The sequence below is a fragment of the Malaclemys terrapin genome, chromosome 6 (genome assembly GCF_027887155.1).
Source record: "Malaclemys terrapin pileata isolate rMalTer1 chromosome 6, rMalTer1.hap1, whole genome shotgun sequence".
NCBI lineage: Eukaryota > Metazoa > Chordata > Testudines > Emydidae > Malaclemys > Malaclemys terrapin.
Window position 1 is genome coordinate 101,945,820 of NC_071510.1, and position 72,089 is coordinate 102,017,908.

The window sequence follows — 72,089 nt, forward strand, 5'->3', positions numbered from 1 at the left end:
GTAACAGTCACATTATCTTTCAGTAGCTAGATAACAAAACCATAAGTAATAAATAGCAACCATACAAGCAATAAGCCATGCCAAACAAAATCAATAGATATTTTTATCAAGTTACTCATTCAGTAGACCGAAGAAAAACAATAGAAGTAATGTATATATGGACTTCAGTAAAGTGATCAATATACAGCCTTATGGACTCCTACTTGAATGTGAACTCTGCCTCAGACTGGAATCTGGTTAGAGGACCTAACCGCAGGCTGTTGGAAGAAGATATTCATAGATTTAAAGGAGCACCTGAAGGAAAGCCATCAAAAATGTAATGAAAAAAAATCTAAAAATAAATTAAATGTGTTACTTGAAACTCTTTAGTGCCGGTATGACATCTGATTCTGCAATGGCAGAAAGATATTTGCAGTTCAGTTGCTCATCCATTGTAGAATAATTGATTTGGGTTTCCCTTCTAATTTGGGGCTCAGTCCTCCAAGGTGCTGACTCCCACTGAAGTCAGTACAAGTTGAGAGTACTTGGCACCTTGCAGGACTGAAGGCTTATTTAATGGGAATGCTTTGCCACTAATATTTCCCTTCCCTATTTACACAAAGGCTCAAACTTCTTTCAGTCATTTCCCTAGTTGCCAAAGCTCAAATTGTCAGATAACAGCCAGAAAGATGAACTAACAGAAGAACTTTCTCACCCAACTCTTTCCCTGGATTGTTATCCTTTTTTTTTTTTTAAACTCTAAGGCACTACTGAATGGATAGAAAAGAAAGACAGACCTGAAATCATACTAAATATACAGTACATCTTTAGTTGGTTAGTAAATTTCTTGCTCTCAACTTAGTTATCTCAAGTGATTTCTGAAGGAGAATTAAGTATTAGTTCATTGCTAGGAATAAAGTGGAATAGTGAAAGGGAGAAGAAAGAGAAGATAGTTGACAGAGCAATCAATTCTTAAGGTCTCTCTCTGCTGGGGAATCTGTACCAGGGGTTCAAGGATGACAGAATTCATCCAAGAACACCACATGTGCAAATCCATACTCCTAAGCCACCAGGAACAGGTGCATAGACTTTTAGTCTATTCTAGTCAGTAAATTAGCCATTATGGCAGGAGATTTAATATTAAGAAGTCAACATTAGTCTATTTTTCTTTTCTTTACACTTGCACTAAATCTTATCAATATAGCACTATTTCCATGGTGCACTGCACACCTTTTAATTAAAGGAATTAAGGAGATGTTTCTGATAGGGGAAAAAATGATGCTAACACTGGAAATAGGTGGGGAAGAGTAGTGATATGAAAACTAATAGCCTGGATTGCCAACTGGCTAAAAGGAATAGACAAAAAAAGTCCTGTTTGAGTCCAAGATGATTATTTCAGTATCTTCCCTTCTATATTTTTATTTATTAGACTTAGCAAGAGTAAAAAGTTATCAAATGTACAAGAGCCGCACAGAAGTCACCAGCAGCACACGTGCAAGTGTTTGGCTGAAGACAAGTGACACTTTTTGAAATGGCTGCCAAGAAAAACAAGTACACAGTGAATCACCCATTTGCACAGACTAGGAATAAAAACACTGGGCAACGTTCCAGGCTGCCAGCACTGTCATGCACCTCTCCAAGCCACATAGTACCAGGAAACATATAGCACTATGCAGTAGAAGCTTTGAGAAAGACCACATTGCAACCTGTTTCAGGAATTGCATCTGAACTGTGGTTTAGCCCAAAGTCTCTGAGCCTGGGATTTATTGTCCAATTAAAGATACCAACACCGTTGGGGGTGTACAGCAATCATATCACTTACACTATTTAAAGTCACTGACCATGGTATGGATGGAATGTAAGATCTTTAAATTCTCTAAAGGCCAGAAAATTTCTGGCATTCTAAACTATCAAAGGGGAAGTATACCACAGATTAGCACTTCATGAGCATAATTGCTTCCCCTATAAAGAGATGCCTTTAATATATTGAGTTCAGCTATGATCAGTTTGCCTGTGTGATGTTCCATTTAGAATGTGATGAAGTCCATTATTTTAATTTCACAACATTTAGCTAAAACAAAAAGCTATTCCTGCAAAAAGTATATTTCCCCCGGCAGAGAGGGAGGTGGGGAAACCACCACCACCAGCACCACAGTGTTTCTCTGTAGGCTTCATCGCTCTTAATCATCTTGTAAGTGCTCCATTCCTGCTGGGTTGTCCCTTTGCCTCTTTACAGCATAGAACAAAGTTATAGTGTGCATAGCAGCATACCTCCCAGGAACCATTGATGCTGCAACTTCAGAAGCTTTTTGAAAATGCTGAGCTACTATAATTCTCATTGCAGTCACTGGGAGTTGCAAACTATAAGCACATAGGCCCTAATTCAGGGAAACAACCCTATTCTGGACAGCATGTAAGCACATGGTTTCCTTTAAACATGTGTTTATGTGGCAGTGAGGTAGTGGGATTTACGCATGTGCCTAAGTGTTATCCTCAATAGGGATGGGTTTAAGAATGCTTTTTTGAACCGGGGACCTACTGAGAAAATACAAATTGTATTTGTATTCTAGTATACACAAAAGACGTAAGAAAGTTTGCAACTTCTTCAATTATAAATCATTGGCTTGGGCTAAATCTTTCCATGTTCTTGAATGCAGGGGAAAGGAAGGTAGTTTGAAGAAAAGTCCCTCCTCCATTTCTGAGATACCCAAGTGGGGAAAAGTATCTTTTTCCCATGGGGTGGGAGAGAATCGCACACAGAGTGCTCAGTAATAGCATCATTGCCTACCTAAGCATTCAAAAAAAAAAAAAAATCACGAAAACAATGGTCCCCAAAATAATGAAACTGGCTTAAAAACAAATATTTTAAAAAATAATAAATTTGTCATGCAGTTTATTTGCTTTCTGGTTTTTAATCTTTAGGAACACATTTGTCACATTTTTGAGTTTTTCTCCACAACCATGACGGCTAGATACCTTCTCTTTAAAAGATGGGAACTGAAACCCTAATGTAACTATATAATTCTTGGAGTGGGTGCTTCAAGAAAAAACACCAAATACTGTGAGACTCACAATCAAATGAGTTGGTAACACTCAGATATCTGCTTTTTGAGGTGCAAGGTCCTTATGCAAGGTGCCCTCTGCTGAAGCTGCAATAGGATCTCTTAAATATCTGTTAGAGGTGGTAACAGGCACTGCCAGATCCTACTTCGTTCTCTAGAGCTAATGCTAGAGTCTGGTTTACTGTATGATTCTATATATATAAATGGGGTCTCTAACTGTACGCTTCTGTGTATCAGTTTCTTGGATAAGCTGGTTGCTTCTTAGCTGCAAGCTCCTCTGAGTATTTCTGTAATTGGGGGGGTGGGTAGGCTGGGATTTGTAGCATGCTGTTATCATGTATGCAGATTTGTGATATTTAGGGCTTGTCTACACTACCCAACAGTTTGTATCAAAGTGCTGTGCTGTAACTCTGCTGTGTGGATGCTGTGGGACAAACTAAAGGGCTCCTAGTTCTTATTAGTGTAAATCTCTTCAAACAAGATTACATTAGTGTAAACTAGGAATCTTTTAGTTCACACCTGCATCATCCACATGGGGGAGTTACAGTGCAGCACTTTGATGCGCACTGCTATTCACACCTCCATAGTCCAAACTGTGGGGCAATGTAGACATAGCCTGGGTATGTTTTCAGTTTATTCCCCTGGTAGTCCTAAAGGCAAAGTAAGAATTATTTAAAGAGGAAAAGGAAATTATTATTTTAGCTGGATTATGTCACAAGTGAGCAAGAAAAACTTGGATACTACTTGAGTCAATATTTCCATAGGCCACAAAGCCAAAACCACAGGTGATTTTGGTTTTGTCCTTGAAAAGGCAAAAACACAATTACCTAGATTTTGTCAAACCAAAACACAACCACCAGAATTTATATCCTCAAAGGATTTTGTGTCAAATGATTACTGGATCCTAATTGCTCAGAATTTAATATATAATACCTGGCTACTGTATTAACCATATACTGCACCATACACACAATATGAATAGTTGGCTCGCATGTGAATATAACAATTCATTTTACATAGGATACTCTCCTCCTTGCCCCAGGTTTCCTGTGTAATGTATGGGTGTGATGTTAAACCCAGGGACTCTAATATTTTTATAATCTTTGGATAGAAACAGAAGCTTCTACTTCTATTCCACAACAAGATAAAAGCATAGTAAAATACAGATGCTGCATTCAGTTTCATTCTGAGGATAGATGCTGGGAATTAATGATGTAATAAGAGACACATGGATCCAAGAGGGAAGTAATATAAATATTTGAAAAACAAATGTACTTTAATATTAGAATGGCTAAAAGTAGATGATTTTAAGACAAAAGTTACTCATATAATCAAAGCATGAGCAGTGGTGACTCCATGAGCACCATGTCACCAGATAACACTCTTGGTGGATTGTCTCAATTCTCACTCATTGCGGTTAATCCGAGCCCTATCCTTCACGAAGGAGCATGTGGGTGGGTCTCTGCACTCATACCAACTTCCTTGTGTGTTCAGGGTCTTGTGTGTACAGCTAAAGTTTTGGAGATTTCAATCTTTATTAGAGCAACTCTGTTATTTAATGGAAGTCATTTTAAGAATGCATGGTAATCTTTTTCATCTATGCCAGTGGTTCCCAAACTTGTTCCACCGCTTGTGCAGGGAATGTCCTGCCGTGTCCGCAGGTTCGTTTACCTGCCGTGTCCGCAGGTTCAGCCGATCGCGGCTCCCAGTGGCCGCGGTTTGCTGCTCCAGGCCAATGGGAGCTGCTGGAAGCAGCGTGGGCCAAGGGACGTGCTGGCTGCCTTTCCTGCAGCTCCCATTGGCCTGGAGCAGCGAACTGCAGCCACTGGGATCCGCGATAGGCCGAACCTGTGGATGTGGCAGGTAAACAAACTGGCCTGGCCCACCAGGGGCTTTCCCTGCACAAGCAGCCAAACAAGTTTGGGAACCACTGATCTAGGCTATTACTCTAATTCAATGCAATTTTCATTTCAATAAAAATTCAGTTATGTTTAAATGACTCATTCAATCTGAAATTGAATGTCCCCTCTCATTGTGATCAAATGATACATATTTGACCACATGCAGTTTACAACCAAATAATCTAGATTAAAATTATAGTATTCTTTACTATATAAAGGAAGTAAAGCAGTTACAACATAGGATCTGATTTTTCAGTAAATGGCATGGAATTTTATTGTTAGTTTCATAGCGTTTAAGGCCAGATGGGAGCATTGGATCATCTACCCTGACCCCCTGAGTGTCACAGGTCATTAATTTTCACCCAGATATCCCTATATTGAGCCCAGTAATACAAGTGCCCCAGGGAGAGAACAAGAGACATTGAGGTATCACCAATACCCCTATATTGTCAAGGAATAGGTATAGATATAGGTCAAGGAATAGGTATCCCTATAATGTTAAGGAATTAATTAGATGAGATATACCCAGATGATCTTGGCAGGCAATTCATGTTACATCCTACAGGAGAAGATAAAAGGTCTCTGCACCTAAATGATCAGCATCATTTCAACGTAACATTTCCTCCATCGTAGCATGAAGCGATTATCATTGCAAAGCCAGAGTCCTCCATGATGATTTAAACAAAAATTATTCTTAATTTTTATTATTTATTCTTTTTGTGAAGTGAAACATTGTACTCTGAATTATGATACACAGTTATATCATCCACTGAAACACTATATTACTTACCAAGACTAGATTTAGTGTTGAAGTTATTTGAAGCTTTAACTTCAAACAGGGCCATCTATACAGCAGTGGCAGGCAGGCCACTTTGCTCATCCATTGGTCAGCACATAAGCCTTTTAAGTGATTTTTCTCAGAAATTAAGAACATACTACAAAAAATAGTCAATATTTTGTCCTTTTAGAATTACTACATTTGCCCACCAAATCCTACACAGATGGAGATAAAAGCTCTTCCATGAGCAAAAAGCACATTTTTTTCTGTTGCTACAAAATATTGATGAAATGCTCTATTGAGGTGGAGATCTCATTAATTATTTGATTTACAGAAAAAAGAAGGCAGAGGGAAATGAGTGCCCTGGCTAATGCCATGATGTACCATCTTGAGACTTAAGATCTTTTTAATGTATTCGACAGCAAAGCAGCTGAAAAGGGAAAGAGGGAGCTGAATGGATCCATTAATTTAATTGAAGCTAGCTCTGACAAGAGATAAAACATCTCGGGCGCTGCATCTCTTCAGGCTGCATCAGTTCTATAATAAACAGTCAATGATCTATAGGGAAAAAAAAAAAGAGAACTAAAGATATACATAGACTCTAGAGACTTCAAGGCCAGCAAATATCAACAGAGGCAGAGGTGAATAGATTCTGAAGAGGCCTTCTCTTCATGCACCACCACATAAGTATTGAGCATCTACTGTATATGCTCCATTGTGCAACTCTGAAGAACTCTGGGGTTAGCTGTAAGTAATTCAGACTTCCTATGGAAAAATTATATTTGTTCATTTTTTGCAGGCTTCTGAGAAATGCACTTTGTCTCCGTCTCTTGAAAGAGATGGAAAATAGACTTCTACTCATCTTTGAAGCAGCTATAAAAAATGATGCTGTCTTTCACATGTCTATTTTTTCAAACATGTAGTTGTTTGTAAGTAAGTAAGTAAGCTTCTAAGTATTTTCTCTTTCAGTGGTCACTATGATTGTGTACTGTAAACAATTATTTTCAGCAATTATGCACAAGTAGGGACATTTTAACAATGACATCTCATGTATGGGTTTGTTTGATATTATTATATAACAAGTTTTAAAAAGGAGCACAGCTAAAAATCACAACATTTAGAGCTGACAACGTACCTCAACCCTTCCCTTTTATAAATAGATCCAGTTCTACTTCACTTCTTACTCAGGGAAAACTCCCACTGAAGTAAAAACTGAGTGAAGACTTCATGATCCAGCCCATCATACATCCATACATTATATAAATAAAAAATTAAGACTGATGAGGGAAAAAATAAAAATTCCTCCAACTAACATTTAATAGTTTGAATTTCAGTCTTGATAAAGCATGATTTATATTTCAGGGTGTACATGGTGGGCCTGATCCTCAGCTGGTGTAAAATGATGTAGCTCCAGTGACTTCACTGGAGATGTGCCAATTTATATTCACTGAGGGTCTGGCTCAATATCTGTAGAACAAAGTAACATCAGTACTAAAAATCCACTAAAGGCACCACTTGTCAAGATCCGCTCCTGAGCCTTCTGAAATCAATGGAAGTGTTGACGTTGACTTCTGTAGCAGGATCAGACCCTTAGCGAGCAACTTAAAGGCAAGGTGTTTTTTTTTAAAAGGAATGTGATCACGTAATAATTGGCTTCTCTTCACCCATTAGCTAGGCTGCAGTTGGGTTTGCTTTGAGAGAGAGGCTGAGGGAATAGAAACTGTGAAACAAAGTGTTCTTTTGAAGGGGGACATGGTGTGGTTTCTGTCATTAGTTCTAATGGAGTCAGGGACTGCAGCAAGAGAGCTCTGGCTGAATTAAAGTTTGCTGGTTGTTTTTAACAATGTGGTTTTGCTACAATCCTTTAGATTCTTCTGAAGCTATAATATGAAAGTGATTCATAGTGATTAGTAACATGGGAGGGTAGTTATATTCATGATAATGCAAACAGAACTTGGGTGTTTTTCCTTAAAAAAATTCCCCCACAATAATAAAAAAAAATTCTTCCACTCCATATACGTGGTTTGACTTATGCATTGAATCTCAGTGAAATCAAGATGCATCAGTGGTGTTCAATTTTTCTACCTTGACACATTACAACGTGGTGTATAATAGATTATTTTGAAATATTAAAAAAAAATCTTCACAAAATGAAAATGATAAATTGATGCGTTAGGTTACAGGGTGCAAATTTAGGGAGCAGTTGTACTTTAAAAAGGTACAGGCCAGCCTTAATGATGGTTATACACAGTAAAAGCTTCATAATGCTCTTTCTGGAGTTCCAGGGAAGCACAGCTGCTGAACCATTCCATTCTGAAATCAGCCAATAGAGCTGCTAGTGTGGAGAGTATGTGGGATTATGACCCTGCCTCCTCACCCTCTTGACATTGTCTAGTGAGTAGCATCAACCAAAAGCAGCAGTTTCCACCCCCTAAAAGCAGTCCTTGTGTTGGCTTTTTGCACCCTGCCCATATTAAACACCCATGCAAGTCAGAGGCCTTCTTTCTTAATCAACTTTGGTAATTCTGTAGTGTCTTGGTTTTCTTCAGTGGCTGTTTGTATATTTTACACCTTTAAGACTTGTGGTAACATCTTATTTTCAAGGATATTCTGTAGGGCAAAAACAAATAGCCACAAAACAAAACAGCCAAATGCAATCAAAAATTATAACCAAGAACAACACTATTTCAGCATTCCAAACATCAATCATTTGACAATTCTTTTGATTTCAGTGTAGTAGCAACAGGTAATATATTCAAATACAATGGTGCAGTATAAGCAGAGTATTGTTTACTTTCTTCCATTTTAATCTTAGGACCCTGAAAATTAGATCTTATATAGCATTCACCTTATATGTTAGTCAGTTGCAATTTGAATAAAGTACATTTAAATTTTAAAAGAACATAAGTGATGGCAAGTGAAACAGCCTCCGTTCTCTTAAACGGAAGTCATTTGGACTGAATATACAGAGTGAAATGGTGCATTAAATACACAACTCTGTGAAACATGTACAGTATCTCACATATACTTTATTTGGAGCTTATTAAGCAAACATTGACCTTCAGAATTATGGTCCACAGAAGGTATCCTCATAGTTTGCTAGAGCGGGTTGTCAAAGTAACTATGTACAGCAAATAGTAACTTTTAATCACGTTGCTTTCACTAATGGTTCATAGCAATCGTTCCCTTTTAAATGGCTGGAGTCTTACTATTAAGCCATAACCCATACAGGGGTTGGGGATGCCACGGTTCTTGGAGGCATTCTGGCTGACTAAGCTTCAATAGCTATGGGACACTGGATTGCATTTGCCATAGTAGGGGCTAAAAGTCCCTTTAACTAGCTTCCCTTCCAACAACACAGCTTTGATGGATAGTTAAAGGGGGGAGGAGGCGATAGACTTACCCAGTCCCACTGATGTGCTCTAGACTCTCTTGTGAAGAGGTCAGAGAGTTAAAAGTTTTCAGTTATTCTGCCATTAAGCCCAAGTCAGTGCAGAACCACAATCTCATTGGCAAAACTATTATAAAATAAATAGTTGTTACTGAGTATAGCAATAGATTGTTTCCTTGAGCCCCAAAGTAGCAGTTATTGTGACACTAACTTAGGTTGCTTGGTTGTTTCCATTCCAGTATTTTCTCTTATTCATAGTTTTCTCCTTATCTAAGGAAATGTTCCAGGACTGGGATGAGTGGTTGGAGTTTCCCCAGGCCAGGTGGGGGACTTGGCAGGGATAAAGGCTGTACTGATATAGAGAGAGGGTACACTTCAAAAAGACTCTATATCTGATGCCCTCTTAGAGTGCAGCAAAGCTAAGGCCTTCTAAGAGCACATCTACACAGGAGGTTTAATCTGAAGCTTTTTGATGCAAGCAGGTAACATACACTATTCAAGCCACAACACTAGCATTTACATGGAAAGCCTGCTTCACCTTCCAGTTTGCATCATGTGTTCACACAACAGCAGTTTGCTGTGACCTGGAGGCCTGGCATTCTTGAAAGATATCCCACAGTCCCTTGCTTCTGAGCAGTGTGCATGTGTGGATACTTTTAGCTGCGAACTGTGGGAAGCCAGGTCCGTTCGATTTCTTTTAAAAAGAAATCAATGTTTTCTGTTATCTCCATACTATGCTTCATTTGTAAGGGGGCTAGAACCTTTTTTGAATTGCTATTGGCCAACATGGACCCAACTATGCTCTGCTATGCTGGTAACCATGATTATATGCAGAGATTGCTTGGGCTATATTTCAACACTCAAAGCTGGACTGACAGCAGTCCGGACAGAGTGAAAAGAAGTTAGTGTCGGTGGCTCGGATCTGCAGTCAGGGGCGAGCAGCAAACAAATAGTTCAGAGCCCAGGCCCTTAGTCAGGACCAGGCAACAAGTGCTCCAGGCTCGGGCAGGGGTAGAGCCCCCAAACACAGGCAGGGGTATAGCCTAGTGTCCTTTCTTAGCAGACTGTATGCAGATGCAGGCCCTCTGTACGAAGGAGGGGGAGTACTGCCACCCAGGGGTGGGGTGGCAGGGGGGACGTGGCCCCGCCCAACTCCACCACATCCCAGCCCAGGGCCCTAGCAGTGGCGGGGGGTTTCCATCAGTGGAGATCCTCCTGCAACACACAGACGTGGTTGCAGGTCAGCTCTCAACCAGACTGTTGTCTAGTTCCCCTAAGCTACTTCCTATCTCCCCCTCGGGGCGTACCTGAGTCTGTAAGGGGTCCTCTGCATTGTCCGGATAGAAGGCCAGTGGCAGTCCCGGCAACTCTTCCTTGGCTTAGTCAGCGTGAGGCTTCGGCAGTGCCAGCCAATCCTCAGCGTCACAGGGGTCTGCGGCAGTCTCCCAGTTCAGGAGTGGGCTGGAGATGTCTGCCTCCTTCAGCAGCTGCAACCCAACTGAGCTTGCAGGTCCGCCTTTGTACTTCCTCTCCCACCCACTGACTGCCGGTGGGAGGGGTGAGCACAGCCTGGCTCCGCCCACCAGGGCTCTGCAAGTGGACCCTCCCCCCGGGTCAGTGGGAGGCCACTCCACCTCACTACATGGACAAATTCAACCTTGGACTTTGCCTATTGCCCCAAACAGATGACATGGCAGCAGGAGAACATTCTGTGGCATCAGCGGCAGGATACTCTGTGGCAGTAGAAGGAGAAGGATCATTTGGACCTCAGCTCTATTTAGACTAATGGATAAAGGACAGTTTTCCCACAGGATTGCCAGGGATATTAAAGGTATGGAGATTGCTTTCTCTTAAACAGAAGTCAATTGAGCTGAATATACAGCATACAATGGTTCATTGTTACATCACTCTGTGAAAGGTGTACAATATATCACATAGGTTGGGAGATATCCTGGGAGACCCAGCTTACCCTGTTAAAAAAGCCATTCACAGGTGGTAAAATGCTCCTTCCTTGAGTAAAGTCAAAGAGTAGTAATTAAGTTTGTGTTTGGCCATCACATGGTACTAGTTGTGGAATAGGGTCAAAGCAGCCAAAGAAACATTCAAACCATTAGAGCCACCTGTTGTATTCTGCACAATATTTGTGAGAATAAGGGAGAAAGGTTGAATGATGGGTGGGAGGCTGAGGTAAAGACTTGCTCAGCAGTTTAAGTAGCCAGCAAGGCACCCCACTGAAAATAGAAACAGCTGGGACAGTATCATCAGGAAGCCTATTCTTGTTTTGAGCCTAATGCCTAAAAACGCATGGGTGTACATCCAGCTGTTAGCCTGTCCATGGTGTCACTGTGATTAGGAAGCTTTGTGAGTGCTGCAGTTGGACTGATGCCTATGTACCTTTGTAAAACTCTATGAGTTGTTTCAATTGTATTATAGGAATTGTGCGTGTTAAATGTGATGATTCAATGCATGAATTTTGAATAGTTTTATTGAAAATTATATAAGAAATCCAAAATACAGTTTTAATGGAACCAATATAAGAACAGCCATACTGGGTCAGACCAAAGGTCCCTCTAGCCTATCTTCCAACAGTGGCCAATGCCAGGTGCCCCAGAGGGAATGAATAGAACACGTAATCATCAAGTGATCCATCCCCTGTCACCCATTCCCAGCTTCTGGCAAACAGAGGCTAGAGACACCATCCCTGCCCATGCTGGTTAATAGCCATTGATGGACCTATCCTCCATGAACTTATCTAGCTCTTTTTTGAACCCTGTTATAGTCTTGGCCTTCACAACATCCTCTGGCAAAGAGTTCCATATTTTGATTGTGCGTTGTGTGAAAAAATACTTCCTTTTGTTTGTTTTAAAACTGCTGCCTATTAATTTCATTTGGTGACCTCCTAGTTCTTGTGTTATGAGGAGTAAATAACATTTCCTTATTTACTTTCTCCACACCAGTCATGATTTTATAGACCTTTATCATATCGTCCCTTAGTCATCTCTTTTCCAAGCTGAAAAGTCCCAATCTTATTAAACTCTCCCCATATGGCAGCAGTTTCATACCCCTAATCATTTTTGTTGTCCTCCACTGAACCTTCTCCAATTTCAATATATTTTTCTTGAGATGGGGCAACCACATCTGCATGCAGCATTCAAGATCTGGGTGTACAACATGGATTTATATAGAGGCAATATGATACTTTCTGTCTTATTATCTATCCCTTTCTTAATGATTCCCAGCATTCTGTTCACTTTTTCGATTGCCACTGCACATTGAGTGGATGTTTTCAGAGAACTATCCACAATGATTCCAAGATTTCTTTGAGTGGTAACAGCTAATTTAGACCCCACCATTTTATATGTATAGTTGGGATTATGTTTTCCAATGTGCGTTACTTTGCATTTAACAACATTGAATTTCATCTGCTATTTTGTTGCCCAGCCACCTAGTTTTGAGAGATCCTTTTGTAGCTCTTCACAGTCTGCCTGGGACTTAACTATCTTTAGTAGTTTAGTATCATCTGCAAATTTTGCCACCTCACTGTTTACCCCTTTTTCCAGATCATTTATGATATGTTGAATAGGACTTGTCCCAGTGCAGACCCCTGGGTGACACCACTATTTACCTCTCCCTGTAAACTGACCATTTATTCCTACCCTTTGTTTCCTATCTTTTAACCAGTTACCAATCCATGAGAGGACCTTCCCTCTTATCCCATGACATATTACTTTGCTGAAGAGCCTTTGGTGAGGTTCCTTGTCAAAAGCTTTCTGAAAATCTAAGTACACTGTATCCACTGGATCCCCCTCATCCACATGCTTATTGACCCCCTCAAAGAATTCTAGTAGATTGGTGAGGCATGATTTATCTTTACAAAAAACATGTTGACTCTTCCCCAACAAATTATGTTTATCTATGTGTCTGACAATTTTGTTCTTTACTATAGTTTCAACCAGTTTGCCCAGTACTGAAGTCAGGCTTACCAGCCTGTAATTGCTGGGATCACCTCTGGAGCCCTATTTAAAAACTGGCATCACATTAGAAATCTTCCAGTCATTTGGTACAGAAGCTGATTTAAATGATAGGTTACAAACTACAGTTAGTAGTTCTGCAATTTCATAGCCAAGTTCCTTCAGAACTCTTGGGTGAATACCATCTGGTCCTGGTGACTTATTACTGTTTAGTTTATCAATTTGTTCGAAAACCTCCTCTAATGACAACTCAATCTGGGACAGTTCCTCAGATTTGTCACCTAAAAAGAATGGCTCAGGTTTGGGAATATCCCTCACATCCTCAGCCATGAAGACTGATGCAAATAATTCATTTAGTTTCTCCGCAACGACCTTATCGTCCTTGAGTGCTCCTTTAGCATCTCGATCATCCGGTGGCCCCACTGGTTTTTTAGCAGGCTTCCTGCTTCTGATGTACTTTTTTAAAAAAAATATTACTTTGAGTCTTTGGTTAGTTCTTCAAATTCTTTTTTGGACTTCCTTATTATATTTTTATACTTCACTTGCCAGAGTTTATGCTCTTTTCTATTTTCCTCACTAGGATTTTACTTCCACTTTTAAAAGGATGCCTTTTTGTCTCACTGCTTCTTTTACATTGTTGTTTAGTTACAGTGGCACTTTTTTGGTTCTCTTACTAAATTATACTAGCAATTGGTCTGGTTCTACAGGTTTTCTGGATCCAGCAACTGATGGATTGAAGCCACAATGGATTGAAGATCAGACCTAGTACCATGGTGTGAGGATGTGATGGGGATACTTGCTCTGCGCAAGCACCCCATCAATAGGGGGACTTGTTACCTATCAACTCTGTGTTCTCGGGGAACCAGGGCGCAGTACCCAGCCTCTCCGACTCACGAAAGACCTCCGACCCCCCCGAGCCTCTGCTTCAACCAAAACCTATCAAAAGAAAGACTTATGAAAATCAATGAAAAGGCAGTGGGAGACACACCTAAACCCTGGGACAAGGGTGACAAGATTAAGGAAACTCCCCTAGCCTCATTTGCATCGAAGATGGGACAAGGAGGCATGTCCATTAGCATACAGAATGGAGAACAGAGATTCCAAGGCAAGAACTGCACAGAACTCTGGGACCAGAAAAGCAAGGAAGTACTGCATGATGGGGTATCTCTGCTCCAGAGATCCCACGCCTGCACACACCCAGCTCAGTAGTTATCAGACCAATTCTAGTAATAAATCCTTTATTGGCATCCAAAATAGTGAAGCTCCCTAATTGCATTTTGAGCTCATTCCAAGGACCACCACCCATAGCCAAGAATGATCAGTTCCTATTGTCTACCCTGAACAAAACAACTTTGGTATACTCCCTTGAGTCATCAGTTTACTCATAAACAAATCTTGTGTTCTCCCTTGAACCATTGTTGTTTCCCTACAAAATCCCCTACCCAGGCTCAAATAAGTGTTCTGATGCCTGAATCCACAATCTGCATTAGTTCCATTGACTGATTGTGCTGGGGGCTCTGCCTGTCTCCAGCACTCCAGACCCTCAGCTAGCACCATCATCTGGGACCCCCGATCGACTCAAGCTTCATGGAGTGGTGAGAACCCATCTCATTTTCTCTAGGAATAGCCTTCTGACCCTGACTTGTGTGATCAGTTATTGTTTTCTAAACCTGACTTTTGTAATCAAATTTAAGTTAGATTTAATATTATCACAGTTTTGTTTGTTTGGCTTCCCAATGGTTATTACCTGGCAATAAATAATGTTCATGGTTAAGCTGGTTGCATCTCTCTCTCTTTCCCCTCTCCTTCCCCCGGGGGTGTTTTTTTGGTTTCCCCATTTGCTTTACAGCAATGCTCCTCGTACCTAAGCTAAAGATCCCTGCAGCGCCCAAAAATCCGGTGGGGTTTTCTCATCAAGTGAGTTACTACTATGGTGACCAGATAGCAAATGTAAAAAATCAGGGAGGGGGTGGGGGGGTAATAGGAGCCTATATAAGAAAAAGACCCAATAATCAGGACTATCCCTATAAAATCGGGACATCTGGTCACCCTAGTTACCACCAGAACAATTGTAACATGAAAGTGGGGATAGGGACGTGCTGAACCTGGGACATATGAGGGTGGCAGATTGAAAGTGCTGCTCGACCCAACCTGCTCAGGCGTACTCTATTCCAGTGCAGTGCCCATGGCATATGAGGGTGACCGCTTGGAGGTGCTGTTCGACCCAACCTACTGAATCCAAGGGCCTATGAGGGTGACAGCTTGGAAATGCTGCTCGATCCAGCCTACTGAGTCCAGAGACATATAAGAGATCAGCTTGGGAGTGCTGATTAACCCAGTCTCCTCAAACAGGATAGTTCCATTAGGAGGGAACTTGCAGAAGGGAGCAAGCAGTACATTGATAGAATTACAGAACCCACCCCCCCACCCCACCCCCGAATAAATGAGCATACCCCAAAGTAATGGGCAAATCTGGTAACACTAGGGTTTAACTTCCACTTATTAAAGGATGCCTTTTTGACTCTTGCTGCTTCTTTTACTTTGTTTAGCCCTTTTTTGGTTCTTACTATGTTTTTTTTATTTTGGGTATACATTTAAGTTGAGCCTCTATTATGGGGTCTTTAAAAAATTTCCATGCAGCTTGCGGGGATTTCTCTTTTGGCACTGATCCTTTTAATTTCTGTTTCACTAACTTCCTCATTTTTGTATAGTTGCCCTTTCTGAAATTAAATGCTACAGTGTTGGGCTGCTGTGGTGTTTTCCCTGCCATGGGGGGGGAAATTTAATTTAATTATATTATGAAACAAAAACTATTTTAGTACTCAGAAATACATTTAAAATCTAATCTGTTAAGTAACCACAGTAAAGAGGTCTTTAACTAAAGCAAAAGTGATGCCAAAATTGGGAGTGCAGGGGATAGATAAATGTCACAGGTAACTAGAGGCCTTCACTTTGCCTCTTCTTGTCCATGGGGCTTCTGGGCTTGAGTGGCATGACTCAAACTATCAGGCGCATTGGAATTCTCAAAAGAGCTGGTTCCAAGGTGTAATTGTCCTCAGTGCCCAGAGGTTGGCTCTGAAATGAATGACCTCTAAGAACACTGCTGTGGGGGCCAGCGGGGATGAGTTGTTACAGGGGATGAAGGGCATGGCGGGGTCCCAGCCTACTGGATTGCAGGACCTGCAGCCCTAGCAGCAGCATGTTTTGGAGCAGAGCATTTTTGCTTAGTATAATATCCATGAGCTGCCTCTGCATCTCTATGTCTTTTTCCAGGCTGTTTGAGGAACTAGATAACACTCTTCCTCCGCTGGATTTTTCCTCTCATCCCTAATTTTAATGTAAGTCATCCTGAGCTGCTTGGTCTTTACCTGCAACTGCTCAGCATCCGGGTTGTGACTTCTTGCAGACACCTACTTCACAATGTCCACAAACATTTATTTATTCTGGCAGCTGGTCATCAGAGCTTCCTGCACCGATGCTTCTCCCCAGCTGGGGATGAAATCCAGAGCCTCAGCCTGGCTCTAAACAGCTGTGTAAGGCATGTTCTCAGGCTTCTGGAGTATTATTGTAACCATATCGCAAGAATGTTGATCACTCAAACCCAGGAGCAAATGGGCAAAAACTAATTTGATTCACAGGAAGTCTAACCTACTTTACAAGAAGCTTCCAGAGTTAGTAGCAGACATGGAGTTGGTGCACTGTGGTGGATTGTGTTGTGTACATGCACACTGGCTTTCCTTGAAACTTGTAGAATCATAAAGAAAGAAAGGAAGGAAAGAAAGCAGGATTTTCAATGTATAAAGTGGAAAAGAAGTCCCCATTTAATTGAAAGGGAGACCCATATTTATTTGAAAAATTGTCTCATTTTTGGCAGAATGTTTTTTTTTCTAGTTAATGATACAATTTTTAAAGCTTAATGAAGACTATGCAATCAGCTGAAGATGAGCCAGCTTTTCCTAAGTCCCCTTTGCACTATTGGAACCACACAAGGGGGACTTAAATCTGCCTGAAGACAGCACCTGAGGATTTCCCTAATGGAAATGAAAACACCAGCCCTGACACATGGCTAGCATTCTGGGGTGGGCCTACGTCAACTGTGGCAGGCCCCCTATCATAGGAAAAATTACAGGCATTCCAGTGGCAGACCCAGAGACCAGTCGACTCTGGTGATGCTGACTGATGGGGCAGCTCTTTGGGAGGCTATTTCAACTTGGATTAGGGGACAGTTCAGAACGGGGTAGAACAGTGAGGGCAAGTCATCTGTCCAGATCCATCAAGTACCATTGTGGTATACCTAGACATCTAGCCCAAAGACTCGAGCTCAGCTTTATAGTTTTTAATTTACCATATTAGATAATTTTTTCCATGCTATTGTAACGAAAGGTCAGCTAGATAAAGTGTTATTATTCAAAAGCATTTTGTGTAATTATTTAAATGGCATGTTGAACATAATATAATGTACTGTGAAAGGACCTTAATTTTGTTTGGAAAGCATTGTGTACACTCATTGCACTATATAAATTTTAAGTAATAATTAATAGGCAATGGTAATGCACATGAGTTTCAGGCTGTTGGAAGATATTTTGTAACATGATTCTGAAGGAATGTATTCAATTGTTTGTGACTCTCTCACCATTTTACCTTTTGGGTTGAAGGTGAATATTTTTGGAAAGTTTCATTAATGTGGTGACGACGCAGGAAAGGAAACAGAACGCCAGGTCTGTGGTAGCTAGAGAGCTTTACAAGCCTCTTGCAAAAAGCCTCTCAGGAAAACTTTTCCTGGGGTTTTTATTTCTCTCCTTACTTTGTTTACAACTCTTCTTAGTGGTTACATTCTTGCGCATAGAAGAGCCAGGCAGTATACATGCACATAAGATAACGAACCCATCTCTTGAGCGCGTGAACACCAGCTGCGAGGGTACAATCAAATCAGCCAAATAAGTTTCCCAAACACAAACGCTGGATTGAAGGTCACTCCTGCCTCGTAGCCATGGGAGCAGTTTGCCGCGCCTGTGGACTGGCGATTCGGGAGCTATGCATCTCTACATCTCCCCCTGTTTTATTTTATAAATGCGGTGTTTAAACAAAACACTCTCGCAGGGTAGCATACACAATGCCACTAGATTGGGTATACATTAAACAAAGCAGCAAAGTAAAACGTCAAACATCAAAACTAGGACCCCATACTATAAAAGGGTCTTCATCCACTCTAAGGGTGGCTATAACTAAATATAATCCTACCAAGGAAGAAAAACGTCTTGGCGGATGACTTAAGCATAGCATTTCAGCATATCAATTTGCTATTGCATACAAAACTATTATCAGCAAGCTTAAAACAGCACATTTCTTTCACTGTCTCACACCCCAGATGTTGCTGGGTGGTTTACAGACAGGAACAAGGCAGGTACTTAACAGACCTTGCATTTCCGGGGCAACGGCCAGGCAGAAATCAGATTGATTTAATACTTCTGCCAGGTGGACCCAGGTGTTAAACTGCAGCCGCTGCTCCATCTGGGGTTCGCCTTGGCAGCTAGGGGCCAACAGGAAACTCCCCAATACACACAAAATAAGGAGTGAATTAGCATTAAGGCAAGCTAACAATGTCACAAGGTAATTTTCTGCGGTAGGTTCTAGCTGCTGCTGCACTCGCAGCTGCTCGGCCTGCAATGAAAGGGCTTTAACCTGTCCCCAGGTTATGCGCTGCGGGGGCCCCCGCGGGGGGCGCTGGCGAGGACGCTCGGGATCCTGCAGATGTAGGTTGAACTGTGGAATGGGGTTCGATAGTCCCTGGTGCCAGGCCATCGCCGTGCCACGGGCGGACGTTACGCGCCGGGACCCACAACGGACCTGTAGGAAGAGAAACGGCAGCATGCCCTCGTCCCCACGTTATAAGGGGCACTGGGCCATGCCACTGAGGGTCTGGGGCCTTGCGATATTTAACAAAGGGGCGGGGCAAGGCCTGGTAGCTGCGAAAATGACATTCTGCTGCAGAGTAGTTGTCAGTCAAATTCAAATGATTCAGGGTAAAAAGCACTGCAGCCAGCCATTCCTGGCGGGGAGGAAGGCCTACGGGAATCCCCCCTTTCTGTTTTTGGCGGACCAGGGCTTGTTTGAGCGCACGATTGGCTCGTTCCACAATGGCCTGGCCTGTGGGGTTATACGGGATACCAAACGTGTGGACAATGTCCCACGTGGTACAGAAGGAGGCAAAGGCCGAGCTACAGTAGGCGGGGCCGTTGTCGGTCTTAAGATGGGATGGGTGACCCATGATTGCCATAGCGCGAATCATGTGATTAATAACATGACGAGAGGCCTCACCCTTCTGGGGGGTGACCCACACATAATGGGAAAAGGTATCTACACACACGTGAAGATACTGCCAGGGGGCAAAGGGAGGGAAATGTGTAACATCCATTTGCCAGAGCTGGTTGGCCGAGGTTCCACGAGGGTTAACCCCTACCTCCGGGCTATTGGAGAGAGAAGCGCAAAGGTCACACTGGCGAACAATGGCCTGCGCCTGATACAATGGGAGAGTGAACTGCTTGGCAAGGGCCTTGGCGGATTGATGAAAAAAGGCGTGGCTTTCGATTGGGGAGGAAAAAATTGAGGCCACCGATTTGACCGCCTGGTCGGCCACCGTGTTGCCTTCTGTTAATAGGCCCGGTAGTGTGGTGTGACTGCGAATGTGTGCCACAAACAGTGGGCTAGAGCGGGAGGAAAGGAGCTGTTACAGGGTAAGAAAAAGGGCCAACAAATTGTCATCACAGGAGGGCGACACATAGGAACCTGGAAGAGACTTAAGAACATTAGTAACATAAAGACTGTCAGTAATCAAATTAAAAGGGTCATCCTGGAAGCATCGGCAGGCCAGGATGACAGCAGCCAACTCTGCGCGCTGTGGGGAGCGCTGAGGCAGGGTAAAGCGGACTTGCCAAGTGCCTTGCACCTGCCAGCTGACCGCACCTCGTGTTGGGCCGCCGTCCGTAAAAAGGGTAAGTGCATCCTTAATGGGGACGGTTGACAAGGACGGCCGGAGGTGAAGGCAACGTTGTTGTAGGAATGAAAGACGGGGGTCAGGGGGAATGTGATATTTAACTTCCCCAACATAGTCAGCAAGAGACAATTGGAGGGTGGCACTGCAAGAGACAGTGCGTTCCCAGTCTTTAGCCGGGATGGGGACAATAATGGCAACGGGGTCCCAACCCAAGAGGGTACGGGACCGTTCTCGCACTTTAAAAATCAGCTCTGCGGCCTGTTGAGGGAGTGTCTGAATAGTATGCGGAGGGGAGTGGGTCAAATAAATCCATTCAATTAAACGAAGACGCGCTGCCGCCCCCTCCTGGGCAAGGACAGCTGTCGGTTGTGAGAGTGTGGGAAGCAAAATGGCAAAAAGGGGCTGTTCCCTTTCTCGGCGGTCGACCCACACCTGGGCCAGGGTCTGGTTAATGAGGGTGACCGCTTGGCGCTGTTCCTGGGAAACGGGAATGATATCTCCGGGGAGACGGCCCTGCCGAAGGCCAGAAAAAAGAGGGGACAGCATGGAGGTAGTCAGAGGGCAAAAAGGACGAATCCAATTAAGGGACCCCAATAACTGTTGAAGCTGTACAAACGTAAGAGGGTTGGGCAATACCAACTCGGGACAAACTGGACGGGCATATGACTGGAGCATGCGGTGACCAAGATACAAAAAGGGTGGCTGACGCTGGATCTTGTCCGGTGCCACAACCAGGCCACACGCCGCAAGCTGGTGGCGCAGTTCGTCCAGCCAGTCATCAGGGAGGACGGGGTGAGCCACCAGGATGTCATCCATGTAGTGGTAAATTAAGGCATCTGGGTGTGCTGCGCGGAAGGGCCGTAGGGCCTGCGCAACAAAATGCTGACACAAGGTGGGGCTATTCAACATGCCTTGAGGGAGCACATTCCACTGATAGCGTGGAGTGGGCTGGGAGTGATTCAAAACCGGAACAGTGAAGGCAAAGTGCACCCGGTCCTCAGGGTGCAAGGGGATGGTAAAAAAACAATCCTTTAAATCTATTACAAATAACCGGTAATCACAGGGAATAAGGTTGGGATTAGGGGTACCACACTGCAGGGGACCCATAGGCTGTATAATTTTGTTAATGGCGCGAAGGTCCTGCAGGAGGCGCCACTTGCCAGATTTCTTTTTAATCACAAACACGGGGGTATTAAAGGGGCTAGTGGACTCCTCCAAACGTCCTGCCTTCAGCTGGTCATTAACCAAGTGCTGGAGGGCCTCCAGCTTTTCTAAAGGAAGCGGCCACTGCGCAACCCATACGGGTTCGTCAGTGAGCCAACGGAGGGGGAGGGCCGTATGCCTAATCATTGATATGGATGGTGGCAGTGAACTGTGTCAATAAATCACGGCCCCACAGGTTGAGGTGGACGGGGAGAATGATAGGCCGGATACGGGCGCGGCGGATGCCTTGGGGCGCCCTAACCTCCAACCATCGGGCACTTCGTTGTGAGTCCTGTGCCCCGCGCCCACACCCCAAACTGCCGGAGCCTGCTCTGTGGGCCAATGGGCGGGCCACTGCGCAGCGGCAATGATGGTAATGTCTGCCCCAGAGTCGATAACACCCTCGAACGGCTGATCGTTGAGGCAGTAAATGCGTTTGGGTTGGGGTGCTCCAATGTCTTTAACAACTGCTGCCACTTGTGGGTGAATAGTGCGCTGGTCGGTGGACCCGAAGCCTCCGGTTCGGGGAACGTTTCTTCCCCCTGCCGGAAGGGAGTAGGGCACAAGTATGAGTTGCGCCCAGGCATCTCCCTGAAACAGCCGTTTCGGGAGATGACTCCACAGTTGAACATGGATAATTCCACCATAGTCCGAATCCACCACCCCAGGCACCACAAACAGGCCCTGCTTGCTGGCGGACGAGCGGGGTAGGACAAGGCCCACCATGCCCTCCGGCAGCGGGCCCTGAATCTGGGACGGCATGAGGAGGACCTCCCCGGGGAGAGTGATATCCATATTTTCCTGATTAACAAGGTCAATCCCCGCACTGCCCCTTGTGGCGGCGGGGGCGTCGTGCACGGAGAGGGGCGCGGCCTTGGGTCTCGGGCTGGTCGCAGGCCCGCCTACTAGTTTCCCGGGGGGTTGTCTCGGTTAGCAGCCAAGACCCGGCTGTCACCCCCGGCCAAGCGACACTGCGCAGCCCAATGGTAGCCCTTTTTGCATTTCGGACACAGCGTGCGGGGCCTCTGGTCTGTCCGGGGCTTGGGTTTGTTTTTACACATGCCCCCCGCAGGGGCCCGACACTCCCGCCAAAAATGTCCGGGCTTCTGGCAGTTAAAGCAGTTCCCCTGAGGCTTCTGCCCCTTGTGCAGGGCAGCTGCCAGCAGGGCCATCTGATGGGTCTGAGTGCCTACGTCAGCACACGCCTGCAGCAATTCTGCCAGGGTATACCCGGGGCGCCCGACCACTGCCTGCATGGCACGGCGGCAGTCTGCATTGGCATTTTCGTAAGCCAATTTTATCATTAGTTCAGTCTGGGCTTGCGGGTTATCAATCTGCCTCTGGACTGCCTCTTGGAGGCGGTCAATAAACTGGTGGAATGGTTCGGTGGCACCCTGCCGAGTAACCGCAAAGGACTTAGAGGACTCGCCTGCAGCGGGGACCCTGCGGAACGCGCGACGGACACACTGGCCAATGATGGGAAAAGCTACCCGGGGCGTGCCCGCCGCCTGCTCGGGGATGCTCGAAAACTGCCCTGTGCCATATAACTGCTCAGCAAGATAAGCCCCCCCACCTTGCGCTGCTGCTGCAAGCGCCTCTCGCTGGTACTCGCTATCCCACACAACGTATTGCGCGGGAGACAGCACCATGCGACACATGTCTTTCCAATCTTGGGGGAGCAAGAAGTAACCGTTTGACACACCTTCCAAGATCCCCAGGGTGAAAGTGGACCGCACCCCGGTCTCACGAACTGCCTTGCGGAACTCGCGCAGAACTGAGTAGGGGAGAGCCTCCCAGTCCACTATCTGCCCCCCATTTCCATTATCCCGCCAAGAGACGGGAAACGCCTCGAACCCACACTTGGATTCCTCATCGGTCAAGAGACCGGCCTCACGCGCTTGCCGCACCGCCGCGGCGACAGCGCCCCCCTGCCCGACCGGTAGGCAGGGGGGCGCCGCCACGGGCGGCGGCGCAGGGAGGGTCAGCTGTGGGCAGGAGGGGGGTGGCCCATCACCTGGGGGCAAAAGGGGGACCGGCTTGGGGCTGTTGGGGCCGATCCCCTCCAGTGCCTCCTTACAACGCTGCCAGAGCAGCAGGCACTGAACTGGGGCACGGGGTTTACTATACAAGGTGATCCCAATCTGTATCCAATCAAAAAGCTGCAATGACCCGCAGTCTGGATACCAGGGGCACTGGCGATCTATTTCCCTTAGGAGGTCCTCAATATGAGCGACCGGGACAGCGACACATGATCGCTGTCGTATAATCTCTTGTAACTCTCTTGCGTGCTCCTTCTGGGCACTGGAAAGTTTCCCCCCCATACTCACGAATAAGGGGCGGCAAACAGCCGCGGGCGCGCTCGGCGTATCCAGCCGGTGAGTAGAGGGGTATCACGTCGGGGTCACCAGCTGTGGTGACGACGCAGGAAAGGAAACAGAACGCCAGGTCTGTGGTAGCTAGAGAGCTTTACAAGCCTCTTGCAAAAGCCTCCCAGGAAAACTTTTCCTGGGGTTTTTATTTCTCTCCTTACTTTGTTTACAACTCTTCTTAGTGGTTACATTCTTGCGCATAGAAGAGCCAGGCAGTATACATGCACATAAGATAACGAACCCATCTCTTGAGCGCGTGAACACCAGCTGCGAGGGTACAATCAAATCAGCCAAATAAGTTTCCCAAACACAAACGCTGGATTGAAGGTCACTCCTGCCTCGTAGCCATGGGAGCAGTTTGCCGCGCCTGTGGACTGGCGATTCGGGAGCTATGCATCTCTACACATTAAAACCAGTTCAGATCTTTGAGTACAAAGGGTCAGATTTTGGTACCTTTACTTATACTTAGTAACCTTAGGGCTTAATCCAGTGTTTATGGAAATCAGTGGGAGTGTTTCCTTTTACTTCCATAGGCAGTAGATAAGGGCCTTACACCATGAGTAGTTCTACTGAAGTAATTGAGATTATTCTAGAGTAAGGTGCTACTCCACGTGAGTGAGGATATCACAAAGAAATGGAAAGTCAGTTAATCTTTTTAAATAGTTGTAGCTCATCAGTTACTTTGGGATAACAAGTTGGAATTGATAGAGAGATAAGCATCTTTTAGGATCTGGGCCAAATTCCCTATATTGAATGTGAGCCATTCAGTTGTTTGATGAAACACTTTAGATTGAGCCAAACTATAAAGGTTTAAAATGGATTTTTTAATAGGTCAGCCACCATGGAGCTGCTAATCCTCCTCTACTGCAAGTGGGTGGGAGGAGTATGGCGTGGAAAGAGTCTTGAGTCTGTTCCTCAATACACCAGCCCATGCAGCTGAGCTGCTGTGGAGGAGGAAGTGAGGTGCATCAAATGTGGCTCACTTCTGCCATGGAGAAACAGGGAAGCAGGGCCAAACTGTGACGCTCACATCTCTGCTCCTGAGGCAGTGGAACTGGGTGCTGCTAATGCAGTGAAGAGTACCAGTCTAGCCCTAAGGAAACAGTTATAATGGAAACTTACTTAGACAGGATAAAACTTGTGCAATTCTGGCAGTAGAGACAAAAAGCTGTTTCCTCAGGGGATTTGTCCTGCAGTGTTCAAATGCTGAAATAGCACATTACAGGTAATGTGCATAATAATTAGAGGTCAGATTAGGTTATTTCCATAAATTGCTTTTCCTATGGACTGAAATTTATTGTGAACTTAGGATATGACTGTATTCTCCTTCCTTGTTCTCCCATGCACTTGAGTGGTGGTGCAATACAAGGTTGGCATTTAACTCTAAAGATCAGGAAATTCTGTAAATCTGGAAGACACAGTTGGTCCTAGCAGCTGATAAATTAGGCTAATTCTGGCAAGATATCTACTGTTGCTTACTTTCCACTGATATACTCAAGCTCTTCAAAGATGTTTCCTTTGAACCTTTCACTAAGCTGGTCTTCAAATAATTCCTGTTTAAGTATTTGCATGTTCATCATATTTTACAAAACTAATATTCAAACAAGAAATGCAATTATTTAATAAGGAACATATGATCCTCTGAATGGTTACTGAACATATCCATGTAAGTATTATTAATATATGTAAATACCTGATATACTGTGTGGAAAAAATATTGGAGAAAACCATTACAAGAAAACATTGCAATTTTTGCATATATCTTTTTTCTATATAGTTTAATTGAATTCCAAATAAACAGTGAGAAACAGAGATGAAATATTGCTTCTGATTTTCTCAAGCCTATAAAAAAACCTAATTTAACTCATTTTGAAACAAAATTTAATGTTTTCAGTCCTTTTTTGAATCCCAAGAGAATCAAGTTATTTTTGGTCAATAAGTTGTAAATATTATATTATGCTTTCAATATACCTATAATCTCACTTTTTTAATGAGGTGATCTGTTTGCCATTGTTTCAAGCTTACTCGTTATGTAGAAAGGGTTTGTGTGCTGACCAGGTACTTACTTCACAAATTACTGTAGTTTGTAAAGATTTCCTTCTTTTTCACCCAGAAGAAAATAAAAAGAATCAGAAGATTTTGAATGTAAGCGAAACTCAGAAAACACTATGTAATCAGCCTCCATACAGGACCAGATTCTGGTCCCACAGTGTAAATCAGATATTATCCCGCTGATGTGTATGGAGTTACACTAATGTCAGTGTGGGACCACAATCAAGCCTCACAGATGAAAGCATCACCAATACAAAGGGCGCTACTGCCCATTGTAGATAAATTATTTTGTTGAAATTACAACCAAGGAAAGATTATTTTAAACTATTTTAGTAATTTTACTTTACCAAAAAGACTGAGCAGTGTGACTACTGGACAATCGTATCTATTCAAATACAAAAATGTGTACAGGAAAGCTTGCATTCTAGATAAGTCAGCCAGTATCAGCCACACTAATGCTACTGAAAAATTCATAGTATTAATCCACTGAGGCTGTGCTGTCATTTTGCACAAGCTACATAGCATAGGCTTGGTCAGTCTTCATTAGGATGAAGTGGCCTGACCAAAAATTGTCACTAGGTGGAACATTACTGATTGCTCAATATAGGCCCAAATCCAGTGACCATTGAAGTCAGCGAAAAGTCCATTGGATCAGGCCACAAAACAATATTAAGGATAATTTTAATGTGTATTGTCATTTTTGAAAATTGAAGCTCAAATCATTAGTGAAGTTGGGTGCTTTGACTTTTAGATGCCCAACTTGAGCATCTTCAGAAGGCCTGGTTTTCAGAAAGTGCTGAGCACCCACCCTCTAAGAAATCAGGCCCCTTTAAGTGTCAACTTGGGCACCCAAAAATGGAGGCACCCATGTTTTAAAACATCTTTAAAAGCATCAACAAATGAGTCCACATCTGTAGGGCAGTACATGGTTATTAGCTGCAATATTTTAGAGCTTTCTTCATGAAAAAGCAAGCCAGCCATTGAACTACTGGCTCAGAGAGAGGGAGCAAGCAAGAGCGAGAGCACGCACACGCTTAATCGCAGCCCCGCTTCGGGTCTCTCCTCTTCTTCTGCCTTGGCCTACTCCCAAGAGTGGAACATTACTTGGCTGGCCTATGAAAGACTTTCGGACTTAGCTGGACCTGCTCTTGCACTGCTCTCCAACGTTATGTGAAGCTCAGCTGCACTATCAGACACTTGAATCTCCCTTGCTTCACTTGCGCTTGCTGCCGGCTACTCTTTCTTGCCAAATATGGAACCTAGCCCAAAACAAATCACTATTCATGTTTCGGATTCAGTACCCTGACTAGCGTGATTTTCAGCTCTCTTCAATTCCGCCCAAATGCACAAGCCTATTATAAACTCCTGAAAATTGGGGTTTATAATGGAAGTGCTGACACAACCTTAAACATTGGCATGAGCAGCGCTGCTGTAATTATGCAAGGACAGATGGGCAAGAAGAACACATGATTGTTGAATCTAGGAGAAAGCTGCTCTCATTAATCATCCCATGCTTTTGAGAAAAAGGCTTTGGAAAAGGAAAGGTTAAAATGCTGGGGTACTGAAAGAAGGCGAACAGAAGACCACAGTTCATCCTGACTGTTCCTATTACAGCATCCAAAGCTAAAGCAGAGATTGAATTTCTCTGAATAAGGACTGTGCTAAGTAGGATTGTTGTTTTGTGAGGGCCTGATATTAGGCATTGTAGCAAAACGAAAGAAAAGAAATTGGAGCCAAACTGTGAGAGAGGTTGATATGGATACTGCACTAGTTCTTTTCCAGGCTAGACTGTGCTTGCTTAACTTTAACTTGGCTTTCAACAATTACTTATTGTTTGAGAATTAAACAAAGCAAAGAACTAGGCACTCCCACTCAAGCAGTTTGAACAAATATAGAGAGAATTGTAAAGCTTGTGTGGATTGTTCTATAGTTTTATATATATATAAAAATATAAATAGAGAGGTAGAGCACTTTACAATTGCTTTTTTACCACCTTCTCCAATCTGTCCACACGAGCTTCAACCCTATTCAAGTCTATCCTCTGCCATGCAAAATCGTACTAGTTGCTCGGAGAAGGAAATTCAATATCACGATTTCATCCACCTTCATGTTTTTAAAGATTTTTTGCATCATTCATCATAAATTGTTTTGTCAAGTATATAGTCAAGATTACCATTTCTCAGTGTCATATACCATTACGTCCAAAAAAAGTTTGTTACAGAATATTAAGGTTGCAAAGCCAAGGACTCAAAAGTTAGACCTCAGAATTAAGGTAATCTGTGTGATCTAATTTGTCACCTTTATGCATATGCATTATGCCACACACCCCTAGCTCTTGTCTCCCTCCTCTCTGTTCCTCTCCATCCTTTTGAAACTCCCTACCCTTGTGTCCCCTCCCCCCTGATTTCTCACCCCTCTCCATCCATTCCAGTCTGCTTTTTCTCCATCGTGCAGCCTGGGCACCAGTAGAAGGAGTACTGAGCACAGGCGAGAGGGACTCCCTTCTCCAAACTGCTCTGTCCAGCACCACAGGGAAAGTCTTGCACAGCCCCTGTAGCCCTGCCATGGAGCATGCTCAGTGCAGATGTACTCTTCTGAGAATTTAGCTGCCAAACCAAAGCAAGTCTCAATTTAGCATGTGCTAATTGAGAATTTTTTGAGAAATCAGGGTACATTTTCACAGGAATGGCTATTCTCATGGGCTTTGGATCACAATACAAAAAAAATTAATATATTGAAATAGAAATATTAATGTATTTCTCTTAAGTTTTAAAAATAGTAATATTTTTAATAGCAGGTGTCCTAGATGGGAGTCCTGACCTTTATTTCCCTTTCAAAAAAATGTCTGCTGATGATTACACCACATTAACCTTATTCTGGGCATTTCTTTTACACCTTTAAAGAGATGGCATCAAATTATCTAATTAGATCTGTCCTGTTCACACCACTGAGGAAATGCAAGGACAGGGGAAACAAAAGTGGCCCCACACAGCCCTAGCATGAGGGAAATTCACAGCTGGCATAAATTTACCAGCTCTGGGTGCATTCCCCTTTGGCTTAAGGAAGAAGGTACAACAGAGCTCCATTTTACCTAATTCCGATAGTGCAGGGTTCAAGCTAGTAGTGGATCTCAGAGCTGCCTGTCAGCTGGTAAGTGGCATCAGATCTGTGGCTGGCCCTAAGAATCAGGGAGCAGGAACCAGCTCCCTGAAACTCCTGTCTCTCCTACAGTTAAAGAAGTACAGGAGCTGGAAAGAGTCTGCCTCAAATTGTTTAGCAGTCAGTTAATTTGAAAATGAACTGTTTCACCTTGTCAAAACTCAACTAACATTAGGAAAAGGATGACCCAGTGGTTAGGGCACTTACGGGACATGTACTGAAGTCCCTATTCTACCACAGGGTTCTTGTGTAACCTTGGGCATGTCACTTAGCCTCTCTGTTCCTCAGTTCTCCATCTGTTGAACAAGGATAAGAGTTCTGCCCTATCTCACAGGTGTGTTGTGAGGATAATTACATTAAAGATTGTAAGGTGTTCAGATACTACAGTTATGGGACATGTATTATATTGTTCCTGGATTTATATTTCAGATATCAACTTCAGTATTCTATTCCCTTTCTCATTAATATCTGCTGGAGTTCTGGGCATATCACAAGAGCACAATATAGAGGCATGTTTTAACCTGAGAACAGAATTTTATTGGTCACTTTTTTTCTTACCACAAATGCAGCACATCTACTGTTTTTAAAGCTGTGCACCGCTTCCTTCTGGTACCTCACTTCCACTTGTGTTGGATCTCAAAATAATGTGTTGCAAGATTCTTAAATCCAAGCCTAATCATCTCTCTAATGCAATGGAAGTTTTGCATGAGTAAATCAAAAAGGATTTGGTCTATAGCATACTCGGCAACTTTGATCTTCAAGTAGAATCTGTTGTGCCACCATTATTTAAAATTGGAAACTCCCTTCTTCCAGCTGGGAGTTCCAAAGGGTGTGAGGACAGAAGCAGCATGGCAAAAGTTAGAAATAAAGAAATGAATTCAAAATGTACACACGCTGTGGAACTTTTATGCTTCACCTTATTCTAATCCTAAAACACTGAAACCACATAATTACAAATATACACCAAGAAAGAGTTTGTCTGTCAGACCCTTAAACTCTGTTTTATTGATAGAGATGTAGAAATGCCTATTTGTGATTTAAATACACAACCCCATATACAGAATATTGATTCCTCCTTATTCTGCAACCTAAATGCTGAACAACTGCTAGAATATTTTCTTAAGACACTGAAGAAAAGTAAGTAAGTGTTTCAGACTAGTGTTGCTCCATTTTAGTCCAATGGACATCAGTTGAGGAATGGGCCCTATATCTTCCAAGTTCCTAATACAGCTTCTACTGGTACTAATGAGGCTTGTGCTTTATCTTTGTCTAACACCAAGAGAAATGTTGCTTCAGCAAGCTGCTCTTGTAACACCTGTATGCCTATGCAAATCCATTCAGGAGCAAGATTCTGAGATTTCATGTATCAAGAAAGGAATAACTAGGGGTAAGTAAAAGAAGATCAACAAGTCCTGTAAATTGCAGCAAAGATATGGAAGTCTGAGGAGGATACTGCATACTACACACTAATGAGGTTTAAGATATTGTGTTTCATCTGTTCTCTCCACTATTGTCAGAGAGATATGGGTAAATATAAATCATTGGGATCCCCACGATGACTGATAAAGTTTGATTAGTATACCATGCTACACAAATAAATAGACTACAATTATTTGAGATTGTTACTTTGTGTAACTGAGAAAATGCTTAGATGGGTAGGACACTTAAAATCAAGGTTAAGTATACACTGCACACTTCTTTTGGCAGTGCGTAGCCTAGAGACTGAAACTAGGGGTGCTGCTTGAAGTGGTTTCCATCATATACAGGGTTTACAGTTTGGTTCAATGACTTTCAGCACCCCCTCCCCCCCACTATAAAAAATTTTCCAGCACCCCTATGTGTGTAGAGGACATACATAGGTACCCCACCCACAAAAACCCCATGGGTATAAATAGCAGTGTGGCATTGCTTAGGCAACTAAAGTAAAGACACGCCTGAAGCCTGTGGATATGTACCTGGCTAGGTGCCCTATACAATTCTCTACTCATTCAAGAAGTGCCTTCCTGTCTACATTGCTAAAAATAGCAGTGTAGTGTCCGGTTGCCTCTCTTCTGCAGGAGCTTTTTACTGCCTCCTCCCTGCCCGAGACTTTCACTGATACATGTAGCTACACACCTGAGTGGGGATGCAACTTGCTTCTCACTATGGTTTGTAGCTGTATGTACCCTACACACACCCCACCACTGGTGTGCAGTGTAGACATAGCCATAGAGTGAGGAGAGAGGAATGGAAGTGGAGAGATGAGCAAGAATGACATTTTAACAAGTGGGAGTTAAAACTAGGATTTTCCAAGTCAATGGTTTACCTTTGAAGCAAGTCCAATGAACTTCAGAATGTATTAAGCATAATTTTGTCATGATAAAGACAGATATAGATTCTCAGAAATATCACATATTAGTAAGCAGATAAATTCATAATATTGCAACACTTCTGTCAGGTATTAGCAGCAAAATGTCCTAGGTCAATTTTCCAGTGGTTAGTTCTGAAACCAGGATGAGTGTTGTCTTGAGCCCCCCACCCAGAAACCAGGGAAACTATATACACGTATGCCACCTTGGGCAGCCCTGGATTAGGGATCACACTGAAACACTGAGTCTGAGATTCTAAACCAAAGAACGGGGGGTGGGGCGGGGCAGGGGTGTGTATGTGTAACAGAAAAAAAGAAAGCCAGCAACAAATTCGTTAATAATATGAGATACCACTCCAAAACCCCAAACTCCAGGGTGTCCTAGCAATAGTCCCAGCCTCAATCCTCCTCTTGCAGCTGTGAGTGGCTAATATATTCTAGCCACTTCCCTCCTCTCCAGCTTCCCCACTCAGTCTTTTGTCCAGAGTTGAAGGAGTCCTAGAATTCTGGCAGGTCAGCCTCCAGCCCCTAAGGGAAGTCTTGTCTGGGGGCTCTACCACCTGACCCTGCTGAAGTAATTTCAGCTTTATTTGCTGGGTAGGGAGACTAACATCAGAGTGCCTCAAATTGGCTGTTGCTCTCTGCAGTTTCAGCTCAAGCTCCCTCAGTACTGTCATCTTCCTAAGTACTGTCTTTATGCTATCTGCCACCTCAGTTCAGTTTTGTCCACTGTCTCAACTCAGCCTACCTAGTTCATCCTGCCAGCTCAAAGCCATCTGCTGTCTTGAGGCAGCCTCTGTACTAGTCTTCAGAGAAAGATCAGTGGCATATAGGATCCTTAACATACCATACCACTGAAGAGGCACTCCCAGCTACACATAGGTGTCCCTTCCCTCCACCCCTCTTCAGTCCTGTCCACACTCCCTTATCCAACTGTGCCTGGCTGCAGCTTCACCCCTCATTTCAGGCACAGCTCATGCAGTTCTTTTATCCTTTCATTCCATGGATAGCAGCATTTTATTACCCCCAAACTCAAAACTTAACTGTGTTTTAACCAAAATACTACAAACTATCACATAAATGGAAATGAGGTCTAGAGTCAAGACAGCTAAGCAATATGCCAGCACAGAGACCAGCAAGTAGCACTACCAGCTAGCTAAGACCAGAACCCCTCCCCAGTAGCACTGCTGAACAGACCAGAAAAGCTACTTTCATTAGAAGCCTATATACCTGCCTTGGAATCACTTGGTTTGACTCTTGCTTGTGGATTGGCTGGCCCCTAGGGCTTGCAGGTAATTACTTCAGATGACTCAACAAATTCAGAACACTCAGGCTCTGGGATGAATCATTGGGCTCAAGCTCAGGGATGACTCATCAGGCTCAGAACACTCATCACACTTGGCCAGTTGTTTTTCCTAGTTCACCAACAAATGGGGAGGCAAATAGATCCAAGAAGGAATCCTTGCTTTGTTTCCACATTCATTCTCAAATGTTCATGATTCTAAAGAAAGAAAGTAGTGAGAGCAGCAGAATAAGGACAACAGACTTCAAAAAAGCAGACTTTAACATACTCAAAGAACTGATGGGTCATGTCCTATGGGAAGAAAATCTAAGGATTAAAGGAGTTCAGAAGTGCTGGCAGTTTCTCAAGGAGACAATATTAAAGGCAAAACTGCAAACTATCCCAGTGTGAAGAAAAGACAGAATAGTAAGAGGTAAATATGGCTCCATCAGGAGCTCTTTGATGACCTGAAAATCAAAAAGGAATATGACAAAAAGTGGAAACATGGGCAGATTGCTAAGGAGTACAAAAGAATAGCACACACATATCGAGACAAAATCAGAAAGACTAAGGCACAAAATACACCTAGCAAGGGGGGGGGGGGGAGACAAGAAGAAGAGGTTCTTCAAATACATTAGGAAAAAGACAAAGAGGAAGGAATGTAGGTCCTCTATTTAATGGGGAAGTAAAGCTAATAACTGATGATATCAAGAAGGATGAGGTGTTTAATGCCTATTTTGCTGCAGTCTTTACTAGAAGGTTAATGGTGACCAGATATTTAACACTATAAACATTAACAGCAAAGGGGTATCAACACAAGCCAAAATAGGGAAAGAATAGGTTAAACTATGTTTAAATAACTTAGATGTATTCAAGTAATCAAAGCCTGATGAAATCCATCCTAAGGAAACAGCTGTAGTAATCTCAAAACCATTAGCAATTATCTTTGAGAACTCATATAGGAGGGGTGAGGTCCCAGAGGACTGGAGAATGGCAAACTTAGTACCTAGCTTTAAAAGGGGGAATAAAGAGGACTTGGGCAATTATAGACCAGTTAGACTAGCTTCAATTCCTGGAAAGATACTGGAACAAATTATTCAAGAATTAATTTGTAAATACCTAGAGGATTATAGGGTTATAAGGAATAGTGAACATGTAGTTAAGTTGTTTTTACATGATTTGTTCTGGATGATTTCCTTATTTAACAGCCAAGTAGATGGGAGGAAGCAGTAGATGTAATTATATCTTGATTTTTATTAAGGCTTTTGAAATAGTTCTCCATAACAATTTTATCAGCGAACTAGGAAAATGGGGTCTAGATGAAGTTACTAAATGGTGGGTGCACACCAAGTTGAAACACTATACTAAAAGAGTAGTTATGAATGGTTCCCTGTGAAATTAGGAGGGCATATCTTTCTGGGTCCCACAGCAGCCAGTCTTGGGTCTGGTAGTGTTCAATACTTTCATTAATGACTTGGGTAATGGTATGCTTATAAAATTTGGGGGTGATACAAAGCTTGGAGAAGGCGGGATAAGAATTCAAAATGATCTTGCCAAATTGGGAATTGGTCTGAAATCAACAAGGTGAAAGACAAGTGCAAAGTACTACACTTAAGGCAAAATCAAATGCATAACTAAAAAATGGGGGATAACTGGCTAGGTGATAGCAGTGCTGAAAAGTATTGGGGGTTACAGTGGATAACAAAGTGAATATGTCTCAAAAATATGATGCAGGTGCAAAAAGGGCTAATATCATTCCTTAACAGGAATGTCCTATGTAAGACATGGGTGGTAATTGTCTTACTCTATTCAGCACTGGTGAGGCTTCAGCTAGACTAGTGTGTCCAATTCTGGGCACCATTCTTTATCCTATTTATCCACATCTTTCCTAGAGTCCAGGGGAGAGCAACAATGATAAAGGTTTAGAAAACCTGACCTGTAAGGAAAGGTTAAAAAAACTGGTCATGTTTTATTCTTGAGAATAGAAGACTGAGGGGGGACAGTCCTCAAATATCTAAAGGGCTGTTATGCAGAGGATGGTGGTCACTTGTTCTCCATGTCCACTAAAAGTAGAACAAGCAATAACAAGTTTAATCTGTGACACAGAAGATTTATGTTAAATATTAACTATAAGGGTAGTAAAGCTCTGGAACAGGCTTCCAAGGGAGGTTGTGGAATCCCCATCGTTAGAGGTTTTCAAGAACAGGTTGGACAAACATCTGTCAGGGATGGTCTAGGTTTACTTGGTCCTGCCTTAGCACAGGGGGCTAGACTTGATGATCTCTCAAGGTCCCTTCCAGCCCTACATTTCTCTGATTCTATGCATAGGGTTAAGGTAGTTCGGTCTGGAGCTGATGAATTTTTGGGTCACTGTGGTGAAGTCCTCCTCTGGGAAGAAGAGGCAAAGTTTCCTGATGAATGGAAGTTGAAGAATGCCCAAATAGGTGGAAATCATCCTAGATTCTACCCCCTGAATCCCATTTAATTTCCGTGGGGTTGCACATTTTGTAAGTCAGGGCTGAATATATCCTACTATCTTCAAATAAGCCTATAACATATGGAATCCTATTCAACCATGTCATAAGCAGGTGAAATTTCCAGTGAAGTCTATGGAAGCCACACTTGCTTTTACTAGAGCTGAATTGGGCTCATAGAGTCATTACAGGTATGTAGATTTTAAAACTATACTTGTATATCAGGCAGTTCTGCATCTGTTAGCAGATAGAATTCTTATGGCTACAGAGTCACAGGATTTCCCTTGAATATTAAGGAAAATCAGCAGGCAGGGGAGATCACTCTGCAGCTGATAGAAATTAAAATCATTATATATTTAGAAACTTAGCTGTAGAATGAGAGGCAACAGCTGCTGCTTATGCTGCTAAAAGAGGCAGAAAAAGAGATGGAGAGAAAATAGAAGCTGGAGTCTAAGACACTGTACCTGACAAAGGATCTTTTCTCACTTGCCAGCACATTGTTTATCTCAATCTGAGATTTCTGCTTTTCTTATTTAACACTTACTCCAGCCCTTTAGCAGGAGCAGACGGAGGTGCAAAGTACAAATCAGGAAGGAGGAAACATTTTTGGCCTGTTACGAACAACCAAGTACAGTGCAGTGAGGTGGAGAGACAAAAGAGAACAAGTGGAGGAAAAAATAGATAATGGATCTGACTGTCCTCTCACTAACCCAGGTGTAAATCAGGAGTAACACTGAAGACAATGGAGTTTCACCAATGTGAAACTGGTGTATGCAAGAGGAGAATGCTAAATAAACAGACAGCTCCATAGACACAGGTAAGGTGTGATGATCCAGTTTATTAGAGCAGTGTCACTCCATTGTCTTCCAGATGAGAATAGATGCAAAAATGGAGATTAGAACTGTATAGAGTATCAGTCTGTCTTCGAGTCTCTCTTTCAATACAGGAATAAGAAAGCTGAACAAATGATGGCTTCTTTCAAATTCATAATGATTTTGTCTATATAAACTAGATCTTATCTACAATGATGCAGGTTGTTGCGCATTACATTGGCAACACTGCAATTCCTCACTTAGTTCCAAGGGACTTGGGAATACAGCCAGTTACTACGCATGTGACAAGTGAGACATAAGAGCCTCATTCTTCCCTTGTCCAATCAAAAAGTCATAATTGACCCCCCCCCACACACATTCCTTTACCAAGAAGACTGAGAGGAGTAGGGGTGGATTTCGTGACTGAGAAGTTTCTTGGCCTATGTTTGATACCCACAGGATGACTACTTTTTAACTTTTATTTGCCATAGAGACATCCATTTACCATATGCTTATCAAAATCAGGTTCTAAATCCTCAAGTTAGTGAAACAAAGATACATCTATAAAAAGAAAAACTATAGTTGCCAAATGATCTCACCCTCCCCTGCCACCTGAAGCCTCTTCTTTCTCAGCTTGTTCACTTTATGGCACATGAAATCATCTGATACTGGAAATTCCCTTTTGTGAGGGGAAAGTGGATTCCTTGCAGTTGCAGAATGGTTTTTTTAAAAGCAAGTTTTAAAAGGATGTTTTCATGGCTCATGTATCTGACAAGTGTGCACAGGATCAGTTTACAGCAGGGCACAAAGATCAGTAATTTTAGTAGGTCCTCGCCCATGTTCTCCCCCCAAAGTTCTATATTTAAGCACAGCAAGTACTGTGCCAAAATTTGAAAAGTGAGGGCCTTGGAATATGCATCATGCTGTTGACATTCTGTATTTTTCCCCTTTCTATCGTTAACCTCCTCCCAATTGTTGTCTAAAACCTACTCCTTCATCCACTGAAATAACTGGCAAAACTCCTCCTGTTTTCAATGGGGGCCGAGAGCAGGGCCTAAATTATATTTAACATTTGGAAGACTCAGAACTGTGGATTCCACTAGGTAGTAGGGCACCTAAAAATTAAGCATTGTAATGCTGAACTATTAAGTCCTCTTTTGGGATCTAGCCTTAATGTTCATACCAGCAGATAAACAAAACTGTGAATGTTATTTCCTAATACAAATTCAAAGCATGTAGATAGAACACAACCAGGTGCATTATTTCCCCTCTGCCACAATTTTGTAAATATTCAAAGGATCTATGAAGTAATTTAGAAAACCTTATCAACGCAGATAAGCTCATGAAAGGTAAAGAATAACTCTGCAGAGGTTACAGATTGCTATTAACACCACTTCAGATGTTAAGGTCAACCAAGGACTAAACACTGGGCGGAAATAACTTGCTACTTGGTTATCAACAATTTTCAGAATGGTTATAATATCGGACAAGCAGTTCCTGAAGGAGTTTTCTTCAGACCTACAGTAGGAACTTTTTGCTTGTAGCCATGAATTTTCCTTTTAGTCCATATGTCACTGAGAAATGTTGAACCTATCTTTACCAAAGATATTGTGGTGATGAGCATACATACATATTTCTAATGTATAGTTTATTACTTAAGCCCTAGGGACAAAATGAAAAGATTAAAATAAACAAACCACCATTTAAGGCCAGATTGTGATACCTTTACTCATGTTGAATAGTAGCTTTATCCTACTGGGATTTCAAGGGGGTCACTGATGGACTAAGTGCTACTTAGCATGAATAAAGTTAAGAGAATGTGGTCAGTAGGCAATATATATAGAGAGAGGACTCCTAATTTACTTTGTCCTTACCTGATTGATGGAGCTGATCATTTGTGGGCTAGTACAGTTCTAGTCTCTTCTGCCAATTGTCTCCTGGCCTACATATATTTATCTAAGGAATCAGAAGATATGTGTTCTATTCTTAGCTCTGCCACGGACTTGCTGTGAGCGTTGAGCAAATTACTTCCCTTGCATGACCTCATAAAATGAGAATTGCATTACTTACCCACCCCACAGTGGTGGTGTTTATCTTTAATTGCCAATAGCTGTTAAGCCCCTTGGATAAAAGATGTTATAGAAATGCAGTGTATTAATATTTTTATGTTTCATAAAGAATTTTTTCAGAACTTGCAAACAAAAAAAGGGGGGGGGGATTTCTTTTTCCATTTTACACATGGTAAGAAATATTTTCTGCCTCTCAACTTAGGTGTCAGATAACCCTCACAGAAACTAGCCCTGACAGCAGTAAGTGAACAATTTTTACATAAGGTTGAACTGTTCTGAACACTGTTAACACATACATATTTTCCATTAAGATCAGGCAAGTAGGAAAGTAATCTTTGCCCACCTTCCTCATTGCACAGATTTTTGTTGTTGGTTTTTGTAGCCTGAACAGGAAAATCCCTTTGTCCCCCAAGTATTTTTAATCCACCTTATCCCTATTACAACAGCTATCCATCCTCGGTTCTTACCTGTCTGTCTGTCTAGCCTCCCATCACCACAGTATCTGAGCACCAGGGTATTAATGAAATGCAGGCTGTTTGTAACACACTCCTAAACCAGATTCAGTGCTGTGTCTCTTAGGAGGCACACAGCACAAAAGACATAGCACAGCGCAAGGCAGGTGCACTAAAGAATTGGGCACAAATACTTTTTTTTTTTTTCCCCATAAACACTAACAATGTATGTTCTGTTCCTGCCAAATTTCTGTAAGGTTATAATTGTTTCAAATGCTCCTTTGGATAACAATTGGTTGAATTCACTATGTATGGTCTAAAGATTAGCGTTGTTCTTATTCTGTTTCTATTAACATTACAGTGTTTAATGACAGTCATCATACTTGTCAGATTATTCCTGGCCTACTTTTATCCTGTGCCGCCTTCTTTTAGTCCATCCCATAGTGTAATGGGAATAGGTTGCTATGGAACCAGACATTTTTTAAGCCTGTTTATCAGAACATATCACTCTTGAGCACTTACCATACAAACAATCTATTTCTTAAATGCATTACTGCATGAAAAAATACATGTATTTTCAGAACAAGCGCATAAATTATGAAGGGACAGTGGAAGAGGTTAAAACTTTCCACTTTAACTATTTCATCACCAGGTAAATTTCTGTCTTAAAACATCTTAATCTTGTGGCATAAGAAGACAAATGGTTGATTAGAATTCATACTTATAGATGAGATGTTTACAGAATTAATTACAGATGACAACAGAATTCCATTCTTCTTTTTTCCGATTTCAAGGAAATTAAGACTGAGCAAATTCTGCCCCCACTTATATTGATGGAAATCCATAATAAATCCACTTACTTAAGATTTACTCCGGACTTACCCTGGCATAACTGAGAACCAAATTTGGTCCAGAGAGAGTCCTCATCCTCCTTTAATTCTTCTCTGAATATCCTGGGTACATAACAGATTGGACGTTTATGAACACTTGAAATGGATTATTGATAACATCTTGGTCAGAAAGAAATATCCACAAGGGCAATAAAAGTTCTACAGCAGATTTTGCCATACTATGTAGATAGTTGCACATTGTGCGAATCTATTGTGACAATCACTGTTTCCCATACATGTCTCAGTTAGGCATAATGTTCTGCTTTTGAGGAAAATGTGTGGGAATAGTTCATATTGGCAAGTCAGAAGATATATGCATGCAAATATATGAAACATCTCAGCCCCTTACCTAAAGGACCACAGTTCTAAATCTCCCTCCACAGAATCTGTCATGGAAGATCTCTTCATGTTTTTCACAGGGAGAGTGTTGGGGTATGCAAACCCCACAGTGGGCCATGGCAGGAAGAGATTAGTAGTCTATCTTGGAGACAAGGAGTTATATTGGCTCCACATCACAAAACCTGCCAGAAATATCAAGTCTGAAGGGAGAAATCTTCAGATTAACAAACAGGAAGAACAGACTATAAAGGGAAGGAAGGCAGGCCATGATTACCCTAAGTGTGGAGAGAGACGCATCCACAGAGGTTTGGGAGCAGAATTCACAAATTTGGGGCCACAGCCAGCTGATGAAGAAAGGCACAAGCAACAGATTTATTAGACTGATCTCTCAGATGAAAAGACTGACCAGTTCTCCCTGAGGAAAGGGAGAATATAGGTATGGACTAGATGTTTTTCCATCTGCAGCTGACCCTAGTCATACCCAACTTGGGCAATGGTACTTAGTTATTTCTTTTGCTTGTTTATTCTGAGTAATTGCTACCCTAATTTCCTACCCCCAACACCAACTGGTGGCATGTCCTCCCTTTTGGTTTATCTGTAGCCAATGATAGCTCTACTTACTAAAATGTGGCACAGGTAACAATGTTTCTGATATGCACTGCTGTGCACCTGCCAGCCCAATGCTTCAGTGATTTTAGGAATAAAAAGTACACCAAAGTTGGAGGATCACCTAACAATTACATTTAAAATAATTAGAATCAGAACTCAGTTTTAACAGCAGGTTTGAGCAACTAATTCACTATAAGTAATATCTTCAACAACTGTCACCTTTTTATTTTCTGTTCATGAATTGTCCAAGAAGAAATCATGACATTTTCAAATGTATTTATCACCCATACATTTTCACTGAATAACTCTCCATCTGAAGAGTTTTCAAGTTCCGAAAAGCAAATTGGGATTATTACATTTGTGTTGTGAAATTTACGTAACCAGTTAATATAAATGATTTATGTAAATCCCAGTGCAGCACATTTCAAGTTGTAGACTCAAACTATAATTTCCCCAAATTTTTGATTGTGTTGATTAGTTACATGGCATTTTTCACCTGGGACAAACACATTTGCAGCTTGAGACAAACACATTTATTTTACTACACCTATTTGCTAGTTCCTTGACATAAATTTAAGCAGCTTTATTCAACCCACATAAATAAAAAGGCCAAGAACTTTCTTGGAGAATAAATGTTAACTAAGCTTGATATGACCTTTATTAAAAAAAATGAAATCAGTTCATATGAAAGACTTCTTTGGTGAGCATTTAGAAATCTGTAAACACTTGGTAGTAAATACTTTAAAAGTTTATTTGTATAAAATTGTGTGTAGATTGCCATAATCAATCAGTGCTCCAAGAATGAAGTCAAACATTTTTTGTTGATGAGCTCTTGAGGGCAAATATAGTGTCTGTGGGTTGATGCTTGCTATAAAACAACATATTCTAATCACCCTTGAAAGATTGTTTAGTTTTGCTAGGAAAGAAATGGCTCATCCCAGCTAATCCTGAATTATTGCACCGATTTTTCTGTCTTTCCTCAGCACCATATCTAACTTCCCCAAGCTTTGAATCAATGTCAGGTTTTGTTTATGCCTTTCTGACGGGACCCTCATCTTTCTTTCAATGCCCAGCACATGGACTTTGTCAAGTTAAAGTGATGACATGACCCCGTTGGCCAGAAATCCATCACCAAGAAGAGGAAATGCTCTCACCTGGAAATGTTCTCACCTGTAACATAGAAGGGCCCACCCTCAGGAAATGCAGTGTAACTGCTCTATGCACAAATTAGAAGTGTAGAAATCTTTTTAAAGAAATTATGGTATCTGCCCATTAATGGAACCTTTTGGCACTATTTACACATTGCATAGCTATGTTCCCATTCCAGAACCCATTTACACTTGCAAAAACTTGTGCTTATTTTAATGCCACATTTTTTTTCCTGGGTGACTTGTGTCAATCCATTAGCTTTCACATTATCTTTCTAATGGATTGACACTATTCATCCAAGAAATGAGTGTGTTTAAAGGAGCAAAATTCCAGATTGTCATCCCAGCAAGCAAGTAACTTCCTTTGATTTCAAGATATATATCTACTCTAATAACTTGATTTTAAATCTAGGGAAAAGTTGGTCACTATACTATTTTCATTTCATTTTATTTTTAGTTAGCCTTATAAATGCTGTCACCTACAACTGCAGGGTTTTTCTTCCTATTTTTCTTTCAGGAATCCAAAGTCATTCCAAACTTTCATACTCATTATTTCTGTACATTTTCAGGGACTGAATTTTCAGATGAGAAGCATTGGATGGCACTCCCTTCAGACGTCATCACATGTGGGCCTGAGTTAAAACTCCCTAAACATCAGTGAAGTTTGATCTTATCTTATCAGTGAAGTTTGCCTAGGTTCTGAGGCAAAAATCCCTGGAAGTGAACAATCCTGAACTTTGGGGGAGTTTGGATCCAAAGTCAGCCTTTGCAGTGTAGGCCATTTCGATCTTGAGTATGCTTTTAGTGAAGGTTTGGGTAGGACAATTATTTATCCAAAACCATTTCACCCATTGCTCTTTCAAAATATTCAAGGGCTGAATCTGATACAGTAGAAGTTGAGACAGAAGAATGGAGTACAAGTGGGATGTCCTTAACAAACTGAGTCAAACATTTAAAAGGTTATACTGGGGACTCCACAGAGCTTCTGGCTGTGGCTAATTCATTTCCAACATGAACCATTTTGCTGATTTCTGATGGTACTCATTAAGCTCAAGATTTGTCTAGATTAAACTGCCTTGATACAAGTGGACTGCTTGTAGTATTAGTGTGACTTCAAAGTAGAATATGGGGGTGTACGCTTGTGATACTCATGAGTGAATACGTTATGAAATCTTGTGATATCTTAAACTAATGATAGTTAATACTGTTTTTTAATTTTCCAGTTTTATTTTAAGAAGAGGCGACATCTGGAGAAACCTATTTTTAGCATTTAAAATATGACACATTGGACTGGAAAGAAATCATAATTACAAAATGTGTTGGATGATTTTCCATGTATTTTCCCTGTTTGAAATCTTCTGTTTGTCAAACTCATCTAAATCATTGTTAAAATGCATATTTGGATTCCATAATTTAAAGCATTAATGAATTATAGCTTTTTCTTAACTCTTGTCTCCTAAGTTTAAACTTTGGCTCCTGAACAGCAGGTTTCATGGTTATACTTAATGAAAAGAGTAGGAGACCAACAACTTTGCAATGTACACAGTGATTCACTTGTACAAGCTTTCTTTTCCCCTGGCTGTAGGCAGAAGTTAATCTAATACCCAAATTCTCCAGGGAAAGTCTGATTCCTGCCTTTTGAGGATGTTTCTCCCTCTGTTTATCTTCTGACCTACAAGGGGCAGAAGACATAACTTTTCCCAGTTTAGCAGGTTAATCTGCTTGGGTAATAGAGTATTGCACAAGAAAATGGTATTCCCTCAGTCGTGTGTTTTGCACAGGTGACTTTTTTCTGTGACACAGTGATATTTTCTCTCATTGCCAAGAAACATACTGCTCTCAGAATGGCTGGAAGGATAATAATATAACCCAAAATACTCTTCTTCTTGTTTCAGTTTTTTTCTAACACATGTTCAAGGTGACTTGAGAATATACATTGCATCAGAAAATCTTATCCTCTTGATGTGGTCTTCACATTCACTTCATGTGAATCCCGAATTTAATATATCTCTTTAATCAATAATGAGAAGATGAAAAATCAAGGTAATGAAGCTTACTAGAAATGTAGTGGAACCAAATAGTAGTATTTTATTTCTTTGTACTACTATTATTGAAAGCCTCAAAATGTCAATAATTCCATCTAAATCAGCAAAAATAACTACATCATGAATTTTAAGTTGCTTACCAGCCTTGATTCTACTATTCTAATTACAGATAATTCAAGTATCAAAACACCACAAAAACTATATCTTACTAGTAAATAAAATACATTTTGAAATACATACCATGTTACACGTTGATGAAGGTAGGTCAAGTAGAAAGGAAATATGTGCTGTTATTCAATTTGGTTTATTATCTTTCTGTGTGTACACAAGATAAAGTTCAATAGTTAAATACCAATATTAAAACAAAAAAATAATACACACACACACAAAAACCACCAGCACAACTCCAAGCAATTGGATAGTGATATACACTGTATGTGTAAAATATTGATGGTGGTGGTGGGGTGCTATAAAGTAATATGCATGGTAACAATGGGAAAGATTTAGAGATTGATGATTAATGATCAATTACTGCTTGTATGATCTCATTATATGAATTATTGTTTGATTAATAACGAATGAATTTATTGCCAGCGATGCAATTAAGGCAATAAATAGGTGGACATTCTGGAAAATAAGCATGATGGAGAAACTGAACATTTTGATAAAATGACAAATGTTCTCTTTGATTTCTATCCAAGTTTTCCATCCTGCTCTTGTGTGACAAATCTCGTCAGCCTCCTGTAGAGGGGGCTGGCAGCAACAACAGTACTTCGGCTAGCTGCGTGGAGAATAGACACTCTTTCCCAATCTTTCCTAAGCCCCCCTTTTAAGGGAGACTGGCCAGAATGATGGCAGCTGTTTGTCTCACAGTGGAGACATAGAGGTGCATGAGGTGTTGCCATAAAATGAATACTCAGAAACCTGTAGAGCATCTACTCACTCTGCTTTTGGGGGAACCTGCTTGAGTGGCAAACCTGTCATCTCTTCATTCCCCTTAATGAGGGAGCAACAAGCATGAATGAAGAAATGAAAGCTCACAGGGATTGCTAACAAAACAAAACAGGGAAATCATAGATTCTAAGATTATCCTTATCCCCATGATAAGATAAGATTAATTATGTTTTAGATGGTTATGTAGCTTGGATATGGTCAAAATCCCAAAGAAGATTATTATTAGAATTATAGCTTTAGCATGGAACATTAACAGAGAGAAACGGGCCTCTTATTTTCACCAATATTTCTTCATTGTCTTTAGTGGAATTACTCCTGATTACTTATGGGTAAATTAGATCAATTGGGCCCGAAGACCTTCCTTTGAAATGTGTTCACATTAGGGGCCCAATTCTGAAATATTACTCATGTGAGTTGTCCCTTCTTCGGAGTTTTAGTACATGTTCTTTTTTTATTATTTTTTAAAAAATGAAATTACTATGTAGACTTGTAAGCATGGCAGGGTAGTTAGTGGCCAAAAGAAATAAATTTTAAGGGAGGATGTGACAGAGGAGAGTAAAGAGATATGGCACACTAGATTGGGCAGTATATCCTTAACATAGGGACCAGTATGGCAAAAGGCTTGGAAGTACAAGAGGGAAAAGAGACAAAGGATTTGGCATGGTAAGAGAAGCTGAGAGGGCATAGTTCATAGGTTCGCAAATGGTGGGAGACAAGGACAATCACATAGGTCCTCATTTTCAGCTTCATCTCAACTGCCCTTCCATTTTTGGCACAATTTAGGCTGCTTAACTATCTACGTTCTTGATGGCTTGCACCTGCACCTCAAGGACTTATACATTTAAGTGTCCTAAATTGTGGGTGTAAATGACTATCAGCCCAAATTGCACTCTGTAATCATTTGTACCCACAGTTCATGGCCACAGAAATTAAAGCCAGAGGCTGAAGAGCTGCTCCACAGGGAAGGAGGAGTGGCGCTGTGCAGAAGCTTGAACATAAGGATGTTTGTATTTGATGAGAGATGATAGAGGGATTTAAACAAGAAGGTGTCACAATCCAAGTGGCAGGTGTGTTCACCTGGTGTGTACAGGCAGAGTTCAGGGAAACTGGGCCTGTATTCTGCCTCTATGGCGCAGCAAGGGCACCAACTCTTGTGCATTTGGCTCCCCAGATATCTCCTGTCTTGGGTGGAGACACCCATCTCTCTCTTTTTCTCTCTCCTGAGTGGGGTCTTTCCAGACTGCATAGTTTGCTGCCTTCACTGTGATTTCCCCAGCAATACAGACTCAGAAGACCTGCTTTGCCTTCTCCTCAGAGTCTATAAACAGCATAATTACCCACAATTAAGTTACCAAACAGCTCTTTCTAAACAAGTACATTTATTCTTACGGTAAAAGTATTGGAGAGAAAACATATTAAAGCAATAAAAGAACATACACACTTGCTAATAAGCTCACTAGAGATCACCCCCTGACTCCAATAAGGGCTCTGGCAGGTGACCAGTCCTTCAAACCCCACCAATGGGATTTTCTGTGGTCAAAAGTTCATAACAGTTGTTAGCTCAGAATAAGCACACCCCTGAATCAGGGAGTCACTCTTTTATCCAGTTTGGGCCTCTTGGTTTGGTCCTCACATAACGGGCCATGCATACATAATGGGTTTCTCATCAGGGAATCTCTTTAAAAGGATTGGTCCAGTGGTCAGAAGTTGCCTTCCCCTCTTCCCAGGTATTTCCTAGGAATCCATTTAACTTTGTTTGTCTAGTACATTGCTTCAAAGAGAAGCACATAATACTTCCCGTGTCTTAGTCATGTCTCCTAGAGATGTTACGTACAATCCCACAATAGCACACAAACATTAGCATTTTTAATACAATGAGCTCCTAAGATACTTAAACTTGATTCAATACAGATTAACTCAGGGGTAGTTAATGGGAAGCCTGCAGGTCAAATCCAAACCACCAGACATTTTTGAATGGACCCCAAAATCTTTTTATTTACTTAACAATAATGATAATAAATAATAATATTTCTTTTATTATTTTCTCTGAAGTCTGGACCTTGACTATGCCTTGACCAAGAAATTTCGACCTTGTTGGAAAAATAATTGACTACCCCTAGTTTAACTTAATTTAGTAATGCTTGTCCAGTATACAGCAGGAAATTGCCATATCTTTTACAGCAGGAAAGGCAAGTCATGGTTGTATGAAGGTAGGGTCAAATGTTCCAGTGGAACTGTAGTAGGGTTCCATTTTGTTTTGGTTTGTTTGGTTTACTTCTCACTCTTTTTTTCCCCCTCATGGGGCCCGAAACTTCTCCATTTAGCACCCTGAATTGTACCATTCAGGGCCTGGTTTAGTGCCCCATATGGTGTATTCAGGGCCTGCTTGGTGCCCAAAATGGTGTAGTGATGGCCTAGTTTAATGCTTTGAAGATATGATCATATCCACACCAAAACAGAGGAGGGTTTTTCTGGAGATGAGGATGCAATGAGATTCAGTAGGATTTGGGGGTCTCTCTAGGTATAGGAGGCTGGTGGTGCAGTGAGATTCAGGGGAGTGTGGATTCTCTCGATTATATGTCATTGCACTCCAGACCTCTCCCGAACAGAACAAATGTTTCAGTGTTAAGGTATGTTGAGGTTTTGAAAGATGGAGTGAAAGTCATTGAGAACTTTTTTAGAAACTAAAAAGTTTCAACAGTGAAGTCCTAAAGAGGCACTCTTGGAGTATAGCAGACAGCTATTCTGAGGATTTAAACTCTGAGAGTTTTGAGAATGAATTCTTTGTCAGTTTTTGCAAGCAAATCTTTCAGGAGAACTTGGAAACAAAGGCACCCATCGATTTCCTTACTACATTCAAAAAAGATCTTTAGATGGAGTTTCCCTAACAGAGAAACAGCATTGCTTTTTGCTGTCTTCCTCTATCTGTGGCTATAATGAAAGGAGTTTTAACAAGCTAAAATTAATTAAGATGTACCAAGGAATATCCATGGGACAAGGAAAGATAATTGTCCTTGAAGTTTTCTATAGAGAACTCAAATGCAAGGCATATAGACTGAGGTGAGCTAATTAATGAGATTCTCATTAAAAGACAGGTAGGAAGGTCTCTTTGTATTTAGTGGTTATTCTGTTTGGGTTTTGTGTGTGTGTGTGTGTGTGTGTGTTGTGTGTGACTGCAGTGGGGTGCCTGGATTTGAGCCTTTGAACCAAGCCCAGAACACCATTGTCACAGCACTGAGGAAGATATGGCCATCTAGTCTGATCAGCTGACCAGCCTGGTAATTGCACTCGGTGATTCTTGCACAAATCACTTTCTCAAACCCTCTCAATTTTTTCAGAATCCTTTTTGAAGTGTGGACGTCAGAACTGGACATGATATTCTAGTGCTGTAAGCAGAGGAAATACCATCTTGGAACAAACTGTTTCAGTTTTATCAAAATGAATTGTTTTGTTTGACCCTAAACAAAATGTTCAGAATTTCATTTCACAGTAAACTTGGAATGTTTTGGGTGCTGTTCCATTTCATAACAGGAAAAAAAAATGAAATCATGGAATTTCACATGAAATGGAAAATACAATTCCCCCCAGCTTTGTTTAGGAAGCATCTACAACCTAGAATGTGAGCACCACTAGAGGGCTCATAAACTATACAAAGGGCTATCACTTTATTTGTATATACTACAACTTTAAAGCATGAGGGGAAACATCTAGAACAATGGAATTAAAATTTTAAATGCCAAGTGATTTTTTTGGGCGACTATCATCATTGAAAGTGTCCCTTTAAGGAAAACTTTCTGAAGTGATTTTAAGGTTAGGAGGGACAATAAACAATATTATTCTTTTAACTTTAATATAAGATTGAAAGCAATGACATTTCCAACTGTCAGAAGTTCTTTATCTTTTATATCTAATATTCTAATAAAGTGCACTTTAGTGACACTAAGTCCATAGCATAGTGATATGCCTTTGACCCTTTTTAACAGAGATGCTCTTAAGCTTTCAGCAGCATTTCTTCCCCACTCAGTATAGTCACAGACTACATAGGCTCTTACTTCTGCTGTCTATAGATAACTATCCTTTATCATTTTAACTCCTACTCAGGCTGACATTAATTTGGAAGCCACTACAGAACTCAGTTCCAGGTTGGTCACAAGCAAATATTCATTATGAATGATATGCTATTTTCCAGGTCACATGACATTGTTTCTATTCCCTGATTGGATGAGCTAAGCTATATAAACAGGAGGCACACCTAAAGAAATCCTTGGGTCATTGAGTCTTTCAGTAAGAGGATGAGGAGCAATTATAGAAAGAAAGGTAGATAGTGGGAAATAAGCAGGCCTAATCAATTTGGGGAACTCAGTACAAATTAGTGACTGTCATCACCTTAATAACTTGAGCACCTAATAAAACAAATCAAAAACAAAACACCACCTTGATATAAAAGGCCAAACACAGACTAATTTCTTTCCTCCTTCCCTAGAGGCAGCCAGAATTTTAAATCTCTCTGTTCTTCTCTTCTACCTTCTTCTCCTTCATTGCTGTTTTGTTCTGGTTGACTGGAAGTTAAATTGAAGAAATCAGTTTACCACCAAGTTCTGAAAGTGTGAAGATATATGGTGAACCTAATTATCTCTGCAAGGGACTACATTATTGCTAACTCTTTCAGTTTTATCACGATTCTTGCAATATTTGGTGTTTTTCAGAAAGCTGCTGATCCTGGGGTCATCTGCTTATGTAAGAATCTCAGCTTTCATTTTAAAAAACGAAGTTTCTAGTACCCATGGTTGCAGAGTGAGTAAAGCTTGAAAACATGAACCCTAACAGATCAAAAACCAGAAGGCCAATTTAAAGACCCAAATCAAAATTTATTATTTAAAATCTCATGATTTTTAATTCAATAACTGACTCGTGATTTTTTCAATCTTTAGTTTGGCAATACTAAGTGAGTTCCATATTCTTGGGTCAACTACTGAGAAGGTTTAATAGTTTCATTGATGTAAAGAAGTTTAAGATGAAGTTGGAAAAAATTGTATAGGCCATTTGGTGCAACAGATTACATGAGACTGGGAGCAAGGAAGATTATGGAATATCGTTCTTAATGAACTACAGATTCATAGGAGTTGTTCTTTCTTATGCTAGGGCTGAATCTGGTCATATAACTGGGCAACTTGCTTGACCTCCATGATCCTCAAGCTGATGAAAAATCAGTCTGTGACTCCTGGAGAACCAGATTAATTCATTATGTTTGACTGTAACAGTATTAATATTCTATAAAGTTTCCTAACCAAAGTGGGTAGACTTTTGGATAGGCCTAAATCTTGTGAAAAGTATTTCAGTTTACCCTAAAATGTCAGACTTCCATTTATATGCACGTTCAAAAACACCACCGTGAATTCAAGTTGGGCAGCACATTACCATGAATTTTAAAGGATATTTATCCATTACAACTTTGTCATCAAATATTGCCTGTAGTCTATAGTTATCGTCACTGTGCATTTACATTTCAATTGGAGAAAAAGACACCTTCTTTTTGTCTTCTCTGATTAACATTTTGAAGCTCTGTAATTTTCTTGCTGCTCAGAGAAACAAAGCACCCAGGCTCACAGAGAAAACCCATTCAACAAGATATAAATATTTGCTATTCAGAAAAACTCAGTGAGGGTTTAGTTATTTTAAACTAAAAAAGGAAAATTACTAATAATGATTGGTTTCAGCTAATGAAATGCTTTTATGCAAATATGTGAACCCTAAATATGACCTGGAAACAAAAGACTGCTTAACAGTTACTATTAAGCAATACATTAGGAGATCAATTAAACAGAACTTCTTTCTAATTTACAAGCTGTACAACAGTTGCCATGGAAACCTGGAAAGAGAGAGCCCTAGAATGCTAATTTACAATTTTAAGACCATAAAGTATTAGAGACCTGGTTGTGGCAGGCTAGAGAGTCATGGAGGAAAGTAAAAGAATAAAGTGCAAAAAGTGCCTCAAAAACAAGTGTAAAGCTGTGGAAGAATAGGCCATTATATTCATATCTAAGAATGATGTTTAAAATAGTTATTACATTGAGTGTTGTGTCTAAAGAAAAAATTTAAAATGGGAAGTATAGTACTAAACTGGACATTTAGAGGAAGCGGTTTATTCTAGCTCCCATCTGGAAGACCAGCAGTGCCACTCCAGAAAGCATGACGGTGGGCAAAGAGCTGGGAAGCTCACCTGGGAAGAAAAGGAATAAGACACAAGAACTGGTGAGGGTATGAGGCGTCAACTGGGCCCTATAACATGTCTAGGAGACTTTTTCCCCTTTTACTAAGTAACTATTGGACAGTTGGAGAAATCCATTCTACAAGAGAGATCATCACATTGATTGTACTGGTTTTTGAAACAGAAGTAACTAACAAAAGATTTCAAAGCATGAGGGGTGGGAATAGCAGCTCTTAGGAGCATAGGTATTTTGAGAATCTATGTTGCCAGCTCTAGGTCCCCTCAGTGTATGCATTAAAGTGAAAAAGAGTGGGAGAGATATTTCATTTCTACAAACTTCAGTATCTTACTTTGTCTCTTGTTCTCTTGTCTCTTTGATCCTGCACCATAGAAGTCAATGTTAGTTTTGCCATTGAATTCACTAGTCTTAAATAAACCAGAGTACTTTTAAGCAACAGTACTATGCATAAGATTGTTAGGGAATGATATTTCACAGACAACTGGTGGCCATATTATTTATGGTAACTATCATTCTGCTTCTTATCTGTAGCTATTTGGAATGTGCAAACTGGTATAACTAACCTCCACCCCAAACTTCAACAAAAATTCAGTTTGAACATGAATTGGCTTTTGTTGTAGTTAAAGTTTGTTCACTTTTGTTAAAATGTTATATTTCCTGTTTCTAATCAGTTCCATGTGTTCGATCATATTTCCACTTTGAATCAATGGGAATTTTGCCATTGATTTCCATAGATGGATACAACAGAACAGGAGTGCTGAAAAATCATAAGAAAGACTCTTCTTTCACATTTTAATCCTGACAAGAAGCGGGCAGTATCCAAGCTATCCCAAATCTGCCTTCCAGTTCACAAGAAAGACGTCTAACCAAATTCTGCAGACCTACAAAGATTTGGTAAGATTTCAGCTTCCGAAATTTTGGATGTTTAACCGAAAAAACCCAAATTGATTAACCTATTAGCTAAACAGACAATGGCTGGAAAAGCTTATCTGCCTATATAGAGAAATATATTCTACTACAAAAGTATCACATTTATAATAATATCTGAGTATGAGTCCAATGGCACATGGGGAAATCTATTATTCTGAAAGAAAATAACTTCAATGTAGAGTACAGGAAGAAAATGTATGTCATCGTAAACATTGCTTGCTGTGGGATTATGTATTGTTTGATCTTTTTGAAACACATGAAAAGACAGGGATAAATGCAACCTTTATGTTCTACTAAAGAGCATATTTTTCCTAAAGTTTATTTTATAAACCATCCAGCCCTTAAATTCTGATATTTTTCTTTTCCATATACATTATAATGTATCATAGACAAACATTGATTAGAAAGCTACCTAATCAATGTGTTGAACAGAAATAAATGAATTGTCTGTAATCTTTTTTTCTAATGCATCACCATGGTATCTGGGCAGCAAACATAACTGATATAATTGCTGTAAAGCAGGACTTTTCTTTTTTAAAAAAACTTTGCAGAAACCCTGAGCAAATTATACAGTGGTTGTATTAGTAACCAGTGGGATTATAACTGCAGCATTTCAGGATGTTTAAATATTAGGACTTGTTCACACAGAAACTTAGCATACAGTAAGCTAAGGTGTACACCTTGCTCCTAAAAGAACACTACTGAACTTTTAGTGCGTAGTTGCAGGGTCCAAATGGCAACTCAGGAGGCTGGTATGCTGTAGATTCACATTCCTGCTTCTGGCTCACTAAGTCACTGGGTGGAGAAACCCTTAGTTAAACTAAAACATTTGCTAAACTTTTCATATATTGTTACAAACATTAAATTGCTACTTGTCAGCAAATCTCTGTGAGTTAGGTAAATATTATTACCCCATTCTATCTTTGGGGGAAAATGAGGCAGGGCGCCAAATTTGTCTCTGTGGGCCCCAATTCCATTGAAGTCAGTGGGGTTGAATCCCAGCTAAATTTGTCTGAGTGTTTCAGTGACGTACCCAAGACCAAGGTGGGAGCTAGTATCAAAGTCAAGATTAAAGCTAGGAGTTTGGGGACTTCTGGCCCCACATTTGGATAGTTATCATGACTGTCAATGACAAAACAATTTTGGATAGCAGAAGAAAATAATTACTGTACCAACCAGTACATTTCATGTGTAAGGAGTGTGGGGAGACGAAAAGCTACAGTTTCTCCCTCCTACATGGTGGGGTTAGCCTGGAGGTGGTGCAGGTCGTAAAGAAGTGTACCAGCATACTATACCTAAATTATGTGATTTAGACCTTAGAAACAGTACCAACATTAAGGATGATTGGGGATTTTTTGAGAAGACTCTTTTTTCATCAAAAACTCCCAGTTTATCAAAACCAAAACTTTTCATGGGAAAGGGTCAGTTATGATTAATATCTTGACTCTCATTTTTTAATTTAATTTAATTTTATTTTTGATTCATGAAAATTTGAGATTTTGACTTTGTCCCAATTCAGGAGAGGACAAATTTTCAGAACCTTGAAAACTGTTTCTTAGCCAGCTCTAGTCTACACTCTCATTTTTCAGCCTTCCCATCTTTAGACAGCACTACCTGAAATTCAAAAGGTACTTTATACAAATGACATGGTCTGACAAACAGGGTTAAAATGTCTGCTGGCATCATCCCTTCGACTACAATGGAGTTACACTACCAGAAAATCTGACCCACAAAGTCTGGCCATACAATATTCAGAAAAGTAAGACCAACATTTCATAGCTGAATGTCTAAAGTTAAGCACATAAATAAGTAGTCTTATCTTCAGAGATTCTGAGCAACCACAACTCCCCTTGACTTCAATGGAAATTACAGATGCTCCGTATCTCGGCAAATCAGATCACTTATTTAGGAACTTTAAATAGGAATTTACCAACTGTTTGCTTGGGTCCTTTCTTTAGGATGTCATTGACTAATAAAAAGCTTCAGCTTCATTTTCATTCTAGTTTGCTGCAAAAAAAAAAAAAAAAAAAAAAGTGAAATCTAAGATAACAGGAGTGGAAATACCAATAAAGGAGTAGGAGAGGCAATGAAGGTGAGAGCACTGGCTCTGTGGCAAGCTCCATTTTTTCCCAGAATTTGTCCAATTAACCTCTCCCCATCAGTATGCACACAATAGAAAAATGGGAATAATGCCTTAAGAAAAGAGGCATAATTAATATGTACCTCTCCAACAAGAGACTGGCATGTCTTTGTGACTTGAGCCAAACTATAAGGAATGGGTTCATTTCATTGCTATATATGTGGTGACCATACAGACGAATATATGGCTTAAGCTAACAGATGCTGCATTTGTGTTTTTATATATTTTATTTACTGAAAGTGATTCCTTCTGAGACCTAGGCAGTCAGTCAATCGTGATTTCTATTCAATGAAGGCTGTTCACTGCAGCAGGTATATCATTCAGCCTGACTTCTTTTTTTTTTTTTCAAATGTGGAAATGTCATATTTAATAACACAACAAAGCCAGAAATACCGAATGAGTTCAAGCAAGAATGTGCCATTCCACTGATTTATTGAAGGGTAAGCTATATTTGGCTATATAAAATCATACCTTTTTTGGTATTATTTTCACCTATGTTTGGCTTTCAGTGTGCTGTATGTGTGCACATGAGAGAGAGAGAGAAATGAGAGCAGGGAGGAAGGAAGAGGAGTGAATTGTCAGCATTAGTAACAAACCAAACTTTTTATAGTAAATTTCTCCTATCTGAGAAGGCTAAAAGTTAGGCACATCTGAGCCGAGTGCCAATTCAATAAGCACTGCTGTTTTGAAACAGTGCCCTGCAGTTCATTTAATGAACAACTCCTTTTCCTATTGCTTGTTTTTATCTCAGTTTCTTTCTTAACCATAACATTCCCGTTGTGAGATAAAAGTGAAGTGTGTTCAGTACCTGCTGCTGAGGGAGAGGACTTGCCAAGAAGGTGCTGTGTGCATTTGCTGGTATTTTTAGTGGCTTTGGATGGAAAGAGTGTAACCTGATCAACAGTAAACACAATCATGATAACAGTTTTGCTGCTGCTGGTGGTGGTGCTAAGGTATTGATTCTGTACTACCAGGACTGTTTGATGTTGCCTTGGACCATTCAGGCAGGAAAAACAATTATTGACCGCTTTCACCAGGCTTACAATGCGTGGTGGAGAGCCTGGTGGCAAAGACATGCAGAAATGGTCTTTCTGTGTTATTTGGGTGTCAGACAGAAACCCGACACAGGAGCCAGTACAGCTGCCTTCATTTAATGTCCTTCAAATTTCATGAAATGTGATTAATAATTGAGGATCTGGAGAGCCTACAAAGTTAACCCTTTCCTTACAAGATGCCTGTCTTTCTTATATACGAAATTGTAATTGCTTTTGACCTTTGATGAATGCATTAAAATAGGAGATGTTTTACTAAGTACATGTTTTCATGTCCTTTCAGAACAGCTATTGTTCAAAAAGATTTTGACACAGGATCTTGGAAAAGCTAAATTATATGTGAGATAACTTTCTTGTCCAGAGTTCATCTTATCGTGAAACCTATGTCTTCTGAAAAGGATTAGGATACTTGACTTGTTTATGTTAATAAAATTCTTTTTACTGCTTCTTGTATAAATTTTACTGTCAGGCATACACCTATAATTTTACATTTCTCTGAAAATGTTTTGTCAGGAGAGCTTGAGAATTTATTTATGAACTACTTTCCACAGAGAAGTTAAATCTAACTGATATGCCCTGCCTTTCAGGATGCCATTAACTCTGTGACACTTCACAGCCTTTGTTAATCAAAATTGCTTTAGCTGCCTTTTAGTAAAACAGAGGCAAATACAGCCTTCCTTGTCAGTACAAACTCCAAGTTACTTGTAAGATTTACATTTTCTTAAGTTGATGCTCATTTTCACTTTGGAAGCCTTGAAATTTCATATCTTTAAATTTCTCCTCTGCTTCCTCCCTCGTCCAGCCATAATTCATCTCAATCAGACTACGAGGATTTTCTGGGTATGGACTAATTTTGGAAATGCAGGATTATTGAAAGCTAAGGGAAAATCAGTTTGTGTGCTACTCTATCTCCTTACTATATGACATTTCCAAAATAGTAGCACCTAAAAGGATAACAAATCTCTATGAAAAATGAAACTGTTGGGCTTAGTTTAAATTTGCTGCTTGAAAGTGGATTGTGGCTACTGGGGAAAATATTAAATTACCTGCATGGTTTCCCAGCTGTCAGCTGATGGTGTCTCAACAGCATGTTTGCCATTGGTCAGACACCTAAAATGCAATCTGGCAACACTCATAAATTAAATAATAAATAAATAAATGGAGATATCCCATCTCCTAGAACTGAAAGGGACCTTGAAAGGTCATCGAGTCCAGCCCCCTGCCTTCACTAGCAGTGACCAAGTACTAATTTTGCTCCAGATCCCTAAGTAGCCCCCTCAAGGATTGAACTCACAACCCTGGGTTTAGCAGGCCAATGCTCAAACCACTGAGCTATCCCTCCCCCCCTAGATCTGTTCTAATCCAGACACAGTCCCTAGAGATAATAGCTTATAGTCGGCCAATATATTTAAAAAAGAAAATCTGCTATGCAGTGCTTTGACATTTTATACTCCAGTAAGTAAAACCAAAATTAAATGGATCAATTTATGCACGCTTATGTAAATACTTAACTGGGGAGAGCAAATCAGTACCAGTTCATGACTTTTTCTTTCTTAGTGATGGTTTTTGATTTAACTTGATGTTCATACATAAGAATGATCTCTAAAAGAGCCAATTAAATATCTTGCCATGGCTCATAGACTGTATCAGGGAAAGGAATTTCTTCAGGCAGATCTCATTGCTTCTAGAACCAAATCATACCCTTTTGGCTTGGTCTTATTTTCAGGTCTACTTTCAAATATTCTGCATTTTGTTACAAATAATTCTGTTTAATTTATTTCCCTCTACTGTACCCAGCATCATGGTATCTGAATTTGGAGGTAAGTGCTGAGCCACCCCTAGCACTAGTCAACTACAAATTCTAGCTCTTGGTGGGATCACATTGTACAGGATTATGCTTGTAGTGTATTAAAAAAAATGTTTACTAGGACTGACAGATAGAAAAGGATGCCAATAAAAGATAAACAGAGTAGTTCATCACTTCCACTAGGGTTCATGGCCTAGTGCCCTGGGTTCCTCTTCTACTTTATACCGTTATTAGAGGCAAATTAACTATTGGGCTTTAGAGGCCACAGGGAGCAGTTCTATGGTCTCACCTGGATCCTCTCTTTGTTGTCCTAGTATTTAGCATGCCTCCTGTTTGCAGGCTGCTCCCCTTGTAGCTTGCTGTGACCACTGGTGACCCACAGCCTGCTTCCCTGCTCCCTCTCCGCTTCTCACCAGCCTTCTGGTGTCAGATCTCAGGCTTCCTGCTACATGGCCTTTCCTTCACAGCCCCTGAGTAATGAGGCCATGTATAACACAAGAACACTTCATTCCTAAAGAAAATGCAGTTATGGGAAATTTGATTTTATAGCTGAGAAAAGTATATTTAACATCTTCCAGAGCATAAATAAAGAATAATAAAAACTCAATCAAATTAGTGTTAGGCAAAATGAGTTACTTTTTCTAGATCTCTACTTTAACATAATCACTGAAGGCTAAGAAAAACCACTGTTGATCCAAACAACAACTGTAAGTTTTGACAAGCCCTACCATTAATCTTTTGTTACTGAAAAGCAAAGACAAAAATTATGGAGAGAAAATATTCAAAAGGCATTTTCAGGTGGTGATAGTAATATTTTGGAAAGAAAACTTGTCTTCTTCATTAACTCCAGTCCTAAACTTCTTTTTTCCAGCTCTTCCCTCTTCTGTTTGTTCCTCTGCTGCTCAGTCTCCTTTCTCTCGTAGGAGATTCTCTTCCTTCCTTTTGTGGAAAGCAGAGCCTTCCTGCTCACTCAGCACTATAGTCCTCCTGAATGCAGCTCACATATGGCAGCAATATAAGGGCCATGCCCATGAGCAATCTTCTCTTACTAATGGAATTTCTACTGGAGATGTTTTTATGTTGCTCCTGAAGTCTTTCTTGCTCTCATGGGAGGAGGAGAGAGGGGTTGATGTGGGCTTTGTTTTCTCCCTTTCTCACTCATTTATGAGGCTGGGATTTGGAGGGAGTGGATGATTTGGCCTCTGCTCCATTTCCCCCTTCTCTAACCTGCTCAATGGACCCTCTTTATTCCAGAGCAGGTGCCAATTACTGTCATAGGTCAGCTCAGTCAGGGCAGTTCGGTTCTCCAATGTGTGGTAAGGTATGTACAGTATTATCCCCATTTCACAGATGAGGGAAAGTGGCACAGAGAGATTAGTGGCATGGTTTTCAATGGCTCTAGAAAAAACTCAAGTCATAAATGACTTCCCATGTTCGTGCATGATGTCTGTGGCAGAGCTGGGAAAAGAATGATGATCTTCTCAGGACCAAACCACTGCCTTCACTTCAAGACAGTCTTTTCACTCTACATCATAATCACATACATACAAAGTTGACTTGTGGCAGAGCCCATCCCAGAAATGTTAACCCCTCCAATTTTAATGGAGGGTGTCCCAGCTAACAAAACAGGCTAATTAACTAAAAGCTGACTCTGCTGAATAGGCTACAGAAAGACTCACCCAGGTCTCTGTCTCCTACCAAATGTCATAACTGTAATTCTCTGCACCAGCTTGCATTGGTCTGCTACCAAAACCTAGAAGTTTATTTTTTTGCTATTACGCCTGTGACAATCAGTTGTTTTCTACATCCTGTGGTGACACCAGATGTAAACTTTTGACCCCATCTACCTCTTAGGCTTGGCAAAGCAGTCGTGAGGTGTATATTAGGGATGCAATGTTGCCAACTCTCACACTTTTATTATGAGTCTCACAATAACTGCAATTTTGTTAAAGCTCCAGTTCCAGGAACTATGAGAATCTCAGCTTTCATTTAAAAGAAAGCAAAATTTTAGCCCTCATGGTTGCAGAGGAACATGTGACATGAATGCACCCGAAAGTTCAAAAAGTAGAAGACAAATCAGAATAATGCAAAATGTATTATTTGAAATTATGATTTTTAAGCCACTCATGTTTTTGGTGGCTGACTCCTGATTTTTCAACCGTTGGAATTAGCAATACTGGTGAAGAGCAAACTCACTGGAATTTTAGGGTTTGAAATCTTCTTGCCAAAGGGTGAGAGGATCCCCAATGCTAGCCTGTGAGCACAAGTTATATTTACATTAAGTTACAGCCACAGCTCTTCTATACTGTGAGAACAGTGCAGCCTGCACACCCCCTAGTATTAGCTAGTGCACGGTGTATTGGGGAGAAAAGGGTTAAAGGCCTCTCCTTCCCCCAATCCCTATTGGGAAAGCTATCACTAATGACATGTAGCAGTGGCTTCATTCCCCAGCTGATTTGCTCCCGGCCCAATTACAACATGGTGTGAGGCACTCCTTGCATCCTCTCCCACTGCGCATCCAAGGAAACAAGGAACAGCCAGTTACAAAATGGCCACTTTAGGGCTTCAGCTCTCTGCCAGATTTAAAGGGCCAGACCCAATAGGGAACGATGGAATAAAGTTCGTATAAAAATGCAACAATACAACAGTGAAGATTAGTAGATGTTGGGCAGTCATAAAGCAATGTTTGCCTGCAGAAGGGTAGCTTCTATGTTTTGCATTCAACCAGCATATGCCAATTTCCATATGAGAGGAGATTAAAATGATTAATTTGTTTAATTTAGATAGGAAACAAAGATGTCACATCAGAGGCATCCAAAATAACGGAGAGAGAGATTAAACAGGTGCTGAACAAGGAGTCATCCAGTGAAACTGAAAATCAACACATTTAAAACCTATAAAAGGAAATACTTTTATACACAGTGCAGAATTAATCTGTGGAAAGGTATTGCCACAATCTATTACAGTCTATGAGCATGGAAGTGTGACAAAAGTCTTAGATATCCAATAATGAGAATAGTCTTATACTAGGTAGGATTAAAAAAAAATAAGGAATATAAACCCTCATGCTACCAGGCATAAACCATTCACTAACTAAGAAGTGTGAGGATGAACCTTTCTTTATGTGCAGGTTATTCCATAATTTCCCACAATAGGGATTTATTGCATTTATGTCTAAAGGGTTTGGTGCTGACCACCATTGAAGATACCACATTAGCTGGATCACTGGTGTGACCCACAATGTTCTTTCCTATGTTCCTATGATTATGAACTCTCAGCTTGGTAGCCCATTCACCAAGCATGGATAATGCCAGAAGGCTGATGAAACATACTGTACATATCTACTAGATGTAAGATACAGATGGTTCAATAGTCTAATTATTATAGTTGCACAGTAATTTATTAGTGAAAGCTGTAAAGGGGTAATCATTGAAGCATGAACACTTCAATATGGCAGTAACCAGCGTTGTGGTGCAGGGCAGAACAGGACAAGCAGCATGGAAATAGCAATGCCAGTTGAACGAAACATTGAAAGAGTCGGGCTGCATCAAGCAGGATTTGGAATGGCAGCAGGCAAAAGGAAGGTACAGAACAAGATGTGACATATCAAACACATGAAGCTGTGAATGTATTGACTGCTGAGCATCTGACCTATTATTTCATACCTAAAGACAATGAACTAAGTCAAATAAAATAATTTTAAAAGCATTTTACATGGAAAATAAACCAAAAGAAAATAAATGGTAGCAACAATTAGCAAAAGAAATGGCAATGAAAAAGCAGTGTGCTAGAAACAGGCAACGCTATAGAGTACAATGTTAAATTATGTAAGTTTGGACTTTTAAGTGTGATTTAACTCTGAAAAGTAAAATATACAAACAATCATTTCCTAATTATTCCATCTGCTTTACATGTACAGTCAGACTTACATGTGGCGACTTTAGAGACAAAAGGAAGATTTTTTTTTTTCAGTACTTTTTACTTATGTTGGCACAACAGAGCCAACACAGCTATAGGTGAATGAGTTAGATTCTATTCTGGAATGCACTTTATCAACAAAAACGTTAATTAAATTTCAACTGTAGGACCAAATTCAGACCTGAAGACAATGGAACTGCACAAGGGTAGCCAAGGGCAGAATATGAATAAGGCAGCAGAAGTGTAACCAAAAAAGGAGTTTAACCAGCAGTATCTTTATTACTTGTGACTAAATTTTCAGATCTCGGGCTGGGTTTAAGAAATATTTCTTAAATTAATGAAAGTAGCATTTATTTAAAAAAAAGAAAAACTCCCAGCCTTTCACTGTCACAGACTAGATTTTATAGGCTGTAACTGCTCTTAGCAAGTGGCCTTCAGGAAGACTTTTAGAAGTGAAAATTGAGTTGTTTCACCACCAGTTTCCAAGTAGATCCAGGCAAGAAAAATGTTTTGTTGTGTGAAAATTTTCAAAAAAAAATTTTTTTTTTAAATCCCATTATGATTCAGGACAAGTTGAAAACTTTTCCCCCCCATGAACTGAAAATTGTCCCCTCTTCCCCTGCCCCCAAAGATTCAGAATGAGTCATTAAAAATGTTTTGTTTTGATAATTTTGTAATATTTTGTTTTGATTTTGACATTCTTAATGTGATGTTTACTTTTGTGTACTATAAATTAGCTTAATTATTTTTTGAAAAAGTCTTTTCAAACCAAAAAAGACACCCAAACTTTTGTTTGAAAATATCAAAACATCCCATTTTGATCATTTCAAATTTTTATTTAAAAAAAATATTTTCTTGTGAACCATATTATTTTCAACAAATCAGCATTTTCTGAAGAAAAAAAATTCATCAAAAAATTCCCAACCAGCTATATTTCTGAGCTCTCTTTTGCCATAACCAAAGATTTAAAGTACTGGTAAATTATTTCTGCAAAGAACACATTGCATGCATAATCTTCAAAGGAGTCTCAGCCCAAACTCTGGAAATGTACAAACAGCTGTGTACACACTTTTCACAACCAGCACCTGTAGGCCTAATTGATATATTCCAATATAGGTGATTGAATTTTCACATTCAAGACCCATCTGTCAAGCATGTTTTCAACTTTGGACAGCTGTCTTTGTAGTTTTTACATGAACATTCTACCAGAGGTTTTGTGTGTGGATGAAAATGAACCATTTACATATGTATTGCTTGTGATTGTGTGCTAACTGAACCATCAGGAATGTTCATAGAATGTTATGTGAACTGGAAGGGAGATGATTCATGTGGCTCCAAATAGCATAGTAGAATAAAGAATGCATGCAAGTATAAAGAGATTAGCAACAAGGTAGTGAAGGTAAGGAATTAGTACACATATAAAGTGATTTAGCAGTAAAATAGTGTATTGCAAAATCCCTATCATATTTCTGACGTGCCTATCACTGTACTATCTAATTATCATACATATCAATTTAACCATCCTCATTGGATTTCATCTCTCTATGGTTCTACCATTTTCCACCTCCCGCCTGTAGTTCTTGAATTTTGAGAAACAGCAGTACTTCATTTTGTAAACATGTTAAAGGTTCAACAGTCTTTTCATTTAGAAATGGAATTAAACTGTTAATTTTACATAACTATATACAATTAGCAATAAGTATAATATATGTATAAATGTTGCAGCATATACCGATAGTTCACTTCCTTTGGCACATTTGCAAAAGCAACATATTCAGCTTCATGAAGAGATATCATAAATAGAGGTTGCTATTAGAAAGTCAGCCAACAGATACAACAAGCCAGCATAGTTAATTTCTGTTCTAAGTATAGAAACAATATGTAGCACATCACATACCACTGTATGGTAGCTATTAGTATAGCTATTGGTCTATTTTTTTATATGGTTATCCATCACTGTGATAATCTGAGCTTGCTATACTAATTTTATTTGTTTCTGAGTTCTGAGTGAGAAGGTGACTTTTTTGTTTTGCCTCTTTTTAAAAAAAGAAAAAGTGTATACTTTTCACCTTAGCAGCACTCAAAAATAATAGGAACAATTTTATTTAAACTTTAAAAATACTTCTCATAAAAACATCTTACCAACCAATTAAAAAAAATTACTTCTGGACAAGATAAGCATGGAATTTTTTCCAGCCCAAATAATTATTTTTGGTGGAGCATGGAGCCAAAGAGGGGGCTATAAATGAAACTATTTATAATCTTAACTATAGTGGCACCACTAGTTAATCCGTATACTGTGTTTAAAGCCACCATAATATTCCATCAGAATTTACACACCAATTTGGCACACCATCCCTATTCAGAAGAGCACTTAAGAAGCAGAAGCAGAAGCAGAAAAGAGGAATAAACAAAAGGACTCTGAAACTTCAGAAATTCAGAAAAAATAGAAACTGAAATCAATATTGACATTTTCAAGACTGTAGAAATGTTAAGAAAATGCGGTTAATAATAAATAGCCATATTATTCATTATTTATTTATATTATTGCTGTACTTTAAAAAGACATTTTGTTCTGCCTTTAACAAGGACAAAGGGACATCCAATTAAATTAAAAGGTAGCAATTCAAAACTGACAAAAAGAAATACATTTTCACAAAATCTGTGCTTAGGCTGTGGAAATCATTGCCACAGGAAGTTATCGAGGACAAACATTTATCAAAATTCAAAAAAGATATTCAACATTTGTAGGGATAACAAGAATAGTCAGAGTTATAACAACCTGACAACAATTTTGGCAGGAAAATTCTACTTCATGTTTCAGGTTTTAAATCAATCTCTAATAAACTCAGGTCTGATCCTGTGTGGCAAATTCCATGTTCCTATCTTTATAGTAATTGGGGTAAATATTTAACGGTCCTTAACCCAACTTCCATTGCTGCTATCTAGCTTTGCATAGCAAACAGTTGCATATATACTTTGGGACAGGTTCTGCATCACTGAAGCTAACAGGACTTTTGACATTGATATGAAAACAGAACTGATCCTTTTTTGCACTGTCACTGCACACACAAATGATAGTATTTACACATGGAAAACCCATTTGTCCTGCATATTGCATATAATACAATCAATATATTGTAGATATATCAGGCTGTGTGATAAGTACTATGTTTTAACTGATTTATATTCCTCTGCTACAGTAGGGATTTGTTTGAGATAACTTGCATTGTACTGAGTCTAGGCTTGACAAAGTGTGTACATAATGTATACTGTACATTCTTGTTAAGGTTCATTCTTTGTACCAGTTTGATAACAACTGTATTCTATCAGTTGACACTAAAGGTATATATTTAACTAGTGTATTAGTTTATTGGGTATTCATTTATAAGAATTTCACAATTAACTGATGACTTCCACTGCAGCAGCATTCTTTGAAGTACAGACCATCTCTTATAATGCTTGCATTTCAAAAGGAGCATATAATTAATATAGGGAAGCTCTGAAGGTACATTTTGCTCCATTTTTTCTGTTATGGTCAGTAGTAGGCTAGTGGTTAATATTTAAATTGAAAGGCTGGTATCCTGTACATTTTATGTTTGTTCATTTTTGATAATGCCATCTCTGTCTAGGACCAGATTCTGCTTCCTTTACTACTGTTTAGTGTCTTACTACTTGAGTAGTGCCACTGATGTCAATGAACTCCTTCCATAGTAAGATACAACTGACTATGAGTAAAGGTGGCAGAATATGGCCCATAGGTAGGTGCCAGTAATCTTTCCACTGTAAAAAGCAACAGAGAGTCCTGTGGCACCTGCATGCATCCGACGAAGTGAACATTCACCCACGAAAGCTTATGCTCCAATACATCTGTTAGTCTTAAAGGTGCCACAGGACTCTCTGTTGCTTTTTACAGATCCAGACTAACACGGCTACCCCTCTGATACTTTCCACTGTAATTAATGGAGATCAGACAGATATCTATCTATTTTGGATACTGTACTTACATGGCCCTCATTACTGTAGTATCTAAGCATCTCAAAATCTTTAATGTATTTATTTTAGGGAAGTGCTATTATCTCCAATTTGCAGGTGGAAAACTGAAGCACAGAGAGTCTAAGGGATTTGCCCAAGAAGAGGCAGAAAATCTGTGGCAGAGCAGGAACTTGAATTCAGGTCTCAAATCCTAGGCTAGTGCCCTAATCACTGGACCATTCTTTCTTTAAATATCTGATAAGGTATTAAGGGAGTGTGCAAATTACTGGAGTTTGAGAAGATAATGTGAAAATTCTGATTCATGTAGTCACTTTTTAGGGTACCTGATTAATGTGGGGCATACCATCTGATCCTCCCCAAATTCAAGTACTGTGTTAAAGGGACCTTGCCAAGTACTAGTTTATTTTAAACAGCACATCTGTAATGAACAAAACACTTACTAAATCAGACTTTCACCAATTGCTCCTTTCTGTTCTTTGGAAACTTACTCCTTCAGCCATGACTGAGCAAGTGTTTATTGCTGAGACTGTCTCTGAGCAAGGCAAGGTGAAAAATAAGGAAAACCAGAATTAATTCTGTGCTAGAATAGCAAAACTCTGTGGAAGAATTTCATTGGTCCTTCTGTCTGTACCTCAGGTGATATGAAATACTGACCCCTGGTTTCTGAAAGGTCTGTCAAAGCAGAAAAACAAACAAACACAAAAAAACCACACCAAAGACCCAAAACGGTAATATCAAAAAGAGCATCTCTGGCAGAAGAAATCACTAACCAGTGAAAGGACTGCAGTATAAGGGTTCCTCATCTTTCTTTCTTTTCATAGTGCTGCTTACACATTATGTATTGGATGTCTGAAATGTTTATTATTTAAAATATGTAAATAATATATGGATGTGCTCTCATTTATTGATGCTATTTCTCTATCGTCTTTCTTTCTCCTATCTTTCCCACTATGTTCATTTCTGTTTATTTCCTGTAATGGTAAGGCCGAGAAATAAACAGAAATGAAAATGGAATAGATAAGAAAAAGAAAGATAATTGAGAAATGGCAGCTAGAAATGGGAGAGTATGCATATATGCCTCCTGCATATATTTTAGTGATGTCATGTTCACCCAGCAATAAAGAGATCAGGCTATCTATTTTGATCTTTCAAGAAATGTGTCTAAACAGACAACACCACTTCAGACTAAAGTAGATACTATTTGCTGTACAGTATATAGCATTGTATCCCTTCAACTCGGTCTGATTTATACGGACGTAGCTTTAACTTTTCAGGTTTCAGAGTAGCAGTCGTGTTAGTCTGTATCCGCAAAAAGAACAGGAGTACTTGTGGCACCTTAGAGACTAACAAATTTATTAGAGCATAAGCTTTCGTGGACTACAGCCCATTTCTTCAGATGCATATCATTTCGTGGGCTGTAGTCCACGAAAGCTTATGCTCTAATAAATTTGTTAGTCTCCTGTTCTTTTAACTTTTCAGTTTGTTACACCTTCAATATTATTCTGTAACCAAAAACCTGTACCATTTTTCATATGTTCATAAAAGAAATAAACCACAAAAAATAAATAGTAAGCAGAATGTGATGAAGTAATGTTATTGCATTTTATGTATGCAGAATATTGTACAGACATTAGCTAATTAATACTGGCAGCACCTCTAGGTGGGCAAGTAGTATTGTCTTCATTTTACAGGGGAGAAAATCCAGACAGGAAGAAGTTATGTTTTGTCCGAGGTCACAGAGTGAATGAGAGTCTGTCTACAGTACAAGTGTTACAGCAGCAGCGAACCTTCTAGCCCTGGTGGACAGACTTAGGATATTGGGGCTCCCATTAGGGCTCTAAAATAATTGTGTATAGAAAGTGTCATAGTTCCCGATTACTGCCCCTGTATTACCTCTCGGGGGTCCAGCAAGGGTACCTATTCCCAGGCTTCCAGCTCCCTAGCCCTTGCCTTTCTGCGTGGAGACTCGTGTTTCTTTCCCTTCTGACTGAGATATTTTGGGGCTGCACAATTCCCTGCCTCCACTCTGTTATTCTCAGAACCGACACCTGCTGGCTTTCTGTTCAGAGATGGTTAACAGGTGTAATTGCTACAGTTATAAGGTACCACCCAGCACTATTTCTTATGCAAGCCCACTTTATTCTTAAGGTAAAAAGCATTTACAGAGAAAACAAATTAAAAACAATAACAGAACCTACCAGCATTCATCCTAACATGGATTCTGGCAGGAGTAGTCCTTCAACCTTCTCACTCCCACCCCCACACGCAAGGGAATTCCTTATGATTATAAGGTCATTACAGCTTCATCTCAGAACACGCACCCAGTCTTATGATGCTTCAGTAGGCCTAGTCCTTCCAACCCTATCCAAAGGATTGGGGCCCTCCGTGGGCCAGAGGTCCTGTCCATCTGTTGGATCAGGAAAAGGCCCTGACCCTGTTTAAAAATAGCCTATTTATACAAAAATCCTTTATTTGTCTGTTAGTCCCTGGAGAATCCAGTTTGAACTGGTATATGCAGACCTCCCTGGGAGGTGGGGGAGACTCAATGGGCTGATAACAGAGGACTTACATTAGCATCCCCTTCCCTGCTAGAGAAGGTACATACAAGGCCACAATAAGACATACACAGATGCGTCTTAATTACATACGGTTTGTTCAGAATATTGTCAATGTGTCACAGACAGCACTTTGAAGCTGCAGCTCAGGCTCTGAAGCTCAGGGCAGTGGTGGATTTTAGAGCCTGAGCTCCAATCTGAACCAAAACTTCAAAGCAATGTCTACACAGCTATTTTTAGAGTGCCAACATCATGCATGAGCCCTGCAAGCCAAAGTCTGTTGACCTGGGCTGAGAGACTCATTGCTGTTGGCTGTGTAGACCTACTCTTAGTGGCAAAGCTAGGATCAGAACTCAGGAGCTCCTGATTTCTAAACTTGTGCTCCTTCCTTTAGACCACACTGAACATAAAGTTTCTAACTCCCTATTAACTATATTGATTATAGTGCAACGTAAGTGTGCACAGTGCTTTGCATACATGTACGGTACAGCACACAATGTCTATGCCATAGGTATGAAGTTGAAGTGAAAGAAGATGCAGACGCTGCTTATGCGGAGTTCATTAATGGAAAAATTTCCAGATGAAATAGTCTAAGGAGGAATTTTAAACAACTCAGGGCACAAAAAATGGAAGGCTTCTCCATGTGCATAGGGTTAGCGTAGAGCAGTGTTTCTCATGGACCAGTCCCAGTCCCTGAGATCTCATTGACACAGTTTTGGAAGGTGGCAAGCTGGTCCCTGGTATCAAAAAGGTTGAGAAATACTAGCATAGAGGATTGTGAGGAACATATAGTGAGCAAGGAAGGTGGAGGCTGTGATGAGAGATCTAGAAGTCAGAGTTACAGAATCCAGTAATACTCTCAGATGTCAGTGGTAAAGAGATGTATTAAGAAAAAATATACTAAGTAATCATACTCATAAAAAACAATAATGCCTTGCTACCCTTATCTTTCAGGTTTCACATATCATAAAGTGGGTGGAATATTTGCAAGTGTTAGTAATGTATAAAGAAAATCTGCCCCAGACAAGAATGAATCCATCCCATCCATCTTGATAAACCATTAGCACAAGCCTGAGATAGTCTCCAGTCCTATATTTTCATTACTTTATACACCTAACATCATCCATCAGCCAAATAACTTCAGTATGAAAAGTCAAATCAATAAATGAGTGATCTCAGCTTTTTTGATTCACATTCATATATTACATCATCTGTAAAACCTCTGTCAGCCACAGCTTGCAGTACAAATGTCTGAATATGAAGAAATTGGGGAGAACATCTGTTGGAGTGATAAACAGCTATTGGTTCATACATCTACATTAAGTGATCCTGATAAGTAAGTTTTCCAAATGGACTCTGAACAATCATTCAACACCACACTGAGTGCATTACCTCAACAAATCTTTTGGCATGTCACAACATCATGTTAACTCAGATTCAAGACCAATCTGCATTCAACCCTTCATTCCCCCCGCTCCCCGAAAGAAATTATCTATTTTGTAGTTTTTTATATATATATATTTATATTAAAAAGTCAAGGTCCACCTAAGCTTGCAGTTGTACTGCATTATATAAATAATAAGGGAATGTGCTATTTTGTTATTCTAATTCCTGCTTAACTCTAAGGGATACAGTGTGGTATTTGCAAGATTGAAAAATTGTGTCCACATTAATATACTTTATGCACAGTGGGAAATACAGTAAGAAATACATGCTGTTTTCAAGATTTTGAATTATAGAATTGAATACTATATTTCAGGCCTCTTTCAGAAAATAAACCTCTAAATGTCCAATCCATCATGTCACTAACAGATCTTCCAGCCTTTTAGATGACCTTCTGCTTGCAAGGTGAATTCTACTAAATGTTTTCACCTCAAGGGCAATTAAGCCCCAAATACACTACACCAAAAAGGTGAGCTTGAGTCCAGCACTAAGTTTGCCTTGGGTTGAAATTCACTTAGTCTCTGTTCACAAAGAGCTTTCAGAGAGTTGGAAATGAGATTGAAACCCAGTATCACATCTTCCTTGAGGGCTTATCTCAGCACTGGGTGTGGATGGGAAAGGTATTTCTAGTCATGAAGCTAGCTCTAGGAAACAACTGCACCCACATGAGAGAGAAAATTTTATTAGAAAATGTTTAAAAATAGATGATACAGAGTGTTGAAACTTCAGTTATTAGTCATCGGGGGTAACATACAGAGTATGGGGGATGTTAGTATTTTGATATTGGATAGCGCATAACACATACAGTCTGCAATATCCCCAATGGGGGGGTATAAGGTGGATGAATCAAGGTACAGTCAGCAAGCAGTGAGGGTACATCACTCATACAAGAATTACAGGCAATCATAGGTATAAATAAGCAGGCTGGATAATGAGGATAGGATGACCCTTGTATGGTGGAATTCAGTTCAGTTCGCTGGGTTCAGGGGATAAGGTCCAATAGAAGAAGTCTTCAGGTCTCTTCCTCATTGTGGGTGCATGAAGTCACGCCGGCTCACTGTCAGTATTGTCGGTGGCCGGTGATGTGCTCTGTATAAATGTCTCAGGACCATCGGATAGCGTCCGAGACCATTAGACTTCGCATAGTGACGGCCTACCCCGCAGGTCCTCAGTACGTGCTCATTACAGGGGTCCCACGCACCCAGGGCCCCAACGATCAGAGCGTCAGTGTACACCTCATAGCCCTTTGCCCGCAGGGTGTCAGCCAGGGGGGCATACTTTTCGAGTTTGTGGGCTCTGGCTTCGTGGAAGGCCGGGATCCTATTCTCGAACGGGATTGTCACGTCGACGAGGATGATCTTTTTCCGATCCTCATCCGTGACGACGATGTCCGAGCGCAGCGGGCTGTCGGTGCCGGGAACGGCGCAGTTTACGGCGATCTCTCCCAGGCGTGGGGCGATGGCCTTCACTAGGCGGTCCTGGACAGCATTGTGGCACAGCTGCCAGGCTCTGGTGTGGGGCTTGCAGTTGTACAGGACATGGGGCAAGGTCTCCAGGATGTACCCGCACTTCCTGCAGCGCTTGTCCCGGTTCCCGTGGCCGATGGCTCCATTGAGAGGGACGCAATTCAGTCGGACGCGATGTATGAACCGCCAGTCGGCGAATCAGGTGAAGCTGCCCACGGGGAGAAAGTGGTTGCTGGAGTCCCACTTGCTGGTCACCTCGAAGGCCTTACGCTGGTCCGACTTTTTCCTCAGGGTGTCCAAGTAGAGCGCGTGGACGGCTGCCTTCAGAGACCTCTCCAGCACGCCTCTGGCTCCAGGGGTGACGATGGTGTTGCTGTCTGTCCCGATCCATGGCACCAGGACTCCTAGCTCCTGCCATTCCTCGCTCTACTCCCAGCAGCAGCCCAGTCGCTTCCCCAGTCGGCACATGGTGTTGCGGGCGCAGGACTGCTTCATAAGAATGGATGTTCCCTTATTCTGACACAGAGGGAATACTGTGGGAATATGTGCACATCACTCTGTTTTCCTACCCCAGTTAAAATGTACATGGGCTTTTACTAATCATTGACCTGTGTGAGGACAATGCTCCGCTGCCAACTCAGAAATTGCTTTAATCAACTTTACAGCCACACTGGGAGTTGGGAGAGCAATTCAAGTCATTCAGGGCCCTAGTTCTGCAATCTAATTCCATAGACAGGCCCCTGAACAAGTGTGAAGCCTCACTTATTGTGGCATTAGAAACAACTCCCATTCAATAGTTTAGACTGATCTACTTTGGTGTTTAGACAATCATTTTTCAACTGATATGGATATACAGCCTGATTTTAAAGTGCCTCCTTCAGAAAAAGAGGACTCAGCATCTTTACTTGTGAAGGGCATGATTCATCAGTCTAGACCACCCTAGCCATTCCTTTACTTTTCTTCTTTGTTCTTTTTAAAATTCTGTTTTCAATTAAAATTTGACAGAGGAAGAGAGGAGCAGTGACCATGGCATTACTGTGCTGAATCAGTCAATGTGTATGGACTCTTCCTCCAGTGATGAGCACAAAACAAATTTTTGACAGTTTTGAGATCTGGTCCCACCTTTTTGAAGGCTATAATCCAGACAGTTGAAATCCCACTGAAAGAAGACAACATAGTCTGTACTTGGAGAGCCTCAATGGCATAGATTCATGCCAGTAAAAGGTTGTGCCGCACAATTATTGAATAGTTATTTGTGAGCTTCTGTCAGGCTCCCACAGTGTTTTTTCCAGGATGTTTACTTCTCCAATGCCCACTGTCTTTGAGCTTTCTAAGATGTTGCTCACTAGCCATGGAACACCTTTCCTTAACTAGGCTCGGATCTGGATTGTAGAAGTCAATGGGAGTCTTTCAAAGCTGCTGTCTCCTCTCCTTAACATTCCCCATCCCTTAAGATTCACTTCTATTATGCAGGAAATTAGCCTGCTGATTATGGTTAGGTTCAATAGAGAGTAACTGGAACCAGGGTTAATTTACATATACTATTTAAAAAGAAACATAGTGCTGTCAATATGGGCACCTATCGTCTGTTATCTCCTTGACAATTTTGGTTTGTCTCTTGCATCTTTGTCCCTGCCCCACTTCATCGGTTTGCCCTTTTAGATTGTAAGCTCTTTCAGGCAGGAAGTGTCTTTCTCTTAGTGCAAGATACACTATGATGGGATTTTAGAGCAATATCAGTAATATACTATTTACAATCATAAGAGATTTTAATGATTGAGGGGCGGATCCAAGACCTACTGACCTCAGAGAAGGTCTCCTATTGACTTCACTAGAAATTAGATCAAACTCTAAATATTTTTAAATCTACAGTTTAAAAATTCTGATGTTCTCTTACATTCTTGTATCAACCTAGTCCATTTTGGAAGTGACAAAAAGAAGTGTGTGACATATTAGGGAAGAGTCATGAATGCAGATATCCTTCAGAACCTGTGGATATCCATGGCAGCTATATCAGATCCACCACATGTCAATAAAATATAGAGCCCTGACTCATGCAGAAGAAATGTGTAAAACTCAATGATAAGGGATAGAGATTTATTTGACAAGGAACAGTGTGGCAAATACACCGGCACATCCTGTTTGTGTAATATTTTATATACTGTCACTATATACTGTATATCTCGACTTAATTTAATGTACACAGCACATACCATTTTACAATGACCACCCTTTATCAGTCCAAAAAGTTTTTGTTAACTTTTCAATAGCCATT